General features: G+C 40.1%; 2 protein-coding genes and 1 pseudogene across 3 annotated transcripts; all 3 read right to left on the reverse strand.

Annotated features, from left to right (window-relative positions):
* Positions 1-1602: 1602 nt before the first annotated feature.
* Positions 1603-10056, reverse strand: PLEKHO1 (pleckstrin homology domain containing O1). The gene is made up of 6 exons (XM_087828273.1): positions 9938-10056; positions 9167-9313; positions 4724-4864; positions 3946-4050; positions 3473-3574; positions 1603-2432 (listed from the first exon to the last, which is right to left on the reverse strand). Exons 1-6 carry the CDS (start codon positions 9965-9967, stop codon positions 1728-1730), a joined length of 1230 nt encoding a protein of 409 aa, XP_087684399.1. The 5' UTR covers positions 9968-10056; the 3' UTR covers positions 1603-1727.
* A 4887-nt stretch (positions 10057-14943) lies between these two features.
* VPS45 (vacuolar protein sorting 45 homolog) lies at positions 14944-56121 on the reverse strand. Of its 2 annotated transcripts, none has more exons than XM_016215532.2 (15): positions 55985-56121; positions 55233-55367; positions 53418-53478; positions 49738-49817; positions 48638-48706; positions 48399-48536; positions 47653-47763; positions 45288-45422; positions 44781-44894; positions 44205-44372; positions 37234-37392; positions 36927-37034; positions 35553-35674; positions 30441-30572; positions 14944-15083 (listed from the first exon to the last, which is right to left on the reverse strand). In XM_016215532.2, exons 1-15 carry the CDS (start codon positions 56075-56077, stop codon positions 14996-14998), a joined length of 1713 nt encoding a protein of 570 aa, XP_016071018.1. In that variant the 5' UTR covers positions 56078-56121; the 3' UTR covers positions 14944-14995. The 2 variants fall into 2 exon arrangements, with proteins under 2 accessions (XP_016071018.1, XP_016071017.1); XM_016215531.2 differs by lacking the exon at positions 14944-15083 and adding an exon at positions 16571-16739 and having other exon boundaries at positions 55985-56120.
* LOC148090877 (histone H3.3C-like) lies at positions 17505-18288 on the reverse strand (annotated as a pseudogene).
* Positions 56122-58231: the final 2110 nt, after the last annotated feature.

The raw sequence follows: 58231 nt of genomic DNA on the forward strand, positions 1-58231 counted from the left end.
AGTGAAAAGGGAGGAAAAAAGGGAAAATGCTGGTAAAATAAAATCCATACGAAGATGGAGACTTATAAAAAGGAAGTACCACTTTAACCTAGATCTTCAATATTTGTGACAATGGTCCGAGTTTAGGAGAGTGACGCCGGCTTGGAGGACAGGCAGTCTCGAGACCCAAATTCCCTCACCTGCTGCCCCAGGGAGACTCTGGGGATGACTTGTAGGTGGCACTCTGGTGCACTCCTCCCTACTCTGTAGGAATACATTCCCCAAGAAAGAGACTAGTTTACATAACTACAGACCAGATCTAGGTTAATCTTCAACTATGAGTGGTGGGGACTAAAAGAGCAGGACTCTCTTCCTTAGAGATGGTTTAACTTGGAGGGTGCGCCCATCTTGCTTACATGGATCATGGGAGTAATAATGTCCAAGCAGAATAGGAATCCGAGGGTCTCTGTTTCATCCAAAGGATTTACTTTCCCTCCTACCGTATCTTCCTGAACGTCAGTCACATTAGGGCAGCCTCATAGCCAGGATCTACCAGCAATTGTCCGCATTTTCTCTCTTCCCTCATCCCTAGTGAAGCTCTAGTCTAGGTTTTGGCCTTTGCAGGTGAGATCTGGGGAAGCAGATCAAGAAGCTAGCAAGGGACATACTTCAAAGTGGCTTTCAATCCCTCATTTACTTGGTTCATGAGGCTGTCCCCTTCTTTCTGAAAATCATTCATATCTTGCCTTCACAACTCTTCTCTGGACCTAAACTCTTCTGTTACTAAACTTAATCTTAGAAACTTCAGAGGAAAGAGGCAAACAAAATGAGTTGTGGAGGACCTACCACAGACAAGAATTCAAGGGAGCCTAGTTGGGAGGTGTGAGCATTGAGATGTTTTTCTAAAGTCGGGGCTTGATTAGTGTTGGAGGAGAGGTTTACGGAAGGAGGGGAGGCTACAGGAAACTTAGCTTGGCCGAAAGAGGAACCTGGGCACATGTTCGGTTTTCCCCTTCATCCAGCCTAGCTTGCATCACAAATCAGTTTCATTCTTAGTTGGTTCTCCGATTGGGGTCAGCTATCCCTAGTTCCTCTTTGCTAGAACCCCCTAGTCAAATAACCAAACCAATTCCATCCACACCCAGCGTTGTATCTCTGAATCAGTGTAGGGAAGGATTGTGGAAGATGAAGGCAGGCAGCTCAGTCTCAATCAGAACTTGCTGGGAGAAGCCAGTGTCTGGCACGGAGGGTTTTAATTCCCCCAATCCTTTCAGGCCTAGGATAAACTTCACTTCTGTGTGCATGGACAGGTGGCACTGGCTTCCACATTCCTAGAGCCAGAGCTGGGCGGCTAAAATTTCACCCTCAGATGGAAAACCTGGAACCCCCCCAACTTAAAAGCCTATACATGTCCTTGGGAGCATATTCCCCACTATATCTCAGAGGGGTGACATGTGTAAAATGGTTAGGCTGTGTCTTTATTACTCTTTCTCTCTCTTCATCTGGGCAAAGCTTCTTAATACTGCTATAGGGTCACCTCCTCCTCAAACCTGAGTGGAGGTAAGGAAGGAAAGGGGGTTGGGAAAGGAGAGTTGCAGGAGGGTTGAGCATCAGCAAGAGCAATGAGTTTGATTGTGTTTTTGTTTTCTTTTTTTGACTGAGGTAAATAAAAAAGCTTTATCCTGCAACATTTGGAGATAAGAGTCTGTGCCCCCGCCATCCCAAGGTCCAGACCCTGTCCCCTTCCTTCACATGAGGCTCTTCCGGTACTGACTGTGCTGAGTGGTCTGTCTGAGGTGGGAGTCCGGGGTCTGTAGGTCCATCTGTCTGTATAGGTCTCTCAGCTCCCTGACCTCCTGCAGCACCCTCTTTGCCTGGCTCCAATTTGAGGACGCCTCTCCCAGCAGCCGCTCTGTCTCCAGCAGCAGCTGCTCTGACTCAGAGGCAGGAGGAGACCGAGGGGGGTCCTTGGCCTTTCGCTTCCCATCTCCTAGTCCCTGAACCTCTGCCAGCAGCTCCTGAGTCTTCTCCAGTTTCCTTGCTACCAGGTCCTGGATCCGGGACAGCTGCCCCGGATGGGGTGGGATGAGGGTTGGGGGCTCCTCGGCCCGCAGTTGGAGGGTGCAGGCTGAGGCAGAGTCCCGCTGAGATAGGATCTCCTCCAAGGAGGCACAGCGGCCTTTCTCTGTGGTGGTCAACTTCTTGGGTGCCTGGGGGGTGTAGGTGGCCCCCTTGTTTGGCTTTTCCCAAGGTCGAGGAAGGCCGCCTGCCCGGTCTGAGGAGGGCTGGATACGGTCTGAGTCTGCTCTCCTCCGACTGCCTGCGAGCTGGGCCACTGACTTGTCCAGGTCGACCCGAAAACTCTCAGCACAAGAGGTTGGTTCCTCAGGGGAAGGGTCTTCTTCCTGGATCAGGTCCAAGGTCAGCATCCCATCTGAGGTAGAGGTCGAAGCCTGGAGAGGAAGAGGGCAGGAAGGAAGGGGTACTGTCATCAGTGGGTGTTTCAGGAGCGACTGTGGGAAAGAGATTCAGGCTGCGCTCGTTTTCCTCCTCAATACGCCTTCCCGATGGGAAGCCCTCCTGCCTGACTGTGCCCTTTGACACTATCTGCTGTTTCCTATTCCTTTGACAGTGATTTGCACTGCTTTCTTTCTTTTATTTTTCTGTGACTAAAAGTAATTTCTCCTACTCGTTAAGTGTTTCCTGGAAAGTGTCGTTTTTCCCGTATCACAGACTCTAAGCATAGCACTGGGTCTGACTCTCATAGGAAGCTCGACACAGCATAGTAACTGCCCTTTTTTGTCTGCATCCTCCAAGCCACACACCTCAACCCCCTCTGCTATTGGGAACTCAGACTCTAGTAAAACTTGTTCTCTTGTTTCTAGGACACTCTAATTTAAAAAAAAGTGATAAGGGTCTTCAGTACCTCAGCTGTATGGACCCATATGTTGTTTCAATCACTGCTTACAGCAGCCCTGCATGGCAGGTGTGATTACCAACTGCCCCACTTTACAGGGGGAATCAGAGACTGCACTGCAAAGCTGGGTTCCCACCAGGTCTGATTCCAGAGCCTAGCCTATGTTCCTTCTACCTGATTGCCTCTCTTCCCAGACTTAGAGAGAAACCAACACTTTGTATGTTATGGGGGTTCACTGATCCTTCCTCCTCTTAATGGAACAGAATGCTGTTAGCTGTGAGGACAGCTGGCCACCAGACAGTAGCTTATATTGCTTTTGCCACTTTCCTGCAGGTATATAGCATTTTCCCCAAAGAATGATGAATTTGTTGAGGGCAAAGACTTTTGAACTCATAGTAGGTGCTGAACAAATATTTTTGAACCAGAGGAATCAGGCAGGGGGGTGGGGTAGAGGGATTTCCCAGCCTCCGACCTTGGTGTCACAAACGCCTCTGGTGGCTCTGTGAGATAGTCCTAAGATGAACTGACATGGAATTGGCCCTTCAGCTATTTTTACTCTCTCATAGTCTTACATACCACGGCCATTAGGTGTCCTCGAGTTGGCGGGCGGCGGGAGTGTTGGATTTTTGCCCTGTCTCGAGTGGGGTGGGCGAGATAGCTGTCCTCTTCAACGGTGACCTGAAGAGAAGCATTGTGAGTCGATGACTGCTCTTCAGAGACTCCGTCCCAACCCCGCATTCCCTGAGGCCTAAACATGCCTGGACTTGGAAATAAACCTACCCATGAACTGCTTCTGAGCAAATCCAAGGGCAAGGTTTACTGGACAGGAAGGGGCTCCTCAAGGTAACCCAAGGCTGGCCCAGGCATCATAGAGTGGGTAAAGAGGAATTAGCAGAAAAGACTTAAGAAGGTAGAAAGAGGAAAAGGTTTTTCAAAAGGGAGCTGGAGAGGAAGCAAGTCAACGGGGCTACACCATAACCTCCCCTCTTCAGGAAGCCACAGCGGCTCCCTCTGCCCCAGTGTCCCTCTCCCCACCATGAGCCCCTGACCTCATCCAAGATGCGGTTCTTGGCCCGGGTGATAGCAGAGTTGAGGGCATTGATCCATAATTCCTTCTCTTCTGGACTCACTGCCAGGAAGATCAGGTTGGGTGCCTATGAGGGGAAGATTCTTGTTTCAGTCAGGGCTTTAGAGCTGGTGTCTCACCCTGACAGTGAAGAAATGAGAAATTATAATCTTACTCTCTTAGACTAGCTCCTGGAAGGAGAGAGACTCTGCTTCCAGAGTCATCTACAACTTAAAGAATCCAGCCTCTATTCCTGCAAAGTGCCACAGCTTGGAGGTTGTTTTAGAAATGGACAACGAAAAGCTAAGAAGGGTACAGGACATTAATATAGCACCGGAAATAATTAAAGGAGGTCTGGTAAAGGACAGTACTAAAATAAAGATTTTTAAGTGTTTGAAGAAACACAATGTGATAGGAATGGATTCCTTTAGCCAAGAGAAATTAGGTTCTGAAATTCAACCACCTATTGGGGTACAGGAAAAAGGGATTTTCCCCAAGAGATGTACATGTGCACTGGGAGGTGGGGGGGGAGGAGAGAAAGAGAATGACCTCTGTTTAAAGGCTGGCTTGCCTGGAGGGGAGGATGTGGCCATAATATTCTCGGGTTAAATAATAAAAGCTGGCAGGAGAGCAGTAATCCAGGGCCTCTGAACCAAGAGGGCTGAGGGAGAATCCTGGAGAGGGAAGGTGTTCTCCCGCCCCCCCCCCTCCCCCCCGCCCTGGTCAGTGTTCTTGTGGCCAGAATGGCAGGAGAAACATACCGTGTTACCGGGCTGTTTGGAGTGAGCAAGAGTAAACTTGCTATGATTTTTCTTGCTCCTGCTCTTGGATTTCCGGAGCTCTTCACACTTCTCATAGTCACTCAGGTCAAACACCTCCTGAATATTTTTCTCATCTTTCACCTAGGGGAGGGTTGGAGGTGAGGTGATGAGGATAACATTACTTAGTCTCTCTTCCCCCAAACTGTTAGTTTAGACCAGTCTTGGGAACCACGGGAAGCCTGAGGAGAGGGAGGAATGACAGGACAGGAAAGGGCTATCCTACCCAAGGCCCGAAAAGGCCCGACGGTGGGGGACAGCACTGGGCAGCTCCCAAGACCTGGCTCCTCAGGTGGGTTTCTGTTCAAACTGCTCGTCCTAAGCTACCGTGTCCAGAACCCCAGGATGCCGCGCTTCACCAAGACTCCCACTTTGTCCTTCCTCCAAAGGACAGGCTCACACAGCTAACAGGTTAATCCTGTCATCCTGAAGTAAGCAAGATGGGGATAGCCTGGATTGTCCAGAGGGAGGAGATGAAGGCAGGGCTTGTGTCAGGAGGTGTCTGGAGCCATGAAGGGCTGCTCTGGCCCCCACCATCTTACGTTTATGTTGTTCCGTTGTCACTTTCTTACCCTATGTGGCTCTCCCCTTGAAGATACACTATGATAAAGAGAGTCATCTACCACCTTCACTTCAGGAGCTTCAGCACCACAGGAACAGCAGCCCTCTGAGCTCCGTTCGTTCAGATAAGCTGAAAAATATCCCTGTGGTCCCACCACTTCTTCCTCCCCTCACAGTACTGTGACAACCCAACCTAGCTCTTCCAGGCCTGAAAAGCCATTTCAGTCACCCCTCTCCAGGCAAAGACCGCACTCATGCTCTCCCTGGAGGACTGAATCTGACTGGGAAGCAGTATTCTGCCACCTCGTCCCACGGCTTCAGTTTGAGAGCCTAAGTCCCCTCACTGCCAGGAAGTTCCTCCTCGTGTCTGAACTTAACTCTCCTGCTGCAGTATCTGTCTTGCACCCTGGTTCTACTCTTAGCAGTTACCCAGCAGTTGGCTCTTAACTCTCTTGAGGAATGTCTGACCAGAGGCCACAATTCTATCTACATCCTGCAAACCCAACCAGCACTTTCTGAGTGCCACAAAACAAATTCCATTAGCATTTCTTCTATTTTAGACCTGAGTTTTTTCTCCTGCCCCTAAGGTGTTTCCTCACAGCCCTGGAACTCAGGAGCTGTGGCTTATGGATTGTTTGGGCGTGCGAGAGGAGAGGAGACTTGGTCACTGGCCCAGATGAAGCAGCCTGTGGTTAGAAAACCCATTCAGCCTCTGCTGCTTGAGCCTGGGGTTGGAAGACCCTGGCAATGAGCTGGTCCCATTTTCCTGGGAAGAGAGACCAACACATGTCTTGTTAAACTAAACAAACAGATAAAAGTAGCTGCATATCTTCCTTGGAAGACACCCACTCTCCCTGACTGGAATGATTTCACAAGTCTCCATTTGTCAAGCTCGGAAACAGGAATTGTGTGTGTGGAAGTGACTTTATCTATCCTCTTGGTTCTCAACAGCCTTGAAGTAGGGAAGTGGTTCTCTCTTCTATCCCCCAGCCCATCTCTGGTCTTGTAACTGCCTATCCTTGTGACTTGCTGCTGGACCCAGGGGGCTGACACAGATGACAGAACCGATCACACAGCCCCATTCAGGTGAATGGCTGCTTGTGCATTCGCTCTGTTTCTGCAGGGCTTGGCTTCTCCAGGGCCTTCCCTTTTCTAGGGCTCCTGGGCTTTGAGCTGGGAAGGGACTGGAGGCCTTGAAGGATTATGGGTAGAAATGCACAAGATGCTGGCAAGGAGCATCCAAGAACAATTCCCAGAAACATGGGCAGGGGTGTGGGATAATGCATCACTCTTCTTCTCCCCTTCCTTCCTCAGAATTGAGACTATCAGCAAAGGCCAGAAATCTTGGAGAGGAAAGTGCTGGGTGTGTATGTAGCCAGGGGAAAAGAGTTACTTGTTGTTTTCCTTAGGGGAAGGAAGGAAAGGGAAGGGGCAAGGGAAGAGGGAAGGGAAGGGAGGGGGTATTCTGGTATGGACACAGCTGATAAGGAGCTCTGGAGGACAGGAGACACACTGACAGAGGTTTGCCCTTGGTAGAGCAGGGGTAGGAGATGGCCGAGGCAAGCAGTAGAACAAGTATATTCCCGTCCCCAGGAAGATGGACAGCTCCAGCACCCTTGTTCTTCACTGTAGTTTCTCCCCACTGTAATTCCTAAAGTCTCATTGATAATTACCCATCTTCCAAACTTAACCCTTCCTTCCCCAATTCTTTGTCCTTGGCCCACAGAAAGGGATTTCCCCATGCTTTCCAAAAAAGATGCCCTGAACCCAATTTCCTCTACTGTGAGGTCTTGGTAAGGGTCTAGTTTCCGGCCTATACAGCAGCTCCATGACCACAAGGTACCCTGTGACTGAAAATTGACAACAAATACAGGATGTCTTTGTTGGAGGCAGTTGTGGGATACTCTGCCTTGATGAGGGGAAGTACCAAAAAAGACTGTTGCAAATTCTTGGGGAGGGGGGTAGGAATTTTCTTACATTAACACGTAAATTACAAACATGACACTTTGCATTTCTTTCTAAAAATCTTGAATCCAGAGCTTTTGGGAAGAGGAAAGAATGAAGCCTGGAGTCCTCTGTCAATTTCACCTTTAACCCAAGCCCACTGAAGCATGGAAACTGGCTCCAAAGAGAGTATCAATACTACTCTTTTCCTAAGCCCTTCTCAGCAGGGGGCAGTTTGCCCCATGACCAGTCAGATGCTCCTGACTCACAGGACACCACACATCCTAGGCTGAGGTCATTCCACCCTTTCCCTGTCTCTGTACCCCTTCCTCCACAAACAAGGAGCAGTAATGCTCTTTCACCCAGACTTTGTTCTTTGGACAAATAAAAACAAGACAAACGTCTTGTTCCTTCTACCCTTTCACTGTTCTCCAGTTCCCCTTTGACGTGTGGGAAGTTCTCCCCGATTGCTCACTAGAGTTTCCTGCCATTATGAAGTTCGGGGGAAGACAGGAGATACACTTTGACACTTGCTTTTTTTAAAAACTGGAAAGCCAGCAAATTGTGTAATAACTTTCTGTAGGACTGGGGTTGCGTGGAGGTGACCCTTAAAAATAAATTATCCTGTCAGTCTTCTCTCACCTCTATCACCAAGTTCTCAGCTTACTGTAAACAGCAGGATTTAGGCATCTTGAAGAGGGATCTCTTTGGCCCTTGGCACTACTTAGCTCTTCCCTAGTTGTCTCAGTAGATGTTCTGTTCAGATGAATACTTTCTATAGGACTGTGTGTGGGTCCGTTTCAATACCATAAAAGGACTTATTTACCCAAATATAGTCGGCTGCAGAAAGCAGAAGAGGTTAGAACCCAGGGAGGACTTCCCAGTTGGCCCCTGATGAGGGAACACGGAATCGGGGGAGGAAGGGCCACACTACAGGGGAACACAGGACAGTCTCCTAGGCTGGCATAGTCACAGAAGCAGGGACCTATGGAAGGGAAATTTCAGTTTCTCAATATTACTTCATGTTATGAATCCCAAGAATTAGAGACAAAAGGGAGAAGAGTCTGGATCCAATGGTCTTGGCTTAGGTTCTGACCCAATGTGGACTGTGGTTTTCATTTTAACTGTAGGGCCGAAGACACAGACAGATACAGGGGTTCATAACTCCATTTTCTCCCTTCTGATACAAATAGGGGAGCAGGAAGGGGGTAAAGAATGAGTTTCTTGCTGCTTTTTTGTTTTTTGTTTTAGTGGAGTTGGGGGTGGGAGGGGGAAAGAGAGGTATAGTTCATTGGCTTCAACAGGAATAATGGCCTGCCACTAGCAAATTCTCTACCTGAGGTCATATAGGACTGATCCTGGGCTGTATGTGTGTTTGTGTATTTCTGTGATTCCCGGCAGCTGTGCTGCTGCTCTGACCTGCGTGTGCCCCTGCTAGAGACAGGAAAGGGGGGGGCTAGCTAGGCTGGGGTGGGGGGACAGGAAGGGGTGGAGAATATGCTGCTGTTCACAGAGTGTTTCAGCAGCAATAGCAAAGAAAAAATAACCCACTTCAGCTAGAGGCCAGGATAGGGTAGGGGACACCAGGGGACACTTAGAAGTTTTGGGACATCTTGGGATATCATCATAGTCAGAAAGATACTTATTTGCAAAGAAAAATCATTAAATAAGATCACACTCAACTTCTAATTCTAACCCAGGTCTTTTCACTAAAGGGTGACCTTCCCCAGCAGATAGTAGAGAGCAATGGGACCACTGAACTTGCTTTTGGAACAAAATGGGGGGCGAGGTAAGAGGGGGACTAGAGGCAGATAAGCCCCCTGTGTAGAGACAAAGTGGGGAATATAAGAAAATAGGGAGTTGAAGGCAAAGGGCACCTACCTCTTTCTCAGAGATGTAGAGCTGGTCCCCTTTCAGCACCACATAGCGGTTTTTCCAAATCTCCCTGAAAATCCCTTTCCCGCAGAATTTCCGGACCCAGCCGACCTTCTCCGGCAGTGCAGATTGATGATTTCCATCCTGAGGCCCCTGCCCCGGGGCAAGAGAAGAACGGGCAGTTAGGTGATCGCCGCCTTTTCCTTCTCTCCACTCGGAGCCTCGAGACCCTTCTTTCCGGGGACCGCCCCGCCGAAGGCTGGAGTCCGGGAGCCCGGCGCCCGCTCCCCACTTCCTAGGAGGTTCTCACTCCGAGGGACTCTCCCCCCTCGCTCTCCTCCTCCATCTCCCAAATAAACAACTGCGACTGCAGGGGGGAAAGGGACCTGAGCCGAGGTGGCCTCCGGAATGCCGCCCGGTCCCGCCCCCTCCCCCAGCCGGCCCTCCCGGCGCCGGATTAACGGCGCTTCATTTCTTGCCTCATTGTCTCCTCGCCGCCGCAGAGCGCGACGCACGCCGCAGCCGGCCGCCCGGGGGACGCAAGGCTGGGGGTCGGGCGGAAACTACGCCAAGTGACACCCCCACCCAAGTAAACAAACAAAAGCCCCCCTACCCCAGGTGCCTCGGCGCGGGGCCGCGCGCATGACGGCGGGGCCGGGGGCACCGGGGATCGGGGGGCGGGCGGGGGCTCACGCCGAGCGCGCGGCCGCTCGCAGCCCCGACGGGCCGGGGTCCCTGGAGCACAAAGTCGGGCGCGGGGCCGGCGGACGCACTCACCCTCTTGGTGGAATTGTTCTTCTTCATCATTCCGGGGGGTGCGGGCGCGGGGGCCACGACCAAGGGCTTTTTCCCGGGGAGGGTGGCGGAGATGCCCCCGGCGCCGCGCCGCTCCGCCCTCCCTCCCCCTGGCGGACTCGCCTCCTTTGTAGCTCCGGTTACACTAAGGGCCGGCCTCCCCGGCGCTCGCACACACGCGCACGCCCGCTCCCCGCCCCTCGGCGCCCTCCATCCCCGCGCCCACGCGGCTCGGGTCCCCGAGCGCCCGCCCGGCCCCGCCGCTCCCCTGGCCCCGCGCGCTGTGGGCGGCCCGGCCCGCGCCCCGCGGTTCCATCCAGCAGCCGCTGACGTTGCGAGTGCAGAATAAAGGGCGAATCGCGGAGCCAGAGCTAGTGCGCTCCCCCCGCCCTCCTTTGTTTCTGACTCACTGAGGGTGAAGAAGACAGACCCAAACCCAGCCGGAGACCCAGACTCGGGCTGACGGGAGAGCGAGAGGTGGGGTCAGGAAAGACAGACCCGGCGGACCCGGCGTGGGAGCCGGCGGAGGCGGACGGGCTGGGTAATGGAGAGGCGTGTGGAGCCCGGGAGAACCCAGATCCAGATCGCTTCCCCCCGACCAAAAACAGACTCGAGCGCTCGAGCTGGGAGGGCGCGTCTCCCACATCTGGCGCCCGGAATCCATACTCCCCAGGTGGTAGGGATAGTGGCCTGGACGGGTCAGATGTTGGGGAAAAGTTTTATGCTTCAGAGGGTATCCGCGTGTAGGGGCCCGCGGAGGGAGAGAGTTAGGGTTAACACACACTTCTTCCAGTTTACAAAGCTTCAGGCCTTGCTCGCGCCTGTTACTCAGGAGAAGAACCCTAAGTATGATGCTGTGATCGCCATTGCACACAGAGAAAAGTGAGACTCAGAATGGCTGAGCGGCTTGCAGACACACACTGTAAGTGCTGGCAGGAATATAATTCTGACTCCAAAGCGTGATCCGTTATACCAAATGGCTTTAACTATACCTGGGTCTCTCTCCTTGTTGCACCGACATGGAAAAATCCCATCCTGTTTACATTGGGGGGAAGGGCCCAATGCCCACAGGATGCCCTGACTGCGGATCTCTCCCTCAATAGATTTGCCTCAGAGCCCACAGACCAACTTCTCAGTAACTTAATTGTTTTCCCAGTACCTATTTAATGGGAAGAGAGGAGTCAGGAAACGTAGGTTTGGGGACTGGTTTCATCACTGCTCTGTGGCCTTTGAAAATATAAATATTGCCCTGTAGGCTAATGATTGAATAATAATAAGCTAACCAACACATTGCCTGGCATATGATAGGCACACAATAACCACAAAAATGAATAAATATCGCTGACACAGAGGAGAGGGGGAACAGGAAGAACCCTTTTCCCAGAGATGTCTCAAGAAAAAAGTGTGGCCAAATCTGTGGTTTGAGGAGTGGGGACGTCTTGGCTTTTTCTGGTACCTGTCAAATGAAGGAGGAGGCTTCTCTCTTTTCCCAACCCCCCCTTATCCCCTAATCCAATAATATTCCTCTTAACTGCTTTTCATTGACCATACTAATTCCTCTATATTAGATGGACATAGAAATTTATCCTTTCAAAATGCTCTTATATATGTTTCTTTTTTAATCCTCACCCAACGATATTTTTTCCATTGCTTTTCAGAGACAGTGTGGGGGGGAAATAGAAACACCGATGTGAGAGGGACACATCTAGCCGAGGGACTGAGCCTGCAACCAAGGTACGTCCCCTTGGCCGGAATCAAACCTGGAACCCTTTAATCTGGGGGCCGACGCTCTAACCACTGAACCAAACCAGCTAGGGCGTCAATTCTTTAACTATTTAGTGCTACCTTGTGAGGTATATAGAACAAATAAGGACATGCAAATCACCTGACTTACCCAAGTTTACACAGCAAGTTACTGGCTAAATGGATTAGAATCCAGCTTTTCTAACTCCAGTCTGTTTAGGTTTTGTAAATACACACACACACCCCCCTCTCCCCTTCCCACCCTCTCTTTCCCACCCTCTCTGTTTATAAAGTGATTTTAGAGGAATGAGAAAATCCAGGGTATCTTCATAAGTGAAGAGGCAAAACACCCCAGTAATGTGAGAAAATGAGCCTGCATGATCTTTGGAGGGCTTGCTGGACAGGCAGATAGGAGTGGTTTGGATTTATAGTTCCAGTAGATTCTGGTTTATGGGGAAAAAGTAATTCACGACTTGCCCCATCTTTTTCCTTTGCCCTCCTGTTAGTCAACTAGTATTTGAGTGCCTCCTACCTGTGAGGTACTGGGGTCCTGGCATGCTGCGTAAGGCAGGAGCTGGAGCTTTGTGGAACATCAGACAGAGAGGGACTACTAAAATATCAAAATGCTCCGAAGTAATTTTCAGATTCCAGAACAGATGCATGTGGGCTGGAGAACCTTCCCTGCCTATCTGCTCCTTGAGATGTTACATAAATCTGTTCTCTCTCTCTCTCTCTCTCTCATTAACCTGTATTGCTGCACTGCCTCACATCCTGCCCCTACCTTCCCTCCCTCTGTGTCCCTTTGCCCGGTTACTCACCCCTCTTTCCATACTCCATACTCTTCCCCTTCTTCACACTGATTCTCTCTCACCAGGTGAACCTCATGGCACCTGAATTGGGATCTATGAATTGGGACTGTTTCCAAAGATCATTTCTGAAGAGAGGAATCTCAGAGTAAGAACTTGTGGGTTCCTTTACATATATTTATAGCACTGTCTCCTCAGTGAGCTTGACACGACCACACACACAGACCACAAAAATAACTTGAGCCGATTTCTCTTCGGTGGAGATAAGATACTGGGAGGACTTGTGATGGGGTTACCTCTCTAACTGCATCATCATGGATAAGACACAACTGCCAGTAGCTTTATTTTTCAGTTGGCTATTTTATTAGTAACTCCACATAAGGGAGGGAGAAGGTGGCTATCAGATAAAGACTTGTGAATTGCTGCTTGCAAGTTTACTGGACAGGAACTATTATCCAAATATTTGTTCAGCTAAAACAAGTACCGTGGCCTTTGTAGAATAAATAGGACATAGAAGTTTTGACTAGGGCATTTCAATCTATGGAAGAGAGGTCATTAAAAGCATATGGGACCTTAATTAAAATTATGTTTTTAAAGGGAAAAATAAATGGCCAATAATAATGTAATCAGCTAGGTAAATCTTTTTTTAAAAAATATTAAATATATATTTTATTGATTTCAGAGAGAGGAAGGGAGAGGGAGAGAGAGAAACATCAATGATGAGAGAGTCATCGACTGGCTGCCTCCTGCATGCCTCCTACTGGGACCGAGCCGCAACCAGGGAATGGCCCTGACCAGGAATTGAACCTTGATCTCCTGGATCCTAGGTCAATGCTCAACCACTGAGCCACGCACGCCCAGCTGGGCTCAGTAAATCTTAAATAAAAATGTGAGTCTTTGATCCTTATACAAAGAAATACCCATTTCTGGCATCAAATATCTGAGGGTAAGGCTCATTTCTTAGACTCCTTGATATCGTTAGTTGAGTAGGCACAATGCAAGCAGACAAACAATGAGGAGAATGGTATAAGAAAAGTCTCTGTTCTTATTCTTCTTATTCCAAAGAGTTATTTTGCTAAGAGGAGAGGAAGGAGGTAATTCTCAGAGGAGGGAGGTTTCTGTGTGTTTCAAAAGGCTATGTAACTTATAAACGCTGCATTCAAAATGCTGCCTCCCTAAGTAAAGGCTGTCTTACTTTTTTATTACTATTTAAAAAAATGAATTAAAAAAAATTATCTAAATAGACCGCAACAAAAAGAAAACAATTTAGATCTTAGCTCTTAGCTATAATATGGATTAAAAAAAAAAAAAGGCTAGGGCTTCACATGAGTGTAAGTAAAGAAACTAATTAGTGCAGTGAGAGGGTTGACAGGAATCCAGTTATTTTGTGTGATTCTGTATCCCCAACTTTGAGAAGGAATCAATTGTATCTACTACTATTAATTTCATCGAGTGTTTAGATGTTCTACGTGCTTTATATGTATTACCTCATCTCATTTAATCCTTACAATCCTTGAGGAAGGTACTTTATTACTCTTATTTTATATATGAGGGAACTGCGCCACAAAGAGACTAAATGACATTCCCAAAGCCACATAACTATGATACAGATTTGAGCCTTGGCTATGTGACGCTTGAGAATGTTTATCAACATAAAGGAAAGGTAAAAAATATAAAGGGCTTACTGAGAACCAGGGAGGGATTATGCTGTGGTGTTTTTGCTGTGATATGAGGATGCCATAATTCCCTGGCATTAATGATACCATCACTTTCCCTCGTTTTCAAGAGAAGTGAAATTGACACCAGAATTATTTGCCTTGACACACTTTAACTATGCTTTGGGTAGAGGCAATGCCTTCTCCATGTTTGGTGTAAAGCCAGCTCATGTCTCATTTCATGAATTCCCATAAATAGTTATTAACCCCAGAGAAACGAAAAATAAATCAATTGTATCTTTTCACAAAAAAATGGCTTTTTATTGTAGTCATACATGGTTTCTCAGGCCAAAATTGCAATGTAGGGACAATTTTTGGATGGCGCTCTACTAAAACATGATTTTTCAGAAATGACTTGTGCAGGAATGTGGTTAATGAAAAATAAAAGGTCAAGAGGAGAGTGTGTAGTGTGTACATCAAATGATTACTTTTTAAAACTCCTCTAAGCTCTCACAACCCTTTTTGTCAAGTAAGAGCCCAACAAAATTCATCAGAAACAGAAGTGATTGTGCTATTAAATACAAGGAATACATTTATTTATTTGATAAAGAACAAGAAAAGTGGGTTGGGATAGGCTCAGACTTATTCTCAACTCATCCCTGGGAGTCTTGGTGTCCATGCCAACAGTTCAGGAATCAGCAGGCTACCTGGAGATGGGTTATAAGAACAAGCACAAAACCCACGGCTCCTTTTCTCCAACGCTTCTGGTCAGTGGGAGCGCCTGCAGCGAGGCAAGGGGGGAGCTGCGCCATTCTCCTCGCCTCTCCATGGACGTTTCACCTTCTGCTTGCTGACCTGGAGGTAACGTGAGAGCTCTCCTTGCTTCGGCTGTGCAGTCCAGAAGACATAACTTCCTCTAGGAAACTGACCAGTAGATTGGAGGTTACTCAAAGGAAAAAATAAAAAAGCATCTCCCCAAATAGAATATCTTGCTCATCTAACTAGATGGAAAGATATGACTAGCATGCAAGAAGTCCTGGTCTGATTTGGGTGCGGAACAGAAGCATCAGTTGGGCACTAAACATCCAGACTAGTGGGAGAGCCCTCTGTGCTCTTCCCCAGGGCTCTCCTATGTGTTTTAGCATGAAACTCATAAGATCTTTTAAGACTAGCATTTCAAATTTGACATTTCTAGTTAGGGACTCAGAATGTTTTAAGGGCAAGGGTACTATATTAACTCGGAACCATGTTACATCGGAACCTCGGAACCTCTCATCTATAGGTACTCTTGTAATTACCTCAGAACTTGTATCGTGCCTCTAGTCTCTCCTCCATCCATTCTGCTCTCCAAAGTGGCACCAGAGTTACTTTTCTAAAATGCAGACTATAGCCTGGCTGGTGTGGCTTAGCGGTTGAGCACTGACCTATTGACCTATGATCCAGGAGATTGAGGTTTGATTCCCAGTCAGGGCACATGCCTGGGTTGCGGGCTTAACCCCCAGTAGGGGGTGTGTAGGAGACAGCTGAGCAATGACTCTCATCATTGATGTTTCTATCTCTCTCCCTCTCTCTGAAATCAATAAAGACATATTAAAAAAAATAAAATGCAGACTATATCCTATTTCATACTCTCCCCTCTTCTGCTTTAAAACCTTTCTTTTGCTTAGAGAATAATGGACAGATTAAAATCAAGGCCATTCATAGTGTGGCCTAATAATAACTAATACTGTATTTATTTTGTTCTGAGAACCGTTTTAAGCCATATGTATATGTGTATACACATGTATGAAATAGATGCTATCACTCTCATAAAAATGAAGAAACCAAGCTATAGAGAGGGTAAATGACTTGCCAAGGTCACAACAGCTAGTAACTGGCTTAGCTAGGATTCAAACCCAGGCCCTAGAAGCTGTGCCCTTCACCACACAATCCCACCTCTCACCTGTCTGGTTCCATCTCCCACCATGCAGCCTATGTGTCATCCATGCCCAACCTCTCACTGTTCCCTGAACATGTCATGCGCTTTCATACCTTCATGGTTTTGCTCTTACTATGTCTCATGTCTGAAAGGATAGACTATCCTTCTCTGTTGGATGAAATCCTTTTTATCCCTAAGGCTGAGAATTAAGTCATCTTTTCTGTGAAGCCTTCCCAAACTCCCTCATGCTGAACTAATCATGCCCATCATGATTACCACTTGGCTCTAGTGCTATATTAACGTTGTACTGATATGAATGAGGTACCCTACATATTACTGTTACCAAAATAGGGTGGGACTGCTGCCCCTTAGGGTGGAACTCAGATTTACTTGGCTTGGATCTCCAGGGCTAAACACAGTGGCTGACATCTAGTAGGTATGCTGAAGAAATGAATTAATTAAAATAGCTACCCATTGGCAAGAGAGCCACCTTTATGATATGAGTTTTTTAGGCAGTATTTTTAAGTATGTGGGACTCACTCTCAGGAGACCGATCTATAGTGGACAGAAGGTTGGAGGAATGACCAGGTATCTTGTTATTACCATTGGTTTGTAGTAAAACCCGGAAGATTTTGTCCTTAGAGGATTTAAATTCCAAACTCCTTTGCAAAAGAAAAAGAAATGGTAAAGCAGAGGGAAAGGAGAAGGTAAATTTATTTCTTTACTGAAATGCAGACACCTCTGGCCTGGTTTTGTGGCCAGTTGGACTAGAGACACTTGGAGGTCAGAAAATGACTTTTAGTAGGAATGAAATATATGGGCTGGGAAACACTACAGGAATTTATTAGGTGATCTCTGCTTCACTTCAGAGTCTGCTACAAGTCTAAAGGAAAGGAGTAACATTCCTGAAATTATACTTAAAGATCCTCCTCTGTGTATCAACAAGACCCCACATTCTTGACTGCAGAGAAAACATTATTTATATTTTCCAAGCCTAATTTTGTTTCCTAGGGCCATTGTGGCTTTTTAAAAAATATCTATTTGGGGACTTTGATGAGTCACTGCAGAATGCTTTAACAATTACAGGCGATGAACATATTGGTTTCTGTACCCCAAATTTAGACTATGTTTAAAAACAACAAAAAATGAATTTTCTTTTCCAGGGTTGCTTTAAATCAGTCTCACTTAAAAAGCAAACTCAAAAATGCCTTTCTCCTGCCCTGGCCAGTGTGGCTCAGTTGGTTGGAGCGTGGTCCTGTGTACTGAAGGGTTGTGGGTTCAATTCAGGTCAGGGCACATACCTGGGTTGCGAGTTCGATCCCTGGTGGGGGCATGTACAGGAGGCAACCAATTGATGTTTCTTTCTCTCTCCCCCTTCCTCGCTCTCTAAAAATCAATAAACACATTCTTGGGTAAGGATTAAAATAAAATGTGGGTCTAAGAGAAAAATTTAACAGATTTATTTATAATTGTTATAAAGTTGAACTGCTAAAACTTGTTCACTGAAACATTTTGACTTGCATTAATATTTTATGTCCCCACATTTATATTTTAAAAAGTCACACACAAATGAAAATGGAAAAACTGCCAAAACCTGACGTCTGTCCCTTATTTTCCACTTGCAATCATGTACTTAGGTACCTTTTGACTCCATGGAAAAAATATCTAATGGTTCAGAACTACCAATAACAGGAAGAAGATAATTTAAAAAAAAAATAATGAAATGTGTCCTATCATAATGGATTCTTAAGCACGTGTTCCACGTATGCAGGGTGCTAGCTGGATGTCTTTTAGCATAATTGTTACATGTTTGGCATGGGTAGAACACAGGTTGGTGTCTTCAAAAAGGCTAGCCAGCCAGGCCTCATTTGCCTCCTGCAAAGCATGGATAGCTGCACTCTGACCGCAGATCTGTTTTAAGTCCTGAGCAATTTCTTGTGCCAGAGAATGGAAGGGAAGTTTGCAAATCAGAAGTTCAGTGGACTTCTGATAACGCCTAATTTCAGGAAATGCCCCATACCAGGCCTATAACAATGAGGTTTCTTCGCCCTTCCAGTAGAGGGCGCACTCCTGCCAGTGGCTTTGTTAGCTAGTTGCTTCCTTCATGCTTTACTATGGGTCAGTTTGCGGGCAGTCTGCTGTGTAGGGGCCATGGTATAGAGCCCTCTGTGCTTACCCCTCTCCTCCTTGGGCTGGAGCTTGGGGAGCTAGGAGAGGTGCTGGCATTAGAGAGCAATGGCGGCTGTGAACACCATTAATAGAGGGGTTTTAAGAGATGGGGGAGAAACAGCATGTTCTCTGCTTGTATGAATGATCCAACAGAGTGGGAAAAACTGGTTCAAGAGAGAGTAGGTTTGGAGCGACATCCTGGAGTAGGTGAGGGATCTGATGCCCAGGGGGAAGGGCTGGGTTTAGCTAGAAGCATTGTCGGCTGTGAGGGGATGGAAGGAGAGGGCAGTTGAAGTTCTCTTCTGATGGCTTCCGTTACAGTTAATGCGCATCTTCAGTGATACCTTATCGATCTGTGTATTCTTAGTGCAAACCAGATGTTGAACTAAGTACCTCCTGAATGAATACATGTATCAGATTCATATTTGTTAAAGTGAAGACCCCAGCTTAAGTGTCACCTGTCATGCTAAGCTTTTTCTAAATATCTGACAGCAGTTGTATCAGGAACAAGGAAAAAGGTTGCATTCAACATCTGTGTCTGAAGATACCAGGAATCTCATACCCAGAGAACAGCCTGCCCCTCACTGGATCTCTCTACCCATAAAGTACTTCCCATTATTTCTCAAATATGCTGTGCGTCCTTAATTGTGCTGTTTCCTCAGCCCTGACTGCTCTTTCTTCCTATGGAAATCCAGCTTATTCTTTAAGGTCTAGCTGAAATGCTATCTCCTCTGTGAAGCATTTCCTGAGTACTCTGCCAGAATTAATTATTTCTATTTAGGACACGTTTTATTTAACTTGCATACATTAACACTTCTCAAATTTTTGTGCCTAAAAATCCCCTAACTACAGAAGAGAGTGAATTTATTAGTCTTGAGGGTAGAGTCCAAATTGATTTACAGCTTATATCTTTCTTTGTGGTCTGATATTTTGTTTTAAAAATGTACAACATTTTCATTTTTCATAAAGGAATCTTTTAAATTGAGATAAACATATTTTAAGGTAGTTATCAGTTAAATTATTTAATTCTATGCCTGAAAATCCCTATGGACATTCCAAAAGATGTATCATGCTCATTTTGTGCCCTGGGACTAATCATATCCTAATTTGAGAAATACTAATTTTTTTGACTCCCCCACTGGACCATAAAGTCATCAAAGATATAAACATCTTATTTTCTTTGCATTTCAGTCCCTGCCTTGAACTGTACCTTGTATAAAGCAGCTACTCAATACATATCTTCCCTCTTGCTCCCAAACAACATAATCATAACATCTGTCAATATCCTTGGCTCACATTTCTTCTTGCTGCTCTTTGACAGAATAGTAATAGTAAACAAAACAAAACACCAGCAACTCAAATGTCTATGGACAGGTAACTGGAGAGGTAAGCTGTGATATGCTCACAAAATAGAATGTTGCACAGCACTGAAAACGAAAGAACAAGCTTATATGGAACAGTACAGATGAACCTTAGGAGCAATGTTGAATGAAAAAAGGGTACTATTTTTATAAAGCTAAAAAAAAAAAAAAGCAAAACTAAACAATGCACTATTTAGAAATACATAGGTAAGTGATAAAAATATCCCCCCCACCCAAAGCAGGGAGACTAAACACAAAATTTAGGATAGTGGTTACCTGTTGTAGGGAGGTAAGGGATGTTAGAGAGAAACTCACAGATAGACCCATGTCATTGACGATTTTCTAGTTCTTGGATTAGGTGAAGGATTCAAGGGTGTTCCATACATTATTATACTTCCTAACACGTTACATATTTTATAAATATAAAATATTATATTAAAATATAAAGAAAAAAAGCTGAATGGATTTATTTACTCAGGAGTTTCTTATAATCTTTATTATGCAAATGTGAATTGTGACTTTCCCAGAGAAGGATACAGCATTTTCCAAGTTAATATCTCCCCAGATCTCCCCAGATTTTCTATGAAATAGACCTTGGGAAACACTGAATTAAGATATAAAATAGTTCCTTGACTATAACCATTTTCATTGAGGTTATTTTATGATACTTTCTTACAAACAATGTAACTCCTATTAAAAAATGTAGCTGCTCCTTCCCAGTTCCCACCTTAGTACCAGATGCCTGGTTTATGAAAAAAACAAAAAGCAAAGCAAAACAAATACAGCCCTTGGCCGTATTTCCTCCCCCACTGAGAAGAAATAGGACAAAAAAGCAACCAATAGGATTCTGCATGCGTCCAGCATTGTGCGTGTATCATGCACTGGAGTATCATGTGAGCAGAAAGGACCATCCTCATGGTCTGCAAGGCAAAAGATTCATTCCCCAGGTATAAACTGCTTGTACTCTCAGTTCCACAGGTGTCTGAAAGGAGATTATGGTCTGAGAATAAGAAGAGCTACAGATGTACAGTACTTTCTCACCCCTGGGAACATTCAAAACCATGTCAGCTGGTCAGAGCAACCACAACTACAGGAACAGAATGGTGACCACCACAAAAAAATTCGAGAAACAAAGCCCCAAATAACCTAACTGTAGGAAGCCTGGATGCTCGTGACTCTATGCAAGTCTATGGATTATAGAGGAACTGATTCTGAGGCCTCAAAGGGGAAATTTTAAGTGAGTACAAATGGAAATAGAGCTACTAAAATTTTTTCTCCTCATGCACCACAAAAGTCATCTGGCAACTGGACTGTCTTCACAACAAATTTTATCACTGCCCCAGTATATTCCTACTTGGGATACTAATATAATTCTGCTCTTGTATTACGTGAAAGTGAGGGTTTTCGAAACAAGTGATTTAGGAGTATGGGTGATGACACAGGTAGGTGGTGGTGATGAATATTCAGTCTTTTGTATTTTATCTCCCCCAAATGTAATAGTAATGGCAGCTGCAGCAAGTACCACTTACTGAGTGCTTACCCTGTGCCAGATTTTCCTCTAAGCATTTTATATATATTGAATCATTCAAATATCACAATAATGATATGAAGAAGCTATTATTACCTATTTTATTTTATTTTTTATTTTTATTATTATTTTTTAAACATATCTTTATTGATTTCAGAGAGAGGAAGGGAGAGGGAGAGAGATAGAAACATCAATGATGAGAGTCATTGATCGGCTGCCTCGAGCCCACCACCCGGGCATGTGCCTTGACCGGTAATCGAACCCCGATCTCCTGGATCCTAGGTCGATGCTCAACCGCTGAATCACGCCCGGCCGGGCTATTACCTCTGTTTTACAGCTGAGAAACCTCAGGCACAGAAAAGTTAAATTTGCCTAAGTTCATACAAGTGGATTCATGGCAAAACTGGGATTTAAAAAATCCTAATTAAGAGCACTGGAGCCCAAGCTCTTAACTGCTATGCTACATTGCCTCTTAAAAGACCAAAGGGTACCAAAAGGTGATTTATAAATAACAGATCCCATTCTAGCCCAGAAGCTCTAATGATAACCCGAGTGGAAGAACACAGGCCCTGATGGATGCATCATTCAGTAGGGGAAGGTAATACAGTTTTGGCAGAGGAACGGCAACTCAGGGCTGTGGTGAGGATAATCAGCTTGATACTTTACTATTTAATAATCCCAGTGGCATCACACTGACGACTTTAAAAATGTAGAAATTTTTTTTGAGATCATAAAAAAGCACAGGATATAAAGAAGCAAAAGGAGTCACTTTTGTGTCACTACACAGCATTTTTGAGCTTCTCCTTCCATTTTTAACTTTGTTTAACCCAAGAAATCCTGAAACAAATGTGCAAATGCTGTATTGGGTCTCACAGACAAAAAGGTATATCCTGCAGACTTGTAAGAGATGAGACCATTTTCCTAAAATGCAATGTTCTGGCTGCAAGAAACAGAAACCCATTCAAACTAGCTTAGGCAAAAGAAAAAAGTATACTGGATGGCAGGACGGTTGGGGGGGTGGGGGCGGGCCTGTCACTGAACTAAGGTAAGAAGGAGATAGCACCTCACACGGACCTGCAATCTGGAGCTGGAGGCTGCTTTGAAACCAGACAGTATCTACCTCTCTAATTCTCTCTTCTTTGTTTCTGACTCTCTCATTTATTGGTCTCTTCTTTTAGTTTCACGGTTGGTTTTTCTCCTCTGCATTTGACTTGAAGGGAACTTTTAAAACTAACTTTTTCCATACAAATTGATGATTTTTAAATTTAAGTTTATTTTTAAGAATCAGGAGCAGCTAACCACAGTGTTGGCAAGGGCATGGTGTGAAGAGTATAAACTGGTAGAACTTTTCTGGCTAGCAAATTGGTAATTTAGCATCTTAAAAGTGTTGTAGCAATTTCATCTCAACATTGCTAATTGTGCATGGAATCTGGAATCAGCCAAATTTGAGCTTGAATTCCAGCTTTGCACTTTCTTGCTATACAACTCCAGGGAAATTATTTAATTTCTCCATGTTCGAGTTTTTTCACTTGAAAATTGAGATCGCAACAATATCTCCTCTTGGATCATGAAGATTAAATGAGGTGATATATGTAATGAAATCAGCAGACTGTCTGGGACACAGAATATGCTCAGTTATTATCCCAAGTGAACGACTGGACAAGTGAACAACTAAACAAATGTATAAAGTATATATATGTTACATATATATAAAATGATGTTTATTACAGCGCTGTTTATAAGAGTGACAAATTATAAACAAGTGACTATCAAACAACATTTGTTTTGTTCACCGCTGTGTATCTAGTCTCAAGACCGCTCTTAGAATGTAGTAGGTGCTCAGTAAGTATTTGTTGAGTGAACAGCAAACTGAGGATTGGTTAAATAAGTTGTGGCACAATCAGACAATAGAATACTATTCAGTTATTTGAAATGACATATATTTTCATTGAAAGTACATGGAGCATATAATCCCTTTTATTTAAAAATATGTGTGTACACATTAATAGAAAAAGGTCATGGTGACCAACTATGGAGGGATGACAGCAGCATGGGTGTTTTGATCTTCTTTTTTGCTTAGCTATATTTAATTTTTTTTCCTACAAAGATTATGCATTGATTTTGTAATGAAAAGCTATTTTTAATTTAAGAAATATATGTTCCAGTGCACAAATAAATTAAAATCAGGGGACACATGTATATCTGAATCATGGGTTAAATTCCAATTAGAGCTATTCATTTATATGCCTATTTTCTCATTAGACATTGAGATCCTTAAAGGTATCGAACATGTCTTCATCTTTCTAACACCTTGCACGGAATCCTACACACAGTCACACTCAGTAAATGCCTGCCAGTGACAGGCGCTGCACTCCATCACAGCTCTTGCGATGGTGTCTAATACTTGGGTCACAGGAGGAAAGTAAACACCCCCCAAATTTCTACAAAGATGGTGATGGTTTTAACAGTTTCAAGACTGATCCTGAAATGCCCATAAGTGAGGAAGAGTCTCCTCTGAATTCCTCTTCCTTTGAAATGCAAATTCTGTCACAGGATCCTAATTTTTCTGTAAATAATTCAGAGATCCTACCAACTAGTGGTTACAGGAGAAGGTCCAAGTTTCTAGTGTTACCTGTTTAGGTAGAAATCTATAAGTACCTGTTGATGCTATCAATCAGCCCCCTCCCAGCTTCAAATTTATTTAGAGAAATTAAAAATGCCAACTGTTTTCTAAGCCCTAAGTTGTACTCTCTACGAAAACATTAATGCTACTGACAAACATTACTTTGTCAGAATTGTCTTATGATCAACACTTAGGCATCATCTCAGGTAATGATGAAACTAACAACTGCCACTAGTTAGTCGAGTTGATTTTTATTCAAAGAGCAACACCATCTTAAATCTCATTCTTAACTATCTTTGGGTGGCAAAAATCTTAAAACAAAACTAAATGATTCCTCACTTTTGTACTCTTTCTCCCCTGCTTTGATTTACAGTATTTCCCAGTAGGCAGGAAGCTTCACATACTGACCACTTGGTAAAAACATATTTTGCCCACTTTATAAATGACATTTATAAGTAAGGCTATATAAAAAGTCATAGCTAGATCGGTCCTCCTAAAACAGTATTTCAACTGAGCGCTTAGGTGCCCAGAGACTAGAAACAGACAATCTGAGTTCAATTTCAGCTTTACCACTTATTAGCTCTGTAGCTTTGGACAAGGTACTTAACTTCTCTATACCTCAATTTCCTCATCTGAAAAATAAGGTTGATGATAATAATAAAAATATTTACTTTGTTAGGAGAATTAAACAATTGAATGGGGTAAAGAAGCACTACCCAACAGAAATGTAAAACAAGTCACATATGTGAGCTGCTATGTAATTAATTGTTTTAACCACATTAAAAAGGTAAACATACATAAAAATTAATTTTTAAAATGCTTTTATTGATTTTAGAGAGAGAGGAAGGGAGAAGGGGAGGGAGGGAGAGAGGGAGGGAGGGAGGGAGGGAGGGAGAGGGGGAGAGAAAAACGTCGATGTGAGAGAGTGAGAAACATCAATCAATTGCTTCCCATATGCATGACCGGGGACTGAACCTGCAGCCTGGGCATGTGCCCTGACCAGGAACTGAACTGGCAACTTTTCAGTGACAGGACGATGCTCACCCAACCGAGCCACACCGGCAGGGCCGTAAAATTAATTTTAATAGCATATTTGATTTAACCCATTTATCCAAAACATTATCAACTTTAAAAAATTATTAATGAGATATTTTATACTTTTTGGGGTACTAAGTCTTTGAAATCCAGTATGTATTTTATACTTGTAGCACACCTCAAATTAGACTAGCCACATTTCAAGTGTAGGATAGCTACTGTGGGCAGTGGCTGCCTTATTGGATAGCACAAGTATACAGTATTAAAACAGTGTCTAGCATGTAGTATGTGCTAAATAAATTTTAGTTCTTAGAATCATCATAACCCCCCTCTTAGGAAATGCTATGGATCAGTGTTTCTCAAAGCATGCAACTCATAACACCAGCTAATATCAGGTGGTTTCAGGGCATGGCATTAAATAACACAGAATTACATAGTGAGAAACTATTCCTTTAAATTGGTTTTTTATCTTTCTGACTACATCAAGGAAAAAGTATCAGTTTGGTACTACAGTACTTTGGTGGTTTTTTGTAAATTTTTATTGAGATATAATTCATAGACAATAAAATTTACCAATTTTAAGTATATTGTTTGATGATTTTGACAAATGTTAATAGTCGTTTAACCACTTCCTCAATCAAGATATAGAACATTTTCATCACCTGAAACAGGGCTTCTTAAAAATCAAGAAACTTAACAAAACCTCAACAGCAATAAGAGCCATGAAGCCATGTTTGAAAACATAGTGCCAAATAGCTATCCAGAAGAGATATTAAAGCAATTTATACTTCTACTAGCAATATCTGAGACTGCCTCACTCCATTTTATCTTAAGGACGTAATCAGAAATGGGATAAGGGTTTATCAATATACAAAATGTTACTGCAGCATTATTTATATCAAACAAAATTGTGAATAATGTGTCCAATAGTAATGGTTAAAGACACATCCTTAAAACTGAAATTATATAGCCATGAAGATTATTTGAAATCATTATTAATTACATGGGAAAATGCTCTCAATATAATTAAAAGTGAGAAAAACAAGTACAAAACTGTATAGACAATGTGATCCTAATTATGTCAAAAACAAAACTTGAAACAAAACTCAAAAACCTTTAGGTAAAGAAAAAACATTAAGAGGAAATATGCCAAAATAGTAACAGTGGTTAACTCTGAGTTGTGGTATTATGAATGGTTTTTACTTTTACATTTAATTTTTTAAATGAAATAACTATGAATTACTTTGGGGAAAGCCTCTTTTTCTTCATTTGTCTTTGCTACTTAGAAAATAACTGAAAAGTGGGACCCTTAATGATTGTGCAGGCTTAGAGCTAATGAGGGTTTTACTGAATCCAGCAGTATTACAGAGAACCTACTACGTGCAGTCACTATGGCTGGCCTGAAAGGAATCTGGTAGTGAGAGGACTGCTGATCTAGAGTCACTTTCTAGCAGGATGCACCCTCCTCCTTGTCAAAAGTCTTAAGATGTACTGAACTGACAGCCCTGAAGACGGCAGCTCTCTTCACCTACAGGTCAGGCAGGGCTTCGCACCGACAGCGCCACCGGCTAACAATTCACCTCGCCTCCCCTTTCTTCTCCACCTCTAGCCTGAATTTCGAGAAGGCAGAGGGATTTCTTCTCCAGGAAGGACAATTCCATCCATATGGATCTGTTTCTTGGCCTCTCAGCTCACACAGCTAGCTTAATGTGTCAATTGCTGCCAGCAGGGACTAGAACTCTTTAATATTGATTAACTTGTGAAGTGATAGGCAAGCTAGCTCAAAACCCAAACCAGGATGCTCATTTATTTGCAAGGTAGGATCATGTGCATCAGAAACACAACTAGAGTAACAGCTCAGTCTACTGTAGGTGAATAAATAATGGGTATAGTTCATTTAAATACATCTAGGAACTTGCTTTTTTTACAATAACACAGGTTCATTTTGAACATTTAAGAGAAATAATACTTCTTTTAATTCATATTAGCTTTGATAGCCAGGGTGATCTTGCTAAAATATAGGTAGGCATTCATGGTTGTTCTCAAAACTCTACAATACACACAAAGACTTGTACACAAATGCTTATAGTAGCATTATTGGTAACAGCCAAAAGGTGGAAACAACTCGAATGTCCACCACTGACAAATGGGTAGAGAAAATATGGTAAATGCATACAATGAAATATTATTCAGCCATAAAAAGAAATGAAGCATTGATATAGGCTACAACATGGATGAACCATGAAAACACTTTACTAAGGTAAAGAAAACACAAAAGACTGTATGTTATATGATTCCATTTATATGAAATGTCCAGAACAGGGAAATCTACAGTGACAGAAAGTAGATTAGAGGTTGCTTAGGGCTGGGTGGGGGAAGACAATTCTTTCTCAGGTGATGAAAATGTTCTAAAATTGACTGGGGTGATGGCTGCAAATATTTATGAATGTATGAAAAAGCACCACTGAATTGTATACTTTAAAGGGGTGAATTATATGATATGTGAATTATATCTCAATAAAGCTGTTAAAAAAAGACCCAAATCCTACAATGCTCTCTAACTTCTAGTGAAAACCAGTCCTCACAAAGTCTGTAAGGCCCTCCATGACCAGGCCCAGACGCCTCTGACTGCATCTCCCTCTACTTGTCCTCTGGCTCATGTAACCCAGACTCTCCAGTCTCCTTGGACACACCGCATGATCCTGCCTTAGGACACAGCTCTGCTGTGCCTGGGATGCTCTTTCCCCACTTATTTGGCTTACTCCCTCACCTCCTTCAAGTCTTTGCTCAAATCTTTTCTTAATGAGGCCTTTCCTAACATCATACTGGTTAGTGTGACTCACCCCCACTTTCCCTGTGCACTGACCATATCCCTTGCTCTGCTATTTTCTCCCATGGTGTTATCACCTTCTGATTTGCTATCACACATACTTATTTATTAAGTTTATTGTTTATTTCTGTCTCCTTTTGCATGAAAATGTAAGCTGCATGAGGGTTAGGATCTTTGTTTTAGTCAGAGGTATCCCAATGATCAGTAAATATTTGAGGAATGAATAAATTATTGACTTTATGCTGTTCTCATTTGTTCAATAAATATTTATCTATTCTAGAACTCATAACTATGCAATATGATTTCTGACTCTTCCACACAGATGTTGGTGAAAGTATCTGTGGTGCTACAGAATTCATGTCAGATATAATTCCTAGAAACTGAAATCTGACTTATTCCTCCTTAATTTAGGATATATTAGGCCAGTATGATTAATGAGACAAATGAAAAGTTGTAAGCGGGGAGGGAAGTAATTCCATAAAAAGTGCAAATACTGAGACAGGAGACAGCAGCTGCACACTGCAAACCTGCATGGACCCCAGAGGCAAATGGGCTAAGTGCTTAGGGCAGGCACTACGGAACCCATTACCCAGGTCCTTTTTCAGGGCAGCTTCTCTGTCTTCAAAAAAGCATGAAAGTTATGCCTTAATGAGATCCCTGTAATCAGTTACTTCTTTCATTTCTTTGTATTATGTACCAAAGGAGAAGGGAAAGCAATAAAAAATTCATATTAAACTTTATATGGCTACAGAGAGAGAAGAAAATATTGACTGCCTCTCTTTATTCAGAAGGCAATTTTATTAAGAATGTTGCTAAGGAGGTAATAAGCTGCTTCTTTTTTTTCTTACACAGTATCAAATTTTATTGAATTTTAAGAATCTAAGTAATACAGAGATTCATGCACAGCAGATTATAACAGATAGTTATATAGTTTACACAATTTGCAGGGAGCCATTCATAAATCAGGTTTGTTTACTAAAAACAATGTTAGACAATTAGGCACATCCTAATAATATTCCACAGATAGGGACTTCCAGCTAGCAAATACTATGAGTCTGTTTGCTGCATCTATCATTAACATGCTTAGGAGATTAGTACAGATCACCTGCCTTCTTTTGAAAGTGTCACAGACACATGTCTCCAATCCAACCCAGCAAGAGAATGGATTACAAACTTTCTGTGTGTGAACCATTTAATTTCCATTAAGGATCCTAGTTTCTTCCCTCCGAACTTCCTGTCTCTCCAGTTACATTCATAGCTAAATAAACTTGGCTGAAGAGCTATGAACTTCTTTTCTTTTTGTAAATTGAATTTATTGGGGTGACATTGGTTAATAAAATTATACAGGTTTCAGGCATACAATTCTGCAGTACATCATCTGTATATTATACTGTGTGTTTTCCACCCCAAGTCAAATCATCCATAACTATTTATCCCCACTTTATACTGCTCCTCCTCCCCCTCCCCCCGCTCCCTCTGGCAATCACTATACTGTTGTCTGTGTCCATGAGTCTCATTTTTTTCCTTTGCTTAATCCCTTCACCCTCTCACCCAGCCCCCACCCCCTTCCCTCTGACAGCTGTTAGTCTGTTCTCTGTATCCAGGAGTCTACAGTCTTGTTTTGTGTAGGAGATAACTAGCTTCTGCAAAGTTCCTTGGTGTTTTAGCAGCAAATACGCACCTTCTATTTTAAATAGTGTTTAAATCTAAACAAAGATAATCACAATTACACCTAATCAGAACAGGCCCTCCCTATAGAAACAAATCATGTAAGTGCAGAAGGCCTGTAGAACTCTATTTCATTGCGACCAGTGCTAGAGTCACTGAAAATATTGTCACAAAGGACCTGTTTTAAAGAAATAAGGTACTTAAGAAAGAGCAGCTTCAATAATAACAGTGAATGGTAAGTTGATATATATATATGGTAAGATGACATATGTATCTGGCTTTAGATGGCTTAAGATGAAGCTTACTAATACACAGACCCTATTCTTTCACCGAAAATTACATGCATTTTTGGAAATATGCCAGGGGAGGAAGGAAAGAATTTTCCATTCTTTACTTTTTGGTTTTGTCTACAGCTAAGATTTTGTTTTAATTTACAGAAAAGGCAATCTCAGTGTACTAAGTCTTTGAAATCCAGTATGTATTTTATACTTGTAGCACACCTCAAATTAGACTAGAGAGAGAGAGAAACATCTTTGTGAGAAAGACACATCGATTGGCTGCCTCCAGCACGCGCCCTGACTGGGGCCAGGGATCGAGCCTGCAACTGAGGTATGTGCCCTTGGCTGAAATTGAATCCGGGACCCTTCAGTCCGCAGGATGATGCTCTAGTCACTGGGCCAAACAGGCCAGGGCACTTATTTTTTATGTTTATTCTTTCCTAACAGACAATGACTTACTTGAGATAGAATCTTTATCTTCTCTTTGTATTCTTCTTACTAAATACTTACTGAACGAAAATAATTAATCAACAAAATAGAGAAACTCACAGAATTCAATACCATTATATCTAGGTATTTTCAAAGTGGCAATTAGATTTCCCCTTCTCTGAACATAGATAGGAAATATAAATTGTTAACAAGTGCAGGCAGGTCCTTACTTTTCAGGTCTTTGACCTAATTAAGTGATTTATGAACTTCATGGAGTATAGATCTTTCATCTCACACAAACTCTAAATTAGTCTATGAACTGATGATGTACTTTGGTCTTCAGCAGTTTGGTCAGCATTGACCTTACTTTTCCTACATAAAGGGAATTTAAGCTTTACTCTCTGGGAAAGACAGAGTTGTAGGGCTGAAAGCTCTCCCCTACCTTTTCGTGTTGTGCACTGTGGTTCCTCCCAGGACAATCCTCACTCCAGGAGTGGTACGGTTCAGGTTATAAACTGTTAGAGCTTCTTCATAGGTGGCTCCTCCAATTACAAACACAATGATATCCTGAGGTCTGCAATAATGGAGACATTTAATATCAAAGGATGGGGGGGGGAAGGCAAATATTTGTTGTTACTATTATATACACAGTTTTAATTTTTGAATCTCTCTTTTTTGGTGGAGGAAGCATAATTAAAGCAGAATAGAATAAAAGGTCTAAAAAAAGTTTTAATTATCTGAAATTGGCAGGAAACAGAGCAAGAAATGCTGAATAGTGATTTGCTTTCTGTTTATGAGCGGATGTCTTATAATTTCTGTGCTGTGGATTTCAGAATAGCACAATAGTGTTTGCTGGAAACCAAATGTAGAAATATTCTTTTATATTCAAGCGGCTGCAGAGTACTTCACTGTGACACGATTATCAATACAACAGTAACTTAGGTTTGTACTACACATCTCTCTTCATGTGTAAGAGCTTTGTCAAATATTTAGTACAATGTTATTACAATGGCCTCTGTCCAAGGACTTCAGAGTGTTTTGGAAACTACTGGTATATTTGGATGTCCCATACCATGGAAACTAGAAACATTTAGTATTTTGAATGTAAAAAAAGAACGCAACACAGAAATTAATGACGCTTCTAGGAACGCCACCTCTTTTTTAAAGTCTTTGTTCTTGAATCCTTTTATAAACCAAGAAAAAGAAACCGAGGAAAGAAAGAAACAAAAAACCCATGAGTGTCGTTTTGATACTGGACATGCTGACACATCAGCTCAGTCACTAGCCTCATTTGGGTAGCACTGTGTAGTTTTCCTGTGTTTCAATCTTTATCAAAATAGCTTCATAACAAAAGTGATAGGTCCTCCTGTTAGCTCCTTCTGGAGATATCAACAAGAAGGAGATCATATAATTTTCAAAACTGTTATTTAAAGTTTGCCTTGTTTTTCTTTTTTCATGCCATCAAAAGAAGATACAGTTACTTAACCTTAGTAGGCAATTACTTTTGTTAAATCACTTACTGGACATTATTTAAAACTAAATCAAACAGAGGCACCCATTTTGGAAGTTAGAGCACAAAACTAAATAGAAACATCTTTTATTGAAGGATATACATGCTTATGTATAAATCATGTTTGTCTACATTTCCTTTCCGTTTAGCTCTCTCTTTCAAAAAAAAAACCAAAAAAACCTTGAAGGAATTAAGTAAGAGAGTCCTGTTGGACTTCGTGGCAACAGAATCAGGTACTGTGTCTATTTAAAAACATTCAGATAGTCTCTGAATTGTATATACCCAATGAAAGGCTCCCAATACAGAAGAGATAGTATTTTGCAATTAATTAGAGTCAATTATGACATTTCTATGTGAACCTGGAACTTAAAATCATACCTCTGAAACACTAAAGTAACTTTTTTTAAAGACAAAATAAGCTTCATTGAAGACTACCTACCTGAAACAATGTATTTGGCACCACAATGCTTTAAGAGTCACATATTATTTTATACACTACAATTATATTTTTTGTTATTTTTAATTATCCCATTTTGACTAGATAAATGTTTGCACATGGTATAAAATACAAAAGAGTATACTGCAAGAAATGTTAGTTTCCCTCTCACTTCAGTCCTCTTGTACCACAGTTTCTCCCTAGAGACAAATGTTATTTCTTGTCTCTTATGTATCCTTTCAGTGATATTGCCTGTTTATATATATATTTTATATATACATGTATGTGTATATGTATACACACACACATATATGGCAATTAGATTTCTCTGATCTATAATGTGCATGATTTCTTTTAGTAGCTCAAAGAAGTAATATGAGTGTTTTGTCTAAGTTATTAATCCAATATTAATCTGGTGCTTCACACCCCAGAGATTCTTCATAAACTTACAGGAATGCATTACCACCATTGTCCATGAATAACTAAAATTTTCTACACTATCCAGGTTTTGCCTCTAGTTACTGGCCAGCTTTTTTCTTGCTGAGAAAGGTCATCCGCTTAGGAAGAGTTGTATGATTATGATAGAAATATTTTTCTACCAAGTGTGATGAACTCTCAATTATTTGGGGACTGAATATTCAGGCAAAATACAGGTTCTCTTATTTTTCTCCAACTGATAACACTATTTAACTCACACTAATATTTCTACAGAAGAGGAAGAGGAATATGAACAGCTAATACTCAAGTTCAATTCTTGTCAGGATGCAGAGGGACATATTTCATAAGAAAAGGGATCGAATAAATTACAGTTGGCTGTAATTTTAAAAACTAACATGAGACCCTATAACTTTTATTACAGTATTATCCTCATTGATATACAAAGTTTCTTTTTAACACTAAATTTCTAAGGAAGTAAATTTTTAATTCCTTCCACTACATTAGTACTAGGAGTTCCAATGAGATAATTAATGGCTTCTAAAGCACAGTCACAACTAGTTTGAGATTCATTAAAGGGTGTAAAGAATTAGTTCTGTGGTGAAAAAAATCCAATGTTATAAGAATGTGCTGTCAAGGAGATAGAGGACACACTACCAATAGTTTGGTTTATGTTGTAACTACCTAGGGGTCAGCCTAAGTGGGAAAAAACAGTTACTGTGTTCAGAAATAATGAAATTCTCAAACTGAAATGAAATTATACATATTTTCAGAGAATGAGTATTTTTTTTACAGAAAGATTCAATAAGGAATGTTCTTTACGTTGAAGGAGAACTCTAGCCTGAGACCTGTTATGCAGTTTATCTTGAGTAAATACTCATGAATTGCACAGATTGTTTCATTAAGAAGATGGGAGGGGAGCTTCTTCCCTGCCAGGGTACAGTGACTGATGAGAGGGAGCGGACAATGATACTTTTGTTTTGAGCTCCTGATCTGGTAAGTCAATTATTCAAAAAGCAGCTGAGCAGACTAATAAGGATTGTCCTGGAAAATGGTGTTGCTTCTCTATAGCTGTCCTCTGCCCATCACCTGCCTCAAGAGTACATCTGGCTCTTACGGAAAGAAAGACAGGAACTGGGAAGGAATAAACTCAAGGGGGTTCTAGCATAGCCAGAGAACACTGTCCTTAGTCTGATGATCTGAAGGTGCCAGAGTATTTTCGTATGACTAAAGAGGGAAAGAACGTTACGGATGGTAGCTGTGAGTGCAAGTTATCTTAATGTAAGGACAAAATTTCCATAACTATTTTTCCCTTGTTACACTTACGGCTAAAATTCAAGATTTTTCATATATTTACAGATGGTAAAGACTTTATGAGCATTTACTGTAGGCAAGGCCAATGAAAAAGGACTGCTGCTTTTACAGAAACAAAAATGAGTGGCTGCGACAAGATTCTACTAAATTTGTGCAAATGTGAAAAAGTACTTCTTTCTAACTAACTGATTTCATCATTATTATGTAATTGATTCTTATAATTCAAAACTCATCTTAAATATCACTTCCTCAGAGAGATTCTCTCCATCTAAAGTAGTCTTCCCCACATTTATGAAGTTACTTTGTAGCATATTACCCTATTTATTTCCTCAGTGTACTTATCTCATCCAAGTTATATCCTTTATTTGCTTATTAGTTTACCGTCTGTCTCCTTCATGTAAGTTCCTTGAGGGCAGGTACCTGTCTCCTGTCGCTTCTATTTCCCCAGCATCTACAACAGTTCTTGACATATTGAAGGCACTCAATAAATATTCGTTATATAAAGGATGAAGCAACTGTATTATTAACTATATATGTATTTATGTAATATCGACAAATGCTAACAGATGCTGAGAACAAATGTGCACTTTGAGCTTTGTTTGGAAAAACGAATCCCCCAGATTAGAAAGGTTTGCTGTCATGACCTAATCATACACAACATACTCTTCTGTTGGTCTACGGTGTCCCTTTAGCAATAAATGGCTAATTTTTTATTCAGTAATTCTTACATAAAATTCATAAGAAAATTAGTATTTTTACTTTTATCATAGCGATCAGAAGGCTATTGAATGGAGTTACGCTGTTTTTCAAGCCTCTAAGAGAGGTGACTAGCTTTGGGCTGGTTTTGATTCTTCCTACTTAGCTGACATTTCTGAACCTTGATGCCAAGGTCCTTAAACATTTTATCTGAGTGAGTGTACTCTCAGAATTTAACCCCAGATTTTTTAAGATTTTTTTTTCTGTTCTGTTACCAAATTATAGTGTGTTTTTTTTTAAGGAATAAAATGAAAAAATATATCATATAAAAGTCATCTAAGTAACTCAAAACATTTTTCTCCTTCCAGAAATTAATTATATTTATAAAACACTATTCTTCCAAGGCTCTTAGATTATGACTAGCTGAAATTATAGAAGCATTTTACCAACAGTAACAATTTTCACATCAATCCATCCAATAGGATTCAGCTATGTATATTAGGTTCTTTATAACATGTGGTCCCAATAAAAAATACACAAAAATAGAATTTATAACTAGGTAGAATTTGCGTATATTTAAAATTTCAAGGTGGCCTAAGTAAGCTGTTCTGACAGGGTTTGTTTTTATTAAAACAGACCACTGGATTAAAATGACAATTAATTGCTTCCTTCAGTTAATGCCCCAAAAGAAAGCCGTCCTTTTCTTCTGTGTGACAAATGACCTTTGTTAATTAGGTCTCAGTTTGTATGCTGGCCACATTTGGCAAAGTCCAGTTCTTACCAAAAATAGTAACCACCTGCTCCAGCTGGCAATCAAGCAGCAAATCTATTTTTGGCTTTCATGTTTGAAACTCCAAATGTTAGGTGCCATGGAACTGAACCTTAAATGGCATAAGCAAACTAGTCTGATACTAAAGGACAGAATGTAAGTATTTGGGTTGTTCCAAAACACTTGTTTCTTTATTCCAAAAGAAGTAATGTTTCAGGTTTAGCAGGTGAATTTGTATCTAATCTTAACACATGTAAAACCAAAAGAATCTTAGAACTGAAACAACAGGGGAAGGAGGAGTAAAATGATATAATGGAGTTGTCCCTTACATGACTCTAAATTTCCTATTTTCTTAGTGTTTCTTGTTTTTATTATTAATATCTCTATATCTTACCTGTCTCTGAGTGTGCTGGGGCCGAGATATGGGTACAGGTTTTCTTTAAGCTTTCCTTTGATGAGATGGTCCAGGGTCTCATGGAGGAAAGGTTGATGCTGAGTATATACATTTTCTATTCCCTAAGACAGGAGAAAATAGTTCTTATGTCATTTTTGGGAAACTTGCAATATAGCAGTTTATGATATTCTTATCAGAAAAGAACATGCACTCTATAGAGATTTCATGAGATAGAGTCAAATAGGAATTTTAGGGTTAAATAATTTAAAAAATTATATTCACCAATTAGAAATGTTCCAATCTCATAATAACACTGTAATTTAAGGCTAGCTATTATAAAGAAATTTTAAAAATGAAAGTGCTTAACTCCTTTTGCATCTATTCACTGACTCTCATCTTTTTGTGAAAATGTTATATGACAGGTAGAACAAATAAAAGAAAAAGATTATGTAAAAAAGGACACACTCAGGAAAGTGAAAAAATTTTAGGAAACATAAGAAAGGATAGCAGATTAAAACTAATTTTTGACCATTTTAAGAAAGTAGGTCAGTATTTTTATTTTTATTTTTTGTCAATCCTCAACGGAGGCTATTTTTTCCACTGATTTTGAGAGAGAGAGATCAAGGGAGGGAAAGAGGGGAAGAGAGAGAAAAAGAGAAACCCTCAGGTGAGAGAGACATTGACTGGTTGCCTCCAGCACATGCCCCTACAGGAGCACAACTGGGAATTGAGTCCAAGACCCTTTGGTTCTCAGGCCCATGCTCTAACCACTGAGCAACACTGGCTAGGGCAATAGATCAGTATTTTTAAAATATGTTTTTACTGATTTTTAGAGAGAGAGGAAGGGGGACGGAGAGATGAAAGATAGATGTGAGAAACATCGATCGGCTGCCTCCTGCACCCCCTACTGGGAATGAGCCCACAACCCGGCATGTGCCCTGACTAGGAAGTGAACCAGCGACCTTTCAGTGCATGGGACCAACCAACCGAGCCACACCAGCCAGCATTTTAAAAGATCTACAATTGTTTGCTTTATTTTTATTTTCCTTCAAAGAAAAACTACCTAACAAATCTTAAGTTATAAGCAAATGGAGTAAAATAGCGATGACTAACAGAACTATCCGTCTTTTCACTCTTGCATGGGTTTTCCTGGAAATAGCTCGCTATTGCCTGCTCAGCTACTTGGTCCAATGCTGATGTGCTCCAATACAGAATGCACTGTAAAGCTTTCGGGAGGATGTCTGCTTTAATTTCACTTCGTTGACATAGTTCTAAATCAGTAGCAAGCCGGGAGTTACTTTGACCATAGTCATTCACTCGCAGCCCCAGGGGTCTTGATTGCTGTTCACTTAGGACAGCACAGACATGTCATACCTTCAGTCCTTTGAGGAACTGTTTGGTAATAGCCACAGCATCTTTGGGGCTGAAGAGGTCGCTTCCTCTGACTCGTTTCCCACCATATTCAACAACTGCAGACACAAGCTATTGAGAGAGAAAACACCCTTATTGCTTGGGGATCAGGAAACTCATTTCATAAGAAAATAACTTTATTAAGGAAATGAAGACACAGGAGAACAGAATTACACACTTCTGTGGATAAAAATGTATGACATCATTTGTCAGTCAGAATATAATAATAAAGCTGGTTCCTGTTTGGTGGGATTAACGTATGTTTGGTTACCTTTCGGTATTTCTCAGAAACACCTTTATTCCTGAGGTCCATCATCAGGCCCGGTAGGCTGTTACTGCTGTGTCGCTCGTAATGCAGTGCATAGAGCATGACCAGGCGGGCAGCATCGAACTCTGTCACTTTGGGGTTTTGCAGGAGCCTCTTTACATTCTGAAGAAAGATAGCAGAGAACTGATATTTATCCCCTCTTCACTTGAGTGACATTGTATAATATCTCAGATCTAATAATTATTGAATAGCAGTGATACATCTGAGTTCATGACTGATAACTACTATGGCAATGTACAGGTCGCAGGTTTAGCAACTGTTTCAACTGTAGAAAATGAGATGTCTTTAGCCTAAGATAAGAATCAAATAGGGAAACAAATTCCCATTGTAGTTGCTTTAGGACAAACATGAATTAACTATGCATAGTTCTTTTCTTTCCTTTGATGAGATGGTCCAAGGTCTTATGTAAGAAAGGAACAACATATACTATTTCCACCACCTTAGTCACTACAGTACATAACAGAACTGACCGATTGACTTGCAAAATTCTACTGTTTTCTCTTAGTGACTGACCAGTGAAAAAATGGAGACAAATTGGTAGAATTTTACACAGGAGAACTGCTCTGAATCTCCAAGAAGCATCAGATGTAACAATATGTATCAACACTGTTTACAGGGATATGAGTATGTAAACAGCAGGTAATCTTTAAATTGAATACTTATGATCTTCACAGGGCAGGTACTGACAGCAGAGAAAGCTAGAGGAAATCATGTTTAGGTTTTATCAATCCTCACACTAAGGGATAAATATAGATTTATATTTATTATGCAGAACAAATTAATTCAAGCCAAAAATACTTTTTGAGCCTCATTTAAGTGTAAGACACTATGCCAGGCACTGGAGGGGATACAGAGGATGAGTTAGAAACAGTTTCTGTCCTCGGTGAGTTCACAGATAATGGGGCGGAGGGGATTTAAAAAAGTATAGCCCATTCTGCTACAAAGCATGCGTCTTTAATGTACTTTAGCTCAGTGAGATTGGTAAATATGGAAATGGTGTCAGTTTAACACAGAAGGCATATTGGTTTATATGTAATTTTTCCAGCATATTAATATTTAGAAGAGACCTGGGACAAGCTTCCTCTTTAAAGAGGAAGCTTTACCAATATATCAAGGAAAAAAAAACATAAAAATGCCACAGAAGTGTTTTCTGCAAGAAATAGCTGTTTTTGTAGCTTGAAGAACAACTGTACTTCCCACTACATTAAGCTGTTTGGGGAAAGGACAAGTGCAGGTGAAAAGGATGCAAAGCTAGTTCTTTGTGTTAAAAAGCAAACCGAAACGACCACCAAAAGCTAATTGACATCCCCATATTGCATTTTTAATTTTGATGAAAATAGTCTCTGTGAGAAGCAAGCATTTTTGAGACTTATATTTTGAAGAATAAAACATGAGCACCGTGAATAAGGCCCCTGAAGGATGGACTGACTATATTTTAGGTGCAAATGCCAGTGGAAATTTAACAGCGCTAGTATTTTTATTAGGATTGTTATCATTTTTATTGGGCGTTGCTTACAAAGTTACATAATTTTTTTTCTTTAAAAAAAAAATTATATAGACCATAACCCTTGTTTATATTTAATGCGTGATTTTGCAGAATGTGAGGTTTTAAGAACACGTTTGTGGTATCATAGCAGAAACAAATGTATGCAAATAAACAAAACAAAAGCCCCAAACTGAACATCAGCGCAATGCAGGGAAGGGGACACAAAGTGAGGTACATGTGGCTGCTGGAGAGTCAAGAAAGACTTCATGAAGGAGGGGTGATTTGCGAAATGCCCTAAAGAATATTAGAATTAGTCTGAGAGACTGAAAAAGGAAATGCTATTAATAGGAATATGGAAACCAGAGAAAGAAATGGGTTGGGTTGAAAGATTGGCAAGAGGCCTGGAGGGCACTGGATTCTGAGGATGTAACAACTAACATCTATATGGTACTTTACAACTTACAAGATGCTTTTACATACATTACCTTGTTAGTACTTCACAACAACTAGGCCTAATGTCTAAGAACTCTCCCGGGAACCTCCCAGGTAACTTTCTAGTAGAAAGTTCTCTGAGTAGGATTCCTATTGTTGCTTTTCCAGGTGAACATTTAACTACCATGATTCTTAAGGGATTAAAATGGAACAAATTTCTCCTCTATAGATTTAAACTCTGCAGCATAAGAATTTCCTTACTTTTTTTCATTTTGTGGTACCTCTTCCACAGAGCAGCCACTGAATACAGCCTATTTAGAATATCTGTTCAAATATTCTGCTAGTTTTTACTATAATATGAAGAAATTTCAGGGTATAAATTATTATCAAGTAAAAACACACAATTTCATATATGTTTCAGTTAAGTTGGAGTAAGTTTAAAACATCTATCTAGGATCTCTGTTGTCACTTTTCTTAGAGGCACAATGCTTCATATTCTGCCCTTGTAGTCACTCTTTTTACCTTAAATCTACTCAATTTCTAGCTCACCTGTCTCTGTACTTTTAAACAAATCTGAGGTACTGAAGTAACCATATACCCACAAAACATGTATTTGCAGCAATTAGCTTTTACCCTTCCTACTTTCTAATTATGTTCACTTGGATCTTGACTTGGCTCTGTTTCCCACTAAAGAATCCACTTCTATTCCTTGCGACTTGATACTGGTATTTAGAGTCCCTGGCTTGACTCTTAGCTCTCCCTCGAGGACCTGGCCCAGGGCTGATGTAAGATTACTCTGAATAGGCTACTTTGCTTACTTTTGAGCCTTAGGACCCAGCGCATGGTCAGGTCAGTGTTCTAGCTAGAGTTATCTATTTCATGATGAAAAGAAACCTGTAGGTACAAGCTGAGTTCTTTCTTCTCTCTTAGCTATGTAAGTCCTTGAAGCAAGGCATTTTTATCTGTCTGATCCCATGTTATTCTTTGACTTTTGAACTATTTCCCTCGTGACTAATTGACTCATTAACTTTACTCACAGTGGCATGTATTACACTGAGATTCCAAGGTACTAATCAGAGAAGAGGGGAAAAATAATTTAAGAGATTTCTAATTACACAGCAGGTATGTGCTTGCTACATGGTGGCATTTATATGTTGGAAATATGAATGAATTTTATAATAAACGTTTTGGTTTCTCTTTTTTTATTAAAATTTCCAATAGCCTTGAGGCTATCAAGAGAGAAAAGCATACTGTCACATTAACAGTGGCTGAGTAAAGAACAAAGCAAAATTATTGTTTACTTAAGGAGACAAGATGCAAAGAGCTTTACTGAACCCTCACATCTGTGTGGGCCAGATCGAGGACTAGGAAAGCAAAACCACCGTCAATGAATATGTTTCGATGGCAGTACATGGCAGTTTGGTTCTAGTGGAATTCTTTCTAAGTAAAAATTGTGTTAGCCTGTAGAATAACTGGTTAGAAGTGACTTATAGGTTAATTTTTGGCAATATATGAGCTTTTTTCCCCTCTCACCGTGTTACAGTTACTATTCAATAAAGCGAACCCCATCTCTACTCAGAAAACCTCAATTCATTGCTTTATGACGAAGGAATGCTATAATCCACCTAGGGGCAGGCCTTTGGCATCTACTCATTATCAAACAGAAGGTCCTTTTATAGACTATTGAAATCATGTTGCCAAAGAACTCCTTTATGATGGGGGGAGTACAAATCAACTGCTTACTGTAAAGTCCTAATATCATGGGCAAGAAAACCTTCAAAAGGTAACTTTAAAAAATATAAAGTGGATCACAAATGGAATTCATATTTTAAAAGTACTATCTTTTAAAGTGACCCCCCCAAAAAAAAATTTCAGGCAAGGAATTACAGTAATTTTTTTCCAACTACTTACCCTATGGTAGAGAGATACAAATAACGATATTAAAAGTGGCTAATGATTATGTTTGGTTCTACTGTTTTAAAGGGAAAATAAAATGATAAAGAAACATAAGAAAATTTAAATTTAGTTGTAGGGCAAAATTTTGTTTTTATTTAGTAAGACAAGAAAACTCATTGAGAAAAATAAAAAGTTTTCATAGGAATATTTCTATTAGGCTCATGAAACAATAGTCTTCAGTAGTGTTGTTTAAAGTAAGTTGGTCAAGCTAAATAGGTTGTGATACATCTTTGCAAAGGAATACTATTTAGTGATTAAAAAGAATGAGTCTTTAACTTTTGATCTGAAACTGTCTCTGAGATACACAGTTAAGTGAGAAAGTAAATGCAGAAATATGTATACAGCATGGTACAATTTAAATTTAAAAAGAGAGATACACTCAAACAGGCTTGCACATACACAGACTAACCATAAGGATGCATGTGAAACTAATAACAAACTCAGCTTTTACTATATCTCTTTCACTAAGTACTTATCTATTTAAGAATCAGAATTTAAGACAATTAAAAAATATTATAAAGTCAGCCTAAGTTTTTTGTGAAGATTTCAGAACACAGGGATAAAATTAAAAGTGATGACAACCCGGCCAGAGTGGCTCAGTTGGTTGAGTGTCCTCCCATGTACCAAAAGGTCACCAGTTCCATTCCTGATCAGGCCTCATGCCTGGGTTGTGGGCTCGATACCCAGTAGGGGGGGTGCAGGAGGCAGCAGATTGATGTCTCTCTCCCTCCCCCTTCCCTCTCTGTAAAATCAATAAAAACATATATATATTTTTAAAAAGTGATGACAGAGGTACTTTTCATAAATATAAAGCAAATAGCATCTTCATGATTTTCAAAATGATGGTGTTTTCAAAGGAAATTTCGATAAACATTTAAAAAAATTAAAAGCCAACAACTATATATCCTAGTAATACGTGGTATAACTGGAGCAACCACAGATGGGTGCATTTCTTTCTTCTGGTTGTACCATATATTTAAAAAATTGTGCTTAGAGAAAGAGAACCAAACTTTACAAAGCACCTGTCATATGTGCATAATCTTACATATTTCATTGGATCCTCATAACAATCTCAAGGTTTGAAATCATTATGCCTGAGGCTTGAGCAAAGTAAATAATTTTCCCAAAGAAACTGGTATGTAGAGACAGGCTATAAGCCAGGATGGTCTGGCTCCAACTCCTGTGTTGTTTTCATTTTACCACAGTGGCTGTGTTGTTTTCATTTTACCACAGTGGCTGTGTTGTTTTCATTTTACCACAGTGGCTTTATTTTATAATGTAAAATCGCAGCAGGAAAAGAAAGAGACCAAGTTTTAGAATATTGGGTCCTTATCAATAAGGAAGTGTGCTTCTTATACTAAGTGGCTTAGAAATGGCTATCTCCCAAAGAACTCTTATTCCCAAGTTAACTTATTGTCAGTGATATCGTATTGTGTCATTTCTCAGGAACCTTGGCGTCCTCTCTGATTAGTTCTTATACCCTTATATCCAATGTGTCACTCAGTTGTTTCCCCCTTTGGAATGCCTTTCCTGTATTGTACCTTTCTTACTACCATTGCTGTGAGTCTACCAGCCTCGCTCCTGTTTTTTCACCTCCAAAGTATCCTAACTAGATGAAGTTTTCCTAAAATACTGCTTTCATCATATGAGCTTTCTACAGAAGACCCTACCCGGGGTCTTTCTGCCTGTCGCAGCGAGCACAGATTCCTCTTCAAGCTCCTTCATGAGCTGGTTCCTGTTTCCAGTGCAGCTTACCCCTCATTCTCTTCCACTCCCGTTCTCAGCGGGTCAGACTGTTTATTACTTTCTGATAATCCTGCATCTTTGCTTCTGCCGCTATCGCTGAATGAAATCCTCCGGATTCTCTTCGCTCTTTTTGGTCTACCTTAATGGCACCTTTTCTCAGGAACTGTTCCTAATAACCTCAAATCTTATAGTCGGTATCAGTTTTGATTTAAACATTATCTTGAAACACGAATTGTTTCTTGTGCTTCAGTTTTATCTGTTCAACTAGACTGTAAATTTTTGAGGCCAGGGTCTGATTATGCCACTTTTCTTCTAAAATTTTCTGGTGGTTCCCATCATTTCAAGATTAAAGCCCTACCTCCTTTCAAAGCCATAACCTGGCCCCAATGTCTTTCTGGCTTGTCTAAGACCACTTCTCACCTTGTAGCCTGTGTTATCGACATTGAATTATTCTGTCCCCTTAATTTTTTTTTTTAATATCTCCATGCCTGCATTTTCTGCTGAAAATTTCCCCCCTTTTCTCTGGTTGGTGGACTCCTCCTATTTATTTGTCCAGACCCATATCTAATGTCATCTCTGAGAAGCTCTAAGAAGCCTCAACTTTAGGGAAAACTGTTGTCCCTTTTCTGTGCTTCCATATTCCTTTGGAAATGTCTCTAGACTAGCACTTATTACACGGTATTATAAATCCTGGATTAAATTTCTTTCTCCCCTTACTACCATGTGAACTTTTTGAGAGAAAGGATGGTATTATATTGATCTTTGTACCTCTAGATCCTCATAGCACCATGCACATGTAGGGGGCATTCATGTGTTTGTGGAAGGAAAAACAGTTGTTCAGTATGAAAAACTGAGATAATGTATTTTAATATATATTATATATTTTAAAATCTTCCCATCAACACTGTGAGACAAATATCATTATACCTATTTTCCAAATGAGGAAACTAGCTCAGAGATTAAGACAACAGCTCCAGGTCATTAAGCTAGTAGGTGGCAAACGAAACCCTAAATTCCACACCTTCTGGTTTTAGTCTAGCATTCTTTCTAGTAGATCAGGCTGCCCTCCTAAGTACTCAATTAATTGCCCGAACCCTTTGGGACTGCACATTCTTCTTCTGTGGCTCTTATTATCTATCTATCTTAACAGTAAACTGTGTACTTGTCTCAACTCCTTGTTAGACTGTAAATTCCATGTTGGTGAAAAAGGATTACTTGCCTTTGTATCTCTTGCTCTGCCTGGCACAGTGCCTTACACATAGTAGGTGCTCATCAAATTGGACTGAATAGATACCTGGAGAGCACTAGAATGGTCATTTTGACAGGCCAGTTCTTGTTCAACCTCTGAAACCTCCAGCAGATTCCTCTCACCAACCAACCGACTCAGCTCTCCAACCACTGTCACGTGCTTTGATACAGTCCCAGACATCTTCTTGAACTGTGGGTAATTCTCAACAAAGGCCTGCCATGGGAAAAACATCAATTGGGGGTTCTATTATTTCTTAACCAAGGATAGGCATGTATAAAGGGGGGGGGGGAAGGAAAAAAAACAGAGATTGTTCTTCTGCCCAGAAGGCATCTACAGCTTTTAATCACATGGCATTGTTATGCCTAGGAAGAGAAGAACTGGTATATGCCAGTAGAGTGAGTCTTTTAATAGTCCAGATGTGACTGAAGAATAGAGAGAAGTTTATAGCTTATTATGAAGTTTTCACTATATTGTTTCCTAAAGAGAAATGCTACAGAAAATATCTCAAACCAAGCAAAATGAATCAAGGTAGAAATCAGACCCAGAATGTTCCAGAAATATTGCTTACACGAATCGCTCCAAAACCTGCATGCTAGTCATCCACATACATGTTGAGTTTACCTTCATGTCTGCTATCGATTCTAGTTTTTGCTGCTCTTTTGGTTTCTTCTTCTGAAAGTCTTCCATGAGATTCTTTATATTGCTACCAATCTCAGCAAAGTTCAAGTACATATTCTGTGAAAAAGGAAGTTGGAAACACAGTTCCATCAACTAGTCTGACTTTCAGACAATTTAAAAGAAGAAGTGAAAAAGAGTTCTGAATTACAGTTAGAATTGAAGGGCAAGAAAATTCCATTATAATTACCAAATCTGGACATCGGTCAGGACGCTGGTGAATACCATTACTATTCTCACAAAGGGCTACGGGAGGGAGGGAAGTAAGTAAATTGGGTTCTAATTTTAAAAGTAGAAAACCAAGTATGTGATTTCTATGAAAAAAATATTGTTAAAGGAGGTCAGAATCCAAGTCTTCTGCCTTCCCTTAAGATGCAGTTTATCCACATGATATCTCTTGACCTTCTTACATAAATCAACTAAATTCAATTAAAAAAATTATAAATCACTTACGTTAGCATAGAATTCATCATTTTCAGCAGATAGGACCACCTCTCTTAAGTCTTTACTGATCCCTGGCACTCTGGAAAGATCAATCCGATTGTTGTTTATGCCCAGTAGTTCATGGACCATGGCCTGATATGTCCACTAAATAAAGAATTATGACAAAAAATTTGGTAACTGACAAAACATGGAAATAGTACATGTTCAGGAACACAAATAAAAACTAATAACATTCTTAGTAACTAGTCTTCTTAACATGGAGATTCTCTATTTAGTTCAAATTTTATTAATACTTTGTGCTATACCAAACATTAAGATTGTTATTTTAATTGGTTAAACATCCAAAAGTCAAAATACTTTTAGATTTCACACTTTTAGAAGGGCAGCAAGATTAATATTCCTGATTAAAAGAAAACAAATTAGATCCATCATTAGTTCCAATTTTGGCCTGTGAATTGAGTATATTTTTGGCTTCACAGATAGGGCTATATTGGTACTGCAGTTACAAGCTGTACCATTTCCTGTACGCTTCTGTGGCTTTCTGCAGCATGAGAAGTGTGTTCTTGCAGATCTGAGTGATGCTATATTTATCTTGGGAACACTAATATTATCAGAAAAGGCCTTGTAAGTTGATGAAAACACACATATTCAGAAGCTTTGTATTTTTACTTAATATGAACTGTGAAGGAGGGTTGTTTTCCAGTCTTACAAATGTGAACTTATTTGATAAAACTGGAAAGGAGAACCCCCAAATTTTGCCTTCTCACCATTTATGGAGAATGGGTTACTTTTAATCATAGACCCATTGAACAAAACTTAAGCATTTTCCAGCAATTACTCTCTAAATCTAGACTCTAATGCTAGAAATATTTATGTATGTATATTTCATCTTTTAAAAAAATCTAGATTTATTAAGAAATAACTTGAGGTTATAAAAAATGTTTTATTTCCTAAAATATTTGTCAAATGAATCCTTGAAGCAGCAAGTTTCATTAGGGCATTTAAAATAAGCACAACAAAATGTTTAATGCTTCCATAGACAACATCCTGTGCATGCTTCTGCCATCAGCACTTGCTCTATAATTATCTGGTTTCTTCTCTCCCCATTGGACCGTGAGTTCTTTGAGAGCAGAGATTGTATCTTTTAACCTTTTATCTCTAGGACTTAATACAGTACCTGGCACATAATAGGTCTTTAGTGAAGTTTGTTGAATAAATGGTTGCTTTTCTTTGGGAAACAGAATTACAGGCAATCATTTCTTTCTAAATTTTTTATATTATCGAAATTTCTTTAGTGGGCAAATATTACTTTGAATTTTAGGAATATAAGCCTATCATAGAGGACTTGCATTCCACAGCCACAGATTTCCCCAGCATTAACATTACTATAAGCTGGGAAGGAACTGAAATATAGACTGTGCCTTTCCCTACAAATTCAAAGTCACTATTAAGAAAGCATCTACTATGTGCAAGGCTCTGTTCTTGCATAAGAACAAATGCTGGTAAGACACAGTCTGCCTTGAAGGAATGTGTAACCTAGGAGAGTGTGAAAACAAAGGTTCAGCAATGGCAAGTGCAGTGCGAGACATAAATGAGAGACACAAAGTTGCCCAGTGATTTTAGGGGGAAAAAGAAGATGTCTGACTAAAAGGTTTCAAGATGCTTTGAGTGATTTTAATACAGAAGAATTTTGATAGGTGAAGTTGGGAAGAGAAGGTATTCCAAACATTCCAGAATTTAGACAGGTCACAGCATGATTAAAATGATGGTGAAACCATGTATGGCATATCTGCACAGCTGTGAGCTGTAGGTTTTGTACAAGGTTGGGCCCATATTGTGAAGGCTCTTGGATGTCAAGATCAGGAGTCTATATTCAACTCAGTAGGAAAATGGGAACCAATGAAGATTTTTAAGCCAAGAGTAAACAAGATCAGAACCATGCTTTGGAAAAATTAATTTAACAACATTGTGTCTGTGAAATACATTAGAGTAGAAATAAATGAAAAGTGGGGATTAAGTAGATGACTATTTTAGTATTCCCACGAGTGATTAGGGTCTGCGCCAAAGGAATGGCAGCAGAATGAAAAAGAGCAGACACTGGAAAAGTAGAATCTACAGAACCTAGAATTTGCCCTGATTAGGGGTGGGGGTGGCAGTAGAAAGGGACAGGAAGGATGAGGCAGAAGAAAGAGTCAACGATTACTGTGGCTAGAAGAATAGTGATATCAAAGCACCAGGAAATACAAGGCAAAAACAATACTAGCAGAAAATAAGGAGGCAAATAAATGGGCCATGCTGTTCATTTCCACATCTGCATTTTGATGAATAACACTTGAAATTATCCTTATGTTTATGGTAACAAAGGGTTTTGCACCTGGTTTAGCAATGGGGTGATGGCATCATCGCAGCGATCTAAAATAAGTAGCAACGGAGGAACCTCAGTCCGCCGGAATTCAAACAGTTCATATTCTTTAGTTATCACTTGCTGTGGGTGAGAGAGATGGTTTGGTTAACCAATTAGTTGCAAACAGAGGTGATAGAAGTAGGAAATTAATAAATAAAAACCACATTTAAAAAAGTTGTTTGCACCTTCATAGGTCTTCCATAAAAGGGTTCAAAAACTTGACAAAGTTTAGTAGTAGTCTGCTTAAGGGGCTACAATTTGAAATTCTATTTTATAAGTGATTTGATTGGATTAAAAGAAGTTAAAAAGCCTGGAAATGTTTCTTAGGTTCCACCTAAGAATTTTAACTTTAATTTGTTGCTTTCTTTTTTTTGTTGTTGTTGATTTCAGAGAGGAAGGGAGGGAGACAGAAACAGCAAGGATAAGAGAGAGTCATCAATCGCCCCCTACTGGGGACTGAACCTGCAACTGGGGCATGTGCCTTGACAGGGATCCCATGGGATACAACGGCGATTTCTTGGGTTCCTGGGTCCATGCTCAGCCACTGAGTACATAGGCCAGGAATTCTTTTGTGGTTTTGAGTTACAAAGACATACCTCTTTGCCAGTAAATCTAACACATCATCTCCTTGGATAAAATATTCCTTTAGTTTCTGAAATATGATAAGGAAATGAATGGTCTTGATGTTTTGGAACTAGGGCTCGGGAATGCTATACCTTAACACATTCTGCAAGTCTCTTTGCTGCCTCTGATGAAAGCTGATAACGAATCATGGGACATTTCTTCAGGGATAAAAGGAGAGCTGTCAGTCCTTGGGTTGTTCTGGATAGCTGGGCTGGATCCCAATTTCGACCCTTTTTAAATATTCAGAGAAAATATTTAAATTTTTTCTTACTTGCTGAATTAACTCCCACTTGATAAATAAACTTAAAAAAATCCTTCCTTCCATACATACCTGGCAGCAACCCAGAATATTGAGGGAAAACAAATGTGGATTCACAGCAATGTAATCACCATAAAATTCCTGCAAACAAAGCCCCAAGATCAGTTACTCCATAAACTCCAACTGTATCATGCAGTAACATTTTCATATATGATACAATACTACGCAATATAATCAAATTTGAGGAAATGCAAGTGTAAAAGATACAAAAATTGATGAATTAATAATTAACAAAAGTCAATGTGGAGGAATTAATAAAATAATTATAAAACAGCAGCAATAATAATAAATCTTTTAAAAAAACAACAAAAGTTGTAGAAGTATACGTATTATATTTCCAGAGATCTATATGCACACTAATCAACTAGTAAAAATAAAATGCTACTACAGGGTGTACGTTACACCGAAATGAAAAAGAACTTTGCTTTCCAGCAAATTCGCATGAGGGAGAATTTTTAATTCATTTTTCATCTGGAACATCCTTTTGAATATCCAAACCTTGTTTATTTGTCATCCTGAAGACAATATTCTTTAATTAGGTGATAAACGTATTCAAACGTTGGTGATAAATGTATTGGAGAACACTAAACTAAGGAGAGGGTAACATGGTATGTTCTAATGTGATGTATTATACAGCATGCAGAATAAATATTTAGGAGTTTCCAAGTTTTAACCTAAAGACAAATGTCTGCTGGTTATTCCCAAAGCAAGATAACCACAAACAGAACTTTAACAAACCTCACTCACATCCTTTCCTTCCTATTATCTCTCAATTAGACATGGTTCTAATAGATGAACATTCTTATAGGGTGGCTCATAAAACTATCATAGGACATAGCTGACTCTGTCTCCAACCCTGAGAAACTCATGCTACCAGTAGTAGGATCCAGTACCAGTCCAATCTCCTTATTTCCACGGACTCCTTTAATTCTGTTCCTATCCAATTTGATATCTCTTCCAAACTTTCTAAATGTAAGTAGAATTTGGGCAATGCACATGTATGTGTCTGATGAGTAGCTGCCATTCTTTGATACAGCATTTTCCCTATTTTTAGACTCAAATCTTTAAAAAGGGCCAATATAAGAGATGAGTTAGAGGACCAATATGTTTACCTGAACCTCAGCCACAACTTCCTGTTCATCAGCTTCAGCTAATGACTTCACATCACTCTTGCTGATCACATTACTGAAATCTGAAACAGACATGTGAGTTGTTGACTAAAAGGAGATCAACTTGCTGCAATTAGACATAAATGGGCCTGACAGTTAAAGCCTAATGACTACGGGAAGTTTAATATATATTGTAGTATATGTCAAAGTTGAACTCCTTCAAAATGGAATGAGCAACACAAAGATGTTTAAATCCATAAATTCATAATGATAGATTTTTTTAAGGACGACCATTGTAGGCATTGGAGGATGCTAGGGAACCAAGTCTTATACTGAAAATAGCAAATACAGGGAAAAAAGCAAACTTTTATCCTTTTATATACAAACTTTACCATCAGATAACCAAATAGTAGGTGAGGGGAAACTTCTCTTTATAGAAATATCCCAGCTAAAAAATAAAGAAGGGATGATAATGATAGAATTAAAACATTTTTTTCAACCCCTAATGAATCAATGAATGGACCTAGGCATTGAGCATCAACCGCTGCTGATATTACAGTAAGAGACGATCAATGGAAGCACACAACACTACCTATGAAGTATTCTTGCCAAAAAGAAATCAAATCTGAATCTAATTAATCCTCTATATCCAGGTACCAACTTACAGAAACTGGAGGGTAGAAGAACACTTTAAACTGCAAAGAACATGTTAAACTACCCCACGGGGATGCAATCAGCAAGATCCAGGTTATAGGAAACTTTAACAGAACAATCTGGTTTCTTCAATAAATAAGTTGCACAGGAGAGATACCAAGAGAAGAGCAAAGAAACTTAAACAACATATCAACCAATAGCAATGTATGGACCTTATTATGATCTTGATCAAAACAAACCGTGGGGGGGAAAAGAAAAAAAAAAAAAAAAAAAAAGAGAGAAAATGAGAGTAAATACTCACTGAATGAGTATTTAAAACACAGAAATTATTTTTTATTATTTGGGTGTAATAATAGTATTTTTAAAAACAAGTCCTTGTCTTTTAGAGACACATACTGAAATACTATGGATAAAATCATAAGATGTCCTGGATTTCCTTCAAAATAATATTGGTGGGGAAGTAGGTGGCAGTATGGCTAAAACAAGATTGGCCATAGCACAGTAATTATTGAAATTAGGTAATGGGTACATTGGAATTTATTATACTATTTTGTCTACTTTTATATACACTTTGAAAGGAGCCTGTTATACAAGATATTCAGTAGACATAAAAATATACAAAAATAAAATTATAAAAAAATAATATGAGCAGAAGGCAAGTTTAGTGCTAAAACAAATTGTACTGAAAGTTCATAATGAATAAAATTACTATATAGAAACACATTTTAGTTTATTTCAATCTAAGTAACTAAATAAAATTGTGAAATTGATTGCTTCACCCAAGAAATTTCAAGTCTATTTTTCATAGGTTTTAGTGCTAACCACTTTAATATATGTATATATATTATTTTTCTTTTACTTCATAGATTTACAGCTCAAATCAAACAATCTTTAGAACCAGAAGAGTAAATATTAGATTTATTATTCATTATTAATCTTAATTGCTGCATCAAATAACTCTCTTTAGAGGAAAAAGGAGCCTTTTTACCTCATGACCTATTCAACTTTTAGCTACAAGACACAGCAAAAGAGTGATTCTGTTAGATGTTCACTTACATTTAAATTTGGCAGCAACAGGGAGTCAATCTCTCTGTCTATCATCTATCTATCTATCATCTATCTATCTATCTATCATCTATCTATCTATCTATCTATCTATCTATCTATCTATCTATCTATCTATCTATCTAATCTATCATCACTGAGTGCAAAAGTATCTTCCGAAGTACCTAACTTGTGATAAGACTAAAAAATACTGGAATGACTACACATTTATCAGAATGGCTAAAATAAAAAATAGGGACAACACCAAATGCCTGTGAGAATACAAAGAAACTGGATCACCTGTACATTGCCAGTGGAAATGTAAAATGGTATAGTTACTTGAGAAAACATTTGACAGTTTCTTAAAACACTAAACATGCAACTACCACATAACCCAGCAATTGCTCTCTTGGTTCATTATTTATTATGGAGAAATGAAGACTTATGTTCACACAAACGCCTGAACACAAATGTTTTTAACAGCTTTATTTGTAGCAGCCCGAACTGGAAACAACTCAGATGTCCTTCAAGACGTGAAGAGTTAAACAAAGTGTGGTACATCTATACCACAGAATACTACTCAGTAATAAAAAGGAATGAACTATTCACAGATGGAACAACTTGGATTAATCTCTAAAGAATTATGCTGAGTTAAAAAAAAATCCCAAAAGGTTATATACTATATGATTCCATTTATATAACCTTCTTGAAATGACAAAATTATAGAAATGGAAAACAGATTGTGGTTGCCAGGGTTTAATGAGGGGTATGGGGTGGAAAGGAAATGGATGTGGCGAAAAAAAGGACAACACAAGGGATCTTTATGGAGATGGAAATGTTTTGTATCCTGACTGCATCAATGTCAATATTCTGGATGTGATATTGTACTATAGCTACATAAGATGCCACACTGGGGGAAATTGGGCACAGGATATATGTGAATCTACAATTCTCTCAAAATAAAATGCTTCATTAAAAAACACACCCATGACTATTAGCCAAAACAAACAAACCAACCAACAAACCAAAACAAAACTAGGAATATTGAAACTAATAAAACTGCCTATTTTTACTTCTTGGGGTTGTTGTAAGGGCAAATGAAATAATATATAAGAAAGTTCTTTATAAAATTCAAAGTCTTATCACAAGTGTTAACTTTTGGAACCATCATTAATTGTAGTATATGCTGAAGAAAGTATGTATGTTGTAGACTACAGTTTTAAACCCTAAAACTCCAAAGCCTTCAAGTAAGCTTTAAAAGTTCTCAAATGCCCTACATACTGAGTGTTAAGTTTTGTCCTTGGTTTTAGAAATGGCACCAAATAAACTATGCTAACCTATAAAGATCAATAATGACATCTAGAGGAGAATGGATGTAACTGCCAAAACAGAATGTATTATATTAAAAACACACATCCATATAATTGTATAGAAACCACAAAACTAGTTTGTTTCCAGGCCTCTGTTCCCCTATCCCACTACCCTTCCTCCCCCAAGTGAGGCATGTAAGAGATATCTACCTGATGAATTGTACTTTCAAGTACTATATAAAGTAGCAAAGAGAAGTGAAATGTTTTTATCTGGTATGCAAAGTAAATCTCTGCCTGTCCAACAAACTCAAGTACAGTCTCCCTCCAAGTAAATAAATCAGTTTCTATGCCTCAGTTCATTAAAGTGTAAAACAGGAACAAGAATACACTTTGCGTAAGTTGGCTACTTACGACTTTTGCCTTACAAAGAATTTTGAAAGGCAAAGTTAAACAAAAAAATGTTTTACCTAAGCGATTAATGATGAATTGAAATCACATTTAGCTTTCTGAAAGAGAATGTTGGTTACAAGACATTTAAAACTTTGAAAGGACATTTAAAAAACTAGACTCTTTTAGTCGTGGATTCAATTAACTTATTGATTGTACAAAGCGCCCAACAGAACATACTAGCTAGGATATAGTTACATGATTAAATAGGTGAAATAACATACTTACAAATAAAATATATACTGTATTTGGGTCTTCGGAGCTCCTGAATCAGATAATCCACATTCTCCTAGAAAAGAACAAACAAGCAAATAAAATATGAGAATTGCTAAAGCGAAAAAGTAATATCATCCATTGATATATTTAAGTATTTACTGAGAGTCTACTGTGTGCTAAGGTCTAGATTAAGTATGTGTATGTTGGGATGGTGAGGACTGGGGATGAAAAAGAAATTAAATATAATGAGCAAGAATCATATGGAATATTAACTAGCTGTGGTACATTGGCTAAATTAAGATTAAAAATACATAAAGAACACAGATGTTGAAATACAACATAAAATTGATAATTCTTCAAATCTGCCTCAAGCTGCCTATTAATTGTATTCATCTGATCAAAATAATTATATAGAATATCAAAATATGTCTAGGCCTTTTAAAACCAACAGTCAAGATAAAATATAGTTAATTATATTCACTTTGGCTTTTAACTTATTGGGAACTAAGACTGCACAACTGCAATGTATTTGCAAACAGCAGGCCAAGACTTTTTTATAATTACATAATTTTAAAGTAATATATAAAATTTAGAAGTAAAACAGTTGATTTTTATATGGCCAAAACATAAGAATTCTGGTTATATAAGATTATAATGCAGGCCTTATCTATTTTTGATACTATAACACAGGGTTAAATTTGGTCCCCAAACTATACATGACATAAAATATCATTTTTGAATGTTAGAAAAATAATTGCCTTACAGAATTAAAAGTAATGGAAGCAATGCACATTGCTTGTTAAATAGGTTTTGACCTGGTCAGCAAGGCCATGGAAGATTTGCTTGCAGAGAAGTAGTTCCAGACAGAGAAAAAGCCTGTGCAAAGGTCCTGTGGCATGATGGAATATAGTGGACTGAAACACTAATGTGGCTAAGAGCAAAAGGGGGAATGGTTTGAAATGAGGCTGTAGAAATGATAGGAAATAGACCACACAGGGCCTTGCAGGCCACAATTAAAGAGTTTTATATGTATCATAGAAGTAATGAGAAATTCAAGGATTCCAAGCAGGGGTAAAATGATCAGATTTGTATTTTAGAAAATACATAATGTACAAGCATGATAAAAGAGTACACTGGAACTGAAGAACAGTAATATAAAGAGAATATACAGAATTAAATAGTTCAGGATTTTTAAAGGAGGGCTGAAGCAAGATTTAGATGTTGGACAAAAACTGATGGAAGGTTAAAGAACCTCTAATTAGGGGAAGAGAACAAATAGAGGAAAGGAATGAGAATACAGAGGGATCCTAAAGAGATCTAGTTGGCTGTAGTGGGCGAGCAGAGGTAGGACACTGGAGTTTGGATACATAAGGGTGTACCAGACCAGCTAAAGGAGTTCTTTGAGGGCTAGGCTACTAAGTATAGACTTAATTGTGGAAATAAAATTGAGCCATTACATGTTTCTGAGCATAGATGTGCATAAAATGATAAAAACTCAAGACAATGATATAAGGATATAAGATTAAGTGGCAATGATGTTCAGTGTGAGGAGGTAAATCCAGGAATAAAGTAATGTAGGTCTCTGTTAGAATAGTTAGTGGCTTTGGAAGTAGCTGAGAACCTAAAAGACATTTTGAAGAAAAAACTGGCTGTAAGGAGTGAACTGCAATATGAGAAGGAGGAGGGCCAAGATTATAACTCTGATAAACAAGGATAATTATGATGCCACAAATGACGACAATACAAATTTATTTTGCCTTCTTAATGCTTTCAGATCACAGTGTTCTGTATTTGCCTGGGCGGATGGCAGTTCGGTTTACGTAGTACCTTCGTAGGTCGAAGAAAACAAATTGCCTTAAGGTGTTTCATGATCTCCCGATTTAGAGAATCAATGCGTTCAAAAAGGTACACTTCCTTCTGAAGAATCTCCGATTGTGTGTATACCATACTCACTATCCCAGTCTGTAAAAAAAAAGAATTACTAATATTATGAAGGTCCAGAATAATAACAAGCAACAATACCTGACTTAAAAATTTTTTTTTCATTAATACTTAGCTGGATATCTTAAATACTAACATATGTAATAACACTTACTGAGCATCTTAAACATGTAGGTAATGTACCAGAATGCATTCTCTAAACATGGACAATCCATACCTCCCCCCCATTTGTCTATCATCTTAAAGAGTTTTTTTAAAAATTCTGTGATCAACAAATAATAGCCTGTCATCTCAGCTTAAGCCCCAACAGCTTCACTTTAAAAATACAATGTTGAGTAGAAATCATCTCAAAGTCTTCCAGGTGCTCTGTCTCACATACTTCTTGGCAGAAACATTCAGAAAAGGATTTCTGATTCTAATAAATTGTCCCGGGTACAAGAAAAAAAATCTCTGGCAGTGGTTAAAGCCATTTAGTCTGAAAAGCTACTGGGCAAGCTTTATACAACCTTTCAGTTCCATACAGAACTGACCCTCACTTAGAAACCTTTAATTAAATACTAAATCCTACAGTGGAACGTGACCGCCTATTGTAAGGGAGGGAGGGCTCCCTCCCGAACACCGAGCAGAAGCAAACTCACCGTCTCTTTATCCATGAGAAGTACTTTCATACCCGGTCCGCTGTCCTCTATCATTTTGGAAATGTACTGCTTCACAGCAAAAACCACGTTCATGGTGGCGAAGTGACAGGTTAGCCCCACAGCCCTTCCCGCCCCCTTTTCCTGGCTAAATGAAGCCCCGGCCTCTGGGCCGGGTCTCGGCGCTTCCTCCCCGCGCAGCCTCGGCTTCCGGAAGTCCGGGCGGCCGCGCTGCTGGGAGCTGTAGTTCCGCGGCGCTGGCCGAAGGCCGGGCCTCCCCGCGGGGTGGAGAACCGGCCCGGGCCGCCCGGGCCGCCCCGACCGGACTGTGGACCACCTCCAGCCTGAAGGTGTGAGAGCCGGACTCCCAGGCCCCTCCCGGCCCTCGGGCCTGAAGCCCGTGCTGCTGGCTGGGGCCGAGGCGGCGCCTCGCGGTGTGAGGGAACTTGGCGCAGGGCTGACTCCGAGGCAAGAACCGAGTGTGGCGGTGGTGACTCTGTGCCATTAACTAACGCTTTCTTGGGTAAGGGGGGGAGAGGTGGCCTTAAGCTCCCGGCCGCTCGGGACTCGGAGGGACGGCGCCTGGTAAATCCCACAAAAGCGGTACTTGTTATGAAGTGGCCGAGACTCGCGTCGCTGGGTCGCGAACAAGGCGAGGACGGTGTCCCAGCAGAGTGAGGCCCGGACGGTGTTTGGAGGACTGAGCGCATCTGAAATTGAGCAGGTGTTTGTTGAATGAATGAACAAAGGGAACCCCGTCGAGGGGTGTTTTGCGGGAGGCCTTGGACCTCCCAGGAGGGCCTGGACCTGGGGTGGGCCGCCGGGCCTCGCAAGCCGCGGGCCCAGCGCTGGGAGACTGGACTCCGCGGGGTGAGGGGCCCCGCGACGCTGCGCTGCGGGCGGAGCCGAGTTACCCCGGCCAGAAACCGGTACGACGCACGTGTCCGGTGGGGCCAAAACTAAGCAGCGTGGGGATTTTAAGGGAAAACTCAACAAATGTTGATTTAAGAAACGACAAATGAATATTTGGCAACAAAATAAATCTTAAAGTCGTCAACTTCAAAGAGTCTGTATTTGTGTTTATATCCCACAGGTATTTCCCGAAAAGGAAGGTAAATGTTAGTTTTCCCACACCTTTAAATTGGGGAATTGTAAGGTCAGGAAGATAGCAAGAAACCACTGCAAGAAATCAGTGACTATAAAAATGCTTGCAAACCTCTCCACCAAAATAATGACCGGTGTTTTTGCGGTCGGTTCAATCAAGAGGTTCAAAATTACCAAATCAGTCATTCTTTCATCGTAAGTATACAATTAAAACTAGATCCAGAGCACATGAACATTAATCTGGCTGTTAAGATTACTCTGTAAAACGTTATATACAATTTTCACATCCTTTAAGGGATATTAGAAGCCACTTGAAATATATAGATTTTGTCACCACCTCTGAGATTGTGAAGAATGTGTTTTCTCTCCTTTTCAATTTTCCTACCAAGTAAATAAAACTTCCCATTGGGCATTTTTCCCCCTCTATTTTTGAGATTTTTTTTTTTGAAAGGGAAGTTACAGTAAAATGAAAATGTGAATCTTTAAATGGATACAAATGAGAGAAATCTAATGTTATATGAAAATTCTATTCTTATCAATTTAAAATGTTCATATATTACAGAAAACAGAAAGCCCCAATGCTAATAAAAAGTGAAACACCTGCAAATCCTTTAAGATACTGATATTTGAAAATTCACCTCCACTCACCTGTCACTTGGTTTTTGTTTTTTCTTACCTGTAAATTGGGCTTCAATATAAGTTGTTTTCCATTTCATGCATTTTTTGAGAAAGAACAAGGAGAGAAAGGCTTGTCCATGAAACTTAACGCTTTTTTTAGACAGTAGTCAATCTGCAAGTAATACATGGAAAGAAACTGCATTCTTTTGATTATTTATACTTTATAACATTTTAAAGGGGAAGGAAAATGCCTATTTTGACAAGGTTCTTACTAAATCATTCCATTGCCCATGAAATTCCATTGATGTCAGGGGCAGTGTAATTTTATACATTGACAAGATAGGAATGTAAATATTTTGTACAAAATAGGAGGGAAGTAAAGATGAAATTCAATGAAATTCAAATTAGATTTCCTAACTTGTTAACAATTGAAAAAATATTTAGACCAAGAATGATGGTATCACTAGTATCAGATAGCCAGTCCTTGTGCAATATTCTTAACTTCTCCAACCATTTCCTTATCTGATA

The sequence above is a fragment of the Miniopterus natalensis genome, chromosome 19 (assembly GCF_054644295.1).
Source record: "Miniopterus natalensis isolate mMinNat1 chromosome 19, mMinNat1.hap1, whole genome shotgun sequence".
NCBI classification, from domain to species: Eukaryota; Metazoa; Chordata; class Mammalia; order Chiroptera; family Miniopteridae; genus Miniopterus; species Miniopterus natalensis.

Bases quoted from the DNA above. Each gene is read 5' to 3' on its own strand.
- VPS45 (XM_016215531.2), bottom strand. From the start codon at position 56,077: ATGAACGTGGTTTTTGCTGTGAAGCAGTACATTTCCAAAATGATAGAG. The intron at 53,479-55,232 runs GTACTACGTAAA...GTTCTTTTCTAG, and splicing joins GTTTTCTTCGACCTACGAAG to GAGAATGTGGATTATCTGAT. The intron at 45,423-47,652 runs GTGCAAAACCCT...TTCTTTATTTAG, and splicing joins TCACCCCATTGCTAAACCAG to TGGACATATCAGGCCATGGT.
- PLEKHO1 (XM_087828273.1), bottom strand. From the start codon at position 9,967: ATGATGAAGAAGAACAATTCCACCAAGAGG. The intron at 9,314-9,937 runs GTGAGTGCGTCC...GCCCCGGGGCAG, and splicing joins AGAACAATTCCACCAAGAGG to GGGCCTCAGGATGGAAATCA. The intron at 4,051-4,723 runs GTATGTTTCTCC...TTCCCCTCATAG, and splicing joins CCAAACAGCCCGGTAACACG to GCACCCAACCTGATCTTCCT.